A 71,554-nucleotide genomic window follows, 5' to 3' on the forward strand; every position below is an offset into this window, starting at 1 on the left:
AGCTGAGACAAAAAAATAACATCTAATCTAATCTAATCTAATCATCTAATAGATTTAGATGTCAGTATAGGTCAGTGACATTTAAATTCTCAAAAGCTGTATGTCTGCTCACACCAGTCAGTCTGAACCAAACCGTGCTGGAGCTCCCTCTGTCCTTCACAATCCACCTTTGAGTGCAGGCGCCACCGTTCAGCCTCCATACAGCAGGTGGCAGCATTCACTCTTTCTTCTGGTTAACAAGGAAGGTGGAGTTGTGGCTTAGTAGAATAAACAAGTCTTACAACAGAGTTTTCCACAATGGGCTGTCTTGAACAGCACAATCGTGTGTGTAAGTTCGTGACATAAGTTCACGTATGAACTGTTACTTCATCAATAAAATGCTGCTTTGTTTTGATCTGTATCAGACTTAGCTAAACAGGAGAATTTAGACCTACATCTTTGTAAATCAAAGTTTCTCGCCAAACTATTCTCACTCACTGTCACTAATAATCCATTTTTATTTCAACAGGAGTCACATGTAAGTCCAAATGGGGAAGACTGGCTTGAGTTCAGTAATGTCCATGATTGCAGCCTCAGTGGTGGACTCTAAGGGTATGAGGGGTCATTCTCAACCACCCACAGACCTACGTACACGCTCACATACATACATAATAACATGCATCTAATAACAAACTCACTTCCACGTCACTTTCTGTTCAACATTTGAACGTCAGGTTGACCTTTTATTAGACGTCATACGGACATTCAGATCCGTCAATTTTGCGTCTGTCCATTGAAAATGTGTTGTATAGGCCTACAATGTACGTATTTTGTCAACTATTTTATGTCCAATCATAACGTCATTTGATGTTCTTTTTAGTTTAACATAAACATCAGATAGACATTTTAATTATGCATAACAGTAACGTGCAGGATCTGAATTTTATTTCATTTTACATTTTCATGTGCTGCCAGCTAGCTCTTCCCCCAGAGGTGCATCACAGGCTGAGCCTGCGACCATGGTAGGTGTCGCCCAAAGCATCGTAGGTGTCATGTTCGGGCGGGGGGGCATTGTCCCTCCTTGCCCATGCCTAGATCTAGGCCTTACTAGAATTAACAGAAATCATCACAATGATATATGTATTTATATAAGGGATGAGGTCAGGTTAATTCTACCTTGCAGATGTGGTCAGGGAATGGTTGATTCCAAACAGAATTGTGGCTTTACACTTTCTGGAATGTGAGTCAACATTGCAGAGAATTGTCGTAAAAGTTCAAGATGCTACAGGGAAAAAAAACCCTGCAATGTTGACAGATGGACAGAGCAATTCTGGAGTCAGAGTGCAACAGATCAGCCACCAGTGTATTTCTGACAGATTTACAAATTCCTCCAGCATTGGGATCACTTTCCTTATTATTGTCAGGTTGGGAGGAGCTGGGGAGCATGAAGGACCCAAAATACAGAGACGGAGGCACACGGTTCCAAGGCAAGGGGTTTATTCTAAATAAGAAAAAGCGCTGCAGAGCAGGAACACAAAACTAAAACTAAACTTACTGTGGGCATAGCAGGAAAACATGGCATGAAGGGAAGAGACGATAGAGACATTACATGAGAGACATTGATGACGTTAATGGACCAGCACAAGAGGAAGGCAGAGACAAGACTTAAATACAGACAAGACTGACAAGACACAGGTGATCATGATCAGGGCAGAATGGGACCAAGGAAGTAAAACTCAAAAACATGACAAAACAGGAAACCTTTCAAAATAAAACAGGAAACAGAACTCAACCATGACAGAACAAGAGAGAAAGCAAAAACCAATACAAAGAAATCCAAACCATCACAATTATGAATAAATAAAAATATTTACTCCACATTTATTCCTCATATTTTTCAAAAAGGACTCAAGACAGCAAGCAACCGTCTACATCCAGTTTGTCCAAACAGAAAGGTTAGAGCTCTGAGAGTTCAGAGACAGTCTGCATCTGCTCCACCGCTCGTCTTGGATCTCTGTGTCAGTGACATCATGCATGTACAGACGAAAGCAACAGTCTTAGGGCTGGAAGTTGAAACTTGTGACCTGCTGTGCACTTCCAAAACACGAGTGCAGTCCTGACCAAACCTATTTCCGCTTCCATGGATCAATAGTTTGTGCAGAAAGAGAAATCATGTGCATGTTGCTGTTTGCATCACCAGTGTGAAATATATTTCCCTCAGGGCAGGGAGCTTTGTTGACATGGTAACAGTAATAAATGTGCAGTTGAGCTTTAAAGGAAAACTCGTCTTTTTTCATTTAAGTCCAGAGTTTTGTGAAAACCGTTTGTCTGCTCTGGCTTCTTCACGTTATTTAAGTTGGTCCATCTTAATTCTCAGTCACTGCAGTTACTCACACATTCCTTTTTGAAATACATTTTTCTGGCATGTTGTGTTGGTTTGCTTCCTTTCCTCCTGCTGCTGTTCCTCACTTCCCTCTTCAGTTAGCCTGTCCCTTTGCTGTCCTCTCGGACTCTAATGGACACAGCAGATGCCCCCCCACACACACACCCTAACCTTTCATTTGGAGGGCATTTTACCCCCCACTGTCACCGTTTGTTAGCTCAGCTAGGGGGTCACGCAGAGACTTTGATCAAATCTGCAGGTCACTTTGGTTGGCATCTGTGAAAAAATGGAGTGACTTAGACTGAACGGGGTTATGAAAAATGTATAAATCTGGCTCAGTTTGATGTTTTACTTTACTTGCAACAACTTTGATTGCAAACCATTTCTTGAAAATAAACTAATTTGAAACTGTAGATGTCTGTAGATGTGTGCTGCATTCAGGGCCAAACTTCAGCAGAGAAGCTTCAAACCCAAAGTGGAACCAGACTTTAGAATAGTCCAGCAATTTGAATGCTACAATGGCTCCTGGGCTTCCTCTGACAGACGTCCCGAGGCTCTCCTCCCTGCATTTTGTGAGTGATTCACCAAAGAAAGTGTTGAAAGTATATAGAAAAACTTCAAATCTTTGTAGAATGGTTACGGATCAACAAGCAAAATGTCATAATCATTTCTATTTAAACATCCCTTAACTTAAGGAAACACGACTCGTGTTTTTTAATGCTTAACTATGAAGCATGTGCCTTACTACCCCTGAAGAAATAAAAAAGGACGTCTGCAGGATAAAGGTTTGTTTTTGGTGCAAATACTAGGAAAAAGCTGTGTGCATAGAAGTCAAATCCTGAAGGTCAGTCGGTTATTTCTGAAGTGGAGGAGCAGAGAACAGCAGCACCAGGCAGGCAGGGAAAGCACATTTCATTATTAAACTGTTACTAACTAAACAGCATGGAGGTGGAACCGGAAAATGTTCCCTTCATCCTTAAATTATCGCTCCTCAGTGGTTCTGTTGTTTGATATTTAGCCTGCAGGAACTAATCAGACATTAACAGAACTCATCAAACATTTATGCAACATTTGGCAAAAGGCCCCAGAAAAGACGAGGGGGGGATTTTTATCTCAGGATGGACTTTAAAAGCAGACAGATGTTGCATGGATTTAAAGGAGAGCAGATGCTTAAAGCAAAGATAAAAAGCTTCATTCTGATAAAATTGCTGACATAGATGTATGATGGGAAGTGCTTTCAGTTTCTGCTTATCTTAGAAGAGTCTTTGCCTGTTCTCCATTTGTGTTCTGTGCTTCTTTTGTATGAAAATACAAAAGCGAATGTACTCAGTGACTCAGAGACGAATCCTCTCTTGTGTTCAAGAGGCTAAATCTTGTTTTGCTCTCTTTTCATCAGAATCTCACAAACACAGACATACAGGGGTACATTTGTGAGCAGGCAGAGAGCCAGAGTCTGTAATTTGTTCTGCAGTTTCAGGTAAGACTCTCATCCCTTTGTGAACCCTGCATGCAGTGTTACAGAAAACTGTGGAGCCACCTCAGAAAGTTAGCATTATTAAAGAAAACCTAGAAAACATGACTGATTACAAAGCCATTTCTGAGCTCCGTCTCTTTGGCGCTCTGTTCTCTGGGGTTAGAGTTGGATTACTTGCTCCATTCTTCCTCAAAGTGTGCTTGATTTTACTTTCTTCACACACTTTTGCCTCTTCCTCATTCTCATCATCATCATCATCATCCTCATCCTCATCATCATCACCATCATCATTTATTAAGTTTATCTAACCGTTTTCATCCAGCTGAATTTGTCGACTCAGGAGTGTTGGATCCATGTGTGAGTTTGATCTGACCTTTGAAAGAGGTGGTGGGAAAGGTTTGATGGAGGTCAGCTTTGTTAACCATGACAGTCCAATCATTAAGCAAGAGTTGATGAAGTTTTGTGATGTCAGTGAGACCTACATTCCTTTCCTGTCATAAAATGTGTGCATTAAATTAAAGAGGAATGTTCACGACGAGGAAAGCACCTTTGGATTTAATGTGCATTGAAGGGCCAACAGGCCTGATCAAAAACCACTTCAGGTCGGGTTGAACTGGCTGAGGAACGAAACCATCTTCCTGACTGATGCATGAGGACGGAGGTGGATTTGGCCGGTGTGGAACTCCTCTGGTGACCTATGGAACCGATTCTGTAGCATAATTAAAAATGAAAGTCAAAACCAGAAATGCTTTTTCATTTTAAAAATGTAACTGAACTCAAAATTAAAATGAAAAATCAATACTTCAAAATGCTTTTTCATTTCTACTTAGAAACCGCTTATTCTGTGTCATAATTAAAACGAAAATGCAAAGAGAGGATTTCATTTTCATGTTCACATCCACACTGCGAATGGTGTCGCATAATTCAATTCCAATTAGCATTTCCAGAGGGGAGGCGGGGCGATGACGTCAGTGTGTCCGGCTGCTAAGAGACACATGCTAGGAGCAGTGTAGCTTTGTGTTAGTGGTAGAGAAGACGGCTTTGTGACGGTTGTGAACTTCTGATGATTTTACACAGCTTCTCAGGACTACGTAGCAGCATTTCCGTCTTCTGCAGTCCGGAGTTTGGGACCACAGCCTCCTTTGGAAGCCCCGCTTCGGACAGAGCTAAACCCGGCCCGCTAGCCTGGAGGCAAAGCTAGTCCAGGGAAGCTTCGAAGCGCAGGAGTAGGAAGTGCTGCTATACAGACCTGAGAAACTCTAAACCATCATATGAATATGTTTCCAGTGGTGTCCAGGCAAAATAAAAGCTGATGTTATTCCCATATATTTACATCCAAGATGCTCATTGCAGCATTGCCCGCATGGAGTTTTAAGTACCTTCATGGCTAATGTTTTTAGCACATATTAACCTAATGCTAACCCGTCTTCCGGGTCCTTGCAGCGAAGAAAAAGAGCACTGACCGCATGGATTTAAAAAATTATGAGTGAGCAGGACCTTTATAATAATCATGACAGTAATAAAGCATATTTAGAAGATAGTCTCCTGCAGATTCCCGCTGAGTGTGTGTTGGTCCAACCAGCAAACGTTTAGCATGGTGAAATCTGCTATAGCTGTTGATGTGGCTCCAGCTGTCCTCGAACAGCAAAATCAGCGCCAAGCTGCAGGAGACTATCTTCTAAATGTGCTTTTATGGTTGTGTTTATTATTGAGGTCCTGCTCACTCATATTTTTTTAAATCGTGCGGTCAGTGTTTTTTTCTTCGCTGCAAGGACCAGAAAGCCAGGTTAGCATTAGGCTATGTGCTAAAAACATTGGCCGTGGAGGAACTTAAAACTCTGTTATCACTTCCATAGTGACCTGCTGGATTTTCTCCACAATGGCTTAGGACATGTTGTACCCGAGACTTTAAGGTTAGGACTTCAGACCAGTGTGGGACTCACACATTACTTTCACCTCTGCTGAAGTATAGCAACAGTTAAACAATATTAATGTATTCACACAACAATTCTTAACCAAACTTTGCTGTTATCAAGTCACTGATGTCTACTGTGGGTCAAGTGTGGAGATCAGATGAGATGCCAGAAGGTTTCTGCGCGTTGGGAGCTGTTCGTGGTGCTGAAGCGCGCGCGGCCCACGGGCGCGTGCCGTCCCGTGCTCTGTTTTGCAAAGTCAAGCCATTAAAACAGGCGGAGTAAACGTTTAGGCGGAAATGCGCAGGGCCGTGGACGTTCAGGCGCTCGGACTTGATTTCACTTTCACTCTCGCGTGCGCGCAAAACGCACGTGCGTCGGAGTTGCGGCAGCCAGGCACGATTCCTACGTGCGCGCGGCGGAGGAGCTGTGACGCGTTGGATCACCAATGCAAATGAGTCTGACGACCCCTCCCCCTCCTCACCAGCACCCGCGCGTTCTGCTCGTGCATTGTTTTCCAGTAGCAGCCTTTTCGGAGCGCCAGCTCCTTCAGGGAGCTCGAGCGTGTGCGCGCGAGGGAGCTTATATAACGGCAGCTCCGGGGAGCCGGGCGCCCCTCCGCGGACACCGAAGCGGGGAGAACAGCGGGGATCGCGGCCGTGGGAACTCCGCGCCGCCGCCGGAGGTAAGCCGGACCGCCTCTGCCGGACGCGGCTAAGATGGAAGACCCGAGCTGCTTTCAGCGGTGATGCGCCTTCATGGTTCATTTGTCTTTCAATTCGCCTTCATCCTCTAAACTCAAACTGGCACGTCTGCCTTTCCTGCGCACGCGCCTGCATGGAGTGATTCTAAACTGGAAGTAAACTTGCGCATCCGGACTCGGTGGGCGACTGTCTAATGTGCAAACTGTTGCTGGTGTTCTCCAGAGCCCACCGCGCCCTGCGTTTCCTTTGAAATGTGTCAGGAAAAGTGTAGCTGAGGAGCAGAAAAGGTGAAGTTCACCTCCCTGCTCCTCCGCTTTGACTGCCAGGCTTCAGCTCCTCCGTCCTATTCATCAGACACATCTGACACTAGTCTTTATCATCCACCACTTACCCCTCTCTCTGTGGACGGAGCCTCCTGATGTTATCATAATCCCCATTTCATAAGAGCCTCTAATGCCCTCAGAGGCAGCTTTCATCAGCTGGCCCGATTTCATCAAATCCATGATTCAGACTGTGAGGAGCAAAGGAGTTTGAGGCAGAAAATCCTCATATTCTGGCTGTGCCAGACCTCAAAGAAGCTTTGAACGTGACCGGTCATTTAAATGCTTTGTTCATTAAGAAATATCAGCAGAGGAAGTGAAACGAACCAAAACCAATGAAGCTGCCACAGAAATGGGTCTGAATGACAGAAACAGGATCAAGCTTGAACGTCTGCTTCATTTTAGCGCTGCTCTTCACATCCTCCTGCTTCTGTTTTCTCTGCTTTGTCCCTCAGATTTATCTCAGGGATTCCCCTGAAGCTGCTGACCACAGGCTGGGATATTAAACTGCCTCTCTTTGTGACTCGGTCATGGTTCCACTGCTGTCCGACTGCTGGGCAACAACAGAGCATTAATAGCACCACAGCTGGATGCTGCAGGTCTTTGTAGAAGGATGAAATTGCTTTCCTGATCGAGGAAATGGCCTTTCAGTGAGGTGAGTGACTGTAAACAGTCAGGTATGGGGGTGCCCCTCTACAAGCTGCACTGCCTGCTGAAGAGGGCTCAGATGCTGCTGCTCTGCCTGGGCATCGCCTATCTGATGGCAGGCAGCATTCTGCTGCTGCAGCGCTCCAGCGTCAGAGTGGCTCAGACAAACCTCGCCAGCCTGCCCCCCCTGCTGTCTCTTGCTGCACCTCCAACCGCCCCCAGGACTGCTGGCCTGGGCATGAGGGCACGTTCAAGATGGGTGGCTGTATCTGGAGGCGGGGCAGGTGCTGCCAGACAAAGACCTTCCTCTCAGATCTTCGGGTTCCAACATTTGCATCGTCACTGGTTTCACACTGCTCTGCCAGAAAGTACAGAGGAGAGATTTTCAGCACGCAGGAGCAGCAGACACAAAGGTAAGGACGTCTGTGCAAACATGCGCTCAGATCTGAGGGGCTTTAACTCCAACTTTAGCTCAGGTCACAAATCAGACATCCCCAAGTCTTGCTGACGCTTTTAGGACAGCCTGATGGACTCAAGCAGGAAATGTTATACATGTCACACCTTCAATTGGTTTGGGTTGCTGAGAAAAGTCACACAATAATTCCAAAAGCTGTTCGTGTGAGGGGGATTTGGCCCAAATGAGATTTGAGACAGACAAGAAAAAAACAAGCAAGGAGAAGAGCTTTGTGTTCTGAAGCACCTGCACCTCCTCACCTCAGTTTCAGAAACTCTGCTCCTCTGGTTCACAGTTTGGGCTTGTTTCTTTCTTTTCTTCAAAATGTCTGTGGCTCTTCTGTCTGCATGCAGACTGCAGTGAACCACACCAGAGTTCACCTGCAGCAGAACACAGGCCCTCTTTCCCAGAGTCCTCTTGTTAGGTCCAGACCAGGGTTCAGGTGGGCTTGACACCTGCCCAGCCCAGAGGATTTGTTGTGGGATAAACACTGTGGAGTGAAAGCATTCTAAAGCCAACAAAAGAAGCATGAAACATGATGAATCTGTGTGCTCATGAAATGAAGTGGAAACGGAAAGCTGCTTTAAACAGACTTACCAACACTTTGGAAAGCTAAAGGAGCATCAGGGATTCCTCAGCATCGCCAAGAACAAACATCTGGTTTCACACATTCAAAATCTATTTAAAACATGTTCTTCTAAACACTGAACTCTGGATCTTCTACAGTTAATAGAGGCACTCTGCAGCGTGTCAGAAGCACACCTCTGCCATCTGAAACGCAGCTTTAGGGGCTTTGACAGGACTAGAATGCAGTCATGACAAAGTGTGAAGCAGATGCATTGTGGGTGTATCTTTGTTCTTTAGCTGAGTTTAAAGTTGCAGTACATAATCTCTCAGTGCTTACAGAACACTCATCAGCCTTCACTCTGTGTCTACGAATAAACGATCCTGACCTCAGAACAGCCAGAAGAGCCTCATCAAAAATGCATAGGACATTATACAGGTGTGTGGAACAGATGCTGCAGATGAGAAGATCTATGCAGACGCGTCAGAAGTAGAGGGAAAAAACAAGCAGGAAGAGCCAGGAAGAAAAAATGATATAATTTGTTTTATAAGTAGCATTCACAATTTAATAAATCTCTTGAGATTCACTCCATTGTTCGACTCCGCCTGCTGCTGCTTTGTCTCTTTTGTTGTGAGGAATTCACTGGAATTACCTCCGGTGAATAACTTTTTCTCTGAGCCCATTCTTAAAAAGTATCCTTTGAGGTCTCATAATCGTTTTTGCAAACAGATAATGGAGCTATCCAAATGAAATATGTAAGCAGGAATTAGATCAGTCTCAGCTCCAACTGTCCAGAAAAAGCTTCAGGAAGCAGGCTGAAGTCCCCCAAGTGTTCTGAGTTTTTCTTGCACAGCAGGTATGCCAGAGACAGACAGAGACAGAAAAAGGACCCAGGTGTGGTTCAAATCACAGCTGAATCCTTTCTGTGTGGAGTTAGCATGTTCTCCTCTGGTTTCCTCCCACAGTCCAAAAACAGGCTTTGTAGGTCATAAAAGATGGATTTTTAAGAAAAGAGTTACTTAACATCTGAGAAAAACATGGTGGTGGCAGTGTGATGGTCTGAGATAATTCTGGACAACATAGGACATGAAAGTTAAGATTTTCCTTGATTTGAAAAAAAGGATCAAATGTGTTACTAATCACATAAGCCAGTATTTTATTCCCGGCAGAATCCATAACGTACCAAACGTTTAAAGACAGACACTTGACTCTTTTACCAACTGGATGAGCTGATTTAATAATACATTCAAATCATTTTTAGAAAGTTTCATTAATGCCTGCAGAGTTTTTTCCAGAAGGATTTAATGCTGCCCGCAGCTCACCAAATGCTAAAATACACCTGTATATACAGCAGGTGTATATACACACAAACACACACACACAAAGATCCACAGGAAAAATAACAAAGACCAGTAAAAGAACTGGAAACAGTTAAAAAGTGGATGTGCATCAAGAAGACATGTAAATGAAGATCTTTCTAAAAGAACTTAAAAGTAGTATTTATGTTGCTCATGATGGCGAGGATGATGACGTGTAGGGCTGCACGATATGAGGAAAACTCGCGATATGCGATATTGGTGATTAATATCGCGATAACGATATAATTTGCGGTATATAAACAAATAGCCAAACAACCAAAAACATCATTTCCATTTCACTGCAACAGTTTAAAAATTATACTCCTAATGACCCTTGTCGACATGGGGTCAAACATCAAACATAAAAGGGCTCATCTGATTGATCAACAAGGTAAACGGGTCCTTCCGATTGGTTAAATGCATAAAGGGATTTATTTCATTTGTTCACTATTTCAGGCTGCCATGAGTTCGTTTTTGCACATTTAAGGTAACCATTTATTGCGATTTTCGCCGTCTTTTGCGGTATGCATATTGCACAGCTTAATGTCGCGATAACGATAAATTTGCGGTATATTGTGCAGGCCTAATGACGTGTGTGGTACTGTCTCACATGTCTCCCCGGACCACAACCGACCCCAAACCTGCCCAAATCATGTCAACCCGCCCAAAGCTATTTCCTGCAAATTCAGATCCAAAACCGCCCAATCGGGCAACACTGTCCGCGTCTCTTATAATGAGAAAAACCTGTGACGTAGCTCCACCCACACGCTGCGGGAGCGTCACGATTTTTAACACACTTTCAGACAAGCGTCAGGTGGCGACTTTGATGGGTGTCATAACAAAAGTGGTGGACATGAATTTTGAACGCAAGAATCAGATTCGGTGTGTGGCTGAACCGTGATCCATACTGATCACGGTTCAGCCACACACCGAATCCATTGCACCCCTAAAAATGAAAAGAAGGATCTTAAAACCAACCTAAAACCTTAAAGCTTTAGTGAGAAATAAGCAGTTTAAAAATAAAGACATAAGAAAAGATAAAAGAACAAAGAATATGTTTAGATAAAATGAAAAACAGCATCAGAACCGTGACCCAAGAATCCTTCTGTGTTTTCGGCATCATCTAAGGCTTTTGGGACGGGGAGTATCTTACTGATGAGTTGATAACAGTCAGACAAACGCCACAGACACACACACGCCCATGAGGGCCAGGCTGCTTTCATGAATGTTAAAGAATCCACTTTTATGCTCTCAGAAACATTCTCAGATTTCAAAAGCTTTTCAAAGATTTGAATTCAAGCGAGTCCTGCTGGGTGAATCTTCCAGGATTAAATCTCAAAGGTTTTGCAGAAGTATTGCACACTTGGAGATGTTTCACCCGCTAGATGCTTCATAGAGGAGTCTACCTCAGTGAAGATTTGAGGTTCAACTGGTGTCTTTTAAAGTAGGGTTTCATGATGCAGATGTAGGGATCAAACAGACTGACTCTTCCATGATAGTAAAGCTGTTTCTGCACTTTCATGTTCATCACAGCACCTCTGTGGAGCTTTTCATGACCATCTTGCTTCTGTAACATTAAATTTAGAGGGAGGCTCTGCTGGAAGGTTTGCTTTTATGTCTTTGTACTCGCCAATGCCATCAGCAGTCTCCTATTCTCCAAGAAGGATCAGCTCCAGGACAGTCAGAGTCCATGAAACCAGCCCTGTGTCAGGCCAAAGAGAAGCATCCCGTCTGGGAGTTCAGACTGTTCCCCTCCCTCAACCCCCTGTCTCTTCTGCCTTCGGCATCTTCTTAACTTTGATTAAAGCAACGACCCGCCCTGCTGTGTGTGTGAGGTGGGTGGTAAATGGGAAATGTGTCTAAAGATCCGTTTTTGTTCGGTGACTTTGGCCGCCTCTGCTTCTGCAGCTGTGGGTTAGAGCTGCTGGGGCTCTCTGGCATGAGCGTCTCGTGACAGAGATGACCAACCTGGAGTCAGTACAGATGGGTTTAACTCAACAAGTCATACCTTACATGTAGATACACGTTTACCAGAAATCCAACTTGCATCTGCTCAACCTCTCTTCCATGAAGCTGCAGCCATTTTTTTAAACTTGTCCTGTCCAACAGCTGAGCAAGCAAATCAGAGCTGAAGGCCTCTTGAGTTGGACAGATTTTACTTTTCCAACAGGGGATTAGGAATCCTTTGACACAAAGGTGTATATTTGACTAAAACCCTTTTGTAATTTAGACTAAACTTTATTTATATTGGTTAAATTTGTATCAGTTTTTGTTGGACTGCACGGATAAGAAGAAGAGGAGAGAAGAAGAGAGAGGAATGTTAGAGAGGAGGAGGTAGGAGGGTGATTATAGAGGGGGGGGGGTAGAATCATAATGCAGCAAGCAAGTTGCTGGAAGTTTATAATCATTACTGACATGTGTAAATGTTAGTCTAGAAGAGGAGGGGGCTGTCCACACACACTCAATGTTGACTTCAAAAATGTTCACATACAAACATGTCAACACGAATGCAATAAAACTACAGTTCACATGCACATGCTAATGCATACAGACCAACACACACATAAAACATGCCATTCAATCGCATATACTATTTGTGCAAAGATGAGATAGCACCTGTGCTCAGGTGAGTGTTTACGTTCTGCTGAGTTAGATGATGGAATGTAAAAAAATAAAGAGGAAGAGTGCCCGGTCATCCCCACACCAAGACCCCCGCAGAAGCAGCAGCGGTAGTTAGGACCCCTCAACACCCACAACAGTATAGCAGATAGAGGAAATCCGCACGCAGGGCAATTACATCCACCACCCAGACCAGGGCCAGCAGGATCGCCAAAGGGGTACCCAATGCCAGAGAACAGGGAGGCACAGAGGCTCCAGTCCAGCCAAAAGAATAACCCCCTGCCGTACCCGGGGGCCTAGAGCGGGGCCCCACTCCGGACAAAGCACTCCAGCCCCAGACGAGCAGCCCACCACCACCAAGGAGTTGTGGGCATCCCCCCATCCCAAGCTACCGAGGCACGTGCCAGAACCCTCCAAGGGAGACCTGCCCCACGCTCCAGGCAGCCAGCCGGAACTCCAGGAGAGAAGGGAGCATGGGCCGGCCACTCCTGCCCAGGAGAAGGACCCACAAGAGAAGGGGGAGTCCCCAAAGAGCATTGTAAACATGGCCGAACCAGGCTCACCCACTGTTGGAATTTTGGCAAGGGGAGGCAAGGACCAGAATCCACTCAACAGGGACACAGACACCCCCAGGCTCAGATGTGATGTGATCCCCGGCTCTTGGTTTTGCCAGAGAACTCAGTGATCCCTCTCCCTGCGTGGAGAGAGGGCTGCCGGGCCCAGGAAGTCAGCACCCAAGGGACACGGCCGCCATTGCCGAGGGCCTGGGACCCCCCACCAGGGATGGGGTAGGGGACAGATTGTCTGAGGTCTCACCTTCCTTTTGTAATGTATGTGTGTGTGTATCTGTGTGTCAGAATGTATATTGCTGAAGGGTAAAGGGTGTGTGTACTAAAGGGTGCAATTGAAATTGGCGGGTAGGACTCTGAGAGGACATCTGCTGATTACTCACAGTGATGTCCAAACGCCCTCTCACCAAGGGGCCCTAAATGTCCAAGCAGCCTTTTTTTAAATCCTTATATTTAGTCTCCTGGAGACGGTTCAGTTTAACTGTCACTTAACTTTAAACATGAATAAACCACTCTTTCAATATTTCATCTAGTTCTTTAAGTCACACTAAGGAAATGTGAACTACATTCAGAAACTTACATTGAAGAAGAATTTGCTGCATGGGCCAGAAGACTCGCATAAACTCATCCTTCGCCATACAATCAGAAAAAAAACAAACCCATCTGGGACCTGAGAGAAAGACGAGAGGAGAAATGTATGTGCCATCCTCCACAGCGAAAGCCGAGCCCACAAAGAAGCCTTTCATGTGTCAGCGTGTGGAGTTTGATGTGTCTGTGTGGTAAAGACAGCGATCACATCAAAGGCAGAGTTTTCTACTCTACCCTAATCTTGTCAGCGCATCATAATGGCCTGCCGAGGCTTATTATAAACGACAATAATACATTTTGCTGTGTGGTTCGTTTCCATTCCAGTAGAATCGCCCAAGTTTAGAACAGCGTTCAAGAAAAGCTACAAAAATCCAAAGATAAATTCAGTGTGTCAGTTATGAATTGGCGCTCACAAAGCGCACTGCTGTGTATAATTACTGCCTGTTAGTGACAGCGACAGTTTGAAGACTGTTTCCAGGAGGCTGTCAGGAGTCAAAGACATGCAGGCAAAGAGCAGAAACAGCTAAAATTAAAGTACTGCCTTTTTTTCAGCAGTTGAAAGCTGTTCTGCAGCATTTGGGAGTAACTGCAGTCACTGCATTCAGGCTCAGCCTGAATTCATGGTCTACACTCATCTGGATAACAGCACAAAGTTTCAATGTCCGTAAGGAAATGTTTAACCTTAGTCAGTTTTTCCTTAAAAGCTGGACTTGATCAAAAAATGTCTAAAGCATGACTGTGAAAGCCACTCCCTATTCCAGGGGAGATGGGAAAACCCGAAGATCCACTGGATTGATGGTGGACGTAAAGTCCAACAGAACCAGCCCTGAGTGAGTGCAGAGGAAAATGAGGAGGTGGGGTCCCAAAGCTGCGGTGGGGTAGCCGCTTGTAAACCAGTGAAAGAAGTTTAAAATAGATTTAAGTGTAATGCACCTGAGTAGATGTTACAACGAGGAGGAGAAAGATGCTGCTGCACCAAAGAAACATTTCCAAAACGGCACTTTTATGACGGTAGCATACCGTCAATAATATTCATGCTTATACCATGGTCCGGTTGAATACTCGATTCTGATTGGCTGCTGGGTATGCGTTAAAACCTGATAACCGCACGGTGAAAAAAGAAGTTCCGGTCGGCTAGCTTAAATGATTTGTATCACTGCGCCGGCTTCTGTAAAACAACCTTTTGCTTCATCATCTGGGCAAAAACAAGCAGTAAGCGATTAACTTTCCCTCTGAATTGATGCTTTATTCAACCCATCGGGACGATCAGCATATATATATCGCCGAATCTTGACTGCAGCGGTGGTGCTGCGCGACGCGGACTATATGTTACGTGATGCGGCGCGATGCGCCGCATCACGTAACATATAGTACGCTGTTTATGAGAAAAGTGATCCAAATCGGGAAAAAAAACAAGAATTAAGGACTAAAACCTGGTTAATATGTATTGCTTTTGTAAGTGACCATGGTATAAGCGGGTTAATGGCCTTCGAAGTGTGCGGTTACTACTTTTTAATGCACTTCGCGGAAGCAACCGTCCGACGCGAAGCGGAGGACGGTTCAGGCTTCCACGGCGTGCGTTAAAAAGTAGTAACCGCACACTTCGTCGGCCATTAACCCTTACATAGATAGTACTGATACGCTTAAGTGAAGGAACAGAAACTGTTGGTTGGGTTTATGGTGTGAAACCGGACTGACCTGATGATCCAAGTGCAGTCGGAGGAACAGGTAGTGGTGATGGGTGTAGGGGGGGAAGCACCTGTGGAAATGGTCATTTGGCTGAGGCAGCAGGATTTGGACATTTCCTCACGCTGGGCAGGACAAATGCTATTTTTCTGGACACCAACCAAGGGTGTCCATGTGTTTGGTCCACAAGAGTTCTGCAAAGATGAAGAAAGAGAAACCTGAATTCTTCCAAAGTCCCTCTATTTATGGGGAGGGGGCCATGACACTTGACCTCAAGGATGACCTTTAGGGCCACCCAGACAAACTGCTACCTCTTCATCTGTGATGGGCCCAGCCACCATGGAGTCTGCAAATCTGTTGGTGGATCTTTTGGTGAATGGAATGGAGACTCCAAACACAACTACAGCAGTCTCCCATATGGAGTAAAGAACTCTGAACGCTGTTTGTGCCTCCATGCAGGGACTTACATGGGATGCTTCCTCCACAATGCCAGTGACCGAGCCCTGGGAGGAACTATGCTGTACGACATGCGTAAAATGACCAGTGCTCTGTGTCAGGACACCTGCTCAGAAAGGTAATGTGTTCACAGAAAGCCTGCTGTGTGGGGAAATGTTCTGCATCAGAGTGGGCCTCATGAAGGGCTCCTGTGTTCGTAGCTAGCAGAGGGGCAGGTGGCCAGGAGACAGGCACAGATGAGGGGCGGAAAGATGTGTGTGCGTTTCTGTGTATGTGTGTGCGCATGTGGACATAGGGAGTAAACACAATGAATGACTGCCACGGTCAGGGCAATAGGTTAGAGGCCTTTGCATGAAATGTACCTAAAAGGTCAGTGGACGTTGAATTAACAACAGACCTCATGAAAACTTATAAGAATCATCTAAAGCAGTGTTTTTCAACCTTTTTTGAGCCACGGCACACTTTAACCTTGTCAAAAATCCCGCAGCACACCAGCATCCAAAAAAATAGATAAATAAAAATAAAAGAAAAAGCTCAGTCTGTATTGATCTACAGCCGCTCTGCAATCTCACATGCATTTTTGTGATAATTGTTGCAGAAAACGCTGGAAGCTGCAGCTGTTTTTTCTAAAAGATGTATTAAAAATTAAGTCAAAAGATTCAAAAACTGTTTGATGTGTGTTGGTTGTTTTAAGACGTTAAGAGGAGAGACTCATTGTGCGCTAAGACAGTCACTTTACTGCATCATGGGAGATGTAGTGCCCGTAATCCGCCGACCGCAGAAAGACCAGCGTCTTTGAGCTTCATGGTTTTGTTCACGTGTTCCAGTCTGATACCAGATTCTGTGGAAAGCTACACCGCTAAAGACGAGCTTTAGCTGGTATTTTTGTTAGAACAGAGAGACTTTTTTGCGCTAAATCGAAACAAGGAAGTGAATACTTTAACCACTTCTGATTGGTCAGACTGATGACATGTGATTAAGCCTTCAAGAATGATTGGTGGAGACAGTTAAAGGGGCGGGACTTTTCCTTACATAGTTATAGCTGCAGCTAAATCGCGGTATCCCGTTATTCTTATCAAAATGTCTTTAATAGAATCATATAAACACAAAGAAAAACTAATTTTATGATATTTCATATTCTTAACTTCTCAGTGTTTTATCAGGGCCTGTTTGGATGAACACAGAGCTGATATCCTGGAGATGATAATTGCTTTTAGATCAGTTAATGAGGGCAATTTCCCACAGCACACTTGACCATCTCCCACGGCAGACTAGTGTGCCGCGGCACACTGGTTGAAAAACACTGATCTAAAGCACCCCCCACCACACACACACTTGAGATATAAACATAGACCCACTCCAATGAAAATGGTGTTTTTAACAGGTTATTGTAGCTTTTTTTCTGATGATGGATGACATATATACAAAAAAATTAAGACTAAAGTTGCATTTCTGAGCATTCATTCATTCATTCATTCATTCATTCATTCATTCATTCATTCATTCATTCATTCATCTTCTTCCGTTTTATCCCTTTCGGGGTCACGGGGCTGCTGGAGCCTATCCCGGCCACTTATGGGCGAAGGCAGCGGACACCATGAACAGGTCGCCAGTCTGTCACAATCATTTTTTCAAATGATTGTGAATCAGTAACAGATGAAAAAGATCATATTTGTAACAAACAAACTACAACAGGCTGTCCGCTCTACTTTATTCTGATGCATCCACTTGCTGACAAATAGATCCATGAACGTCTTTGTTTTCTTCGTCTGAGCTGGCATCTGGATCTAAACTCCAAAACCCTCCAATGTTGCTCACCATTTTTGTTTCACCTCTTGGGGGTGTGAGGGGCTGTAAGCTGGTAGGTAAGAGTGTAAACAAAGGAATGAGGGGATGGCGTTGCTTTGCGTTAACAGTCCCGCCCACAACTCAGAAACAAATTTCTGATAAGCTCCAGCCGATCTGTAGAAACGATGTCCTAGAAAACAACACAGGCTGAAAGCGGCATAATCATAATTAAAAACCACTGCGACACTTTGAGCATAGATCAAAAGACGATCGGAGTGAGACTTTAAAATCTGAGCACAGGGACTGCAGCTCCACTACACAGAGCAGCAGGCAGCTGATGGGCAAAGTCAGTGCTAACATCCCAATTACACCGACTGCACCAACTACCCTCCACAAACCCACCCCACAAACAAGCCACCCCCCCCCCCGTGTTGGGAAGGCCAGTGCGATCGTTACCAGAGCAAGCCAATTACTGCAAAGAGCAAAAGTAAAAAGTCAGAGCAATTTATGATGAAGCTTCAAATGTTGTTCATGAAAAGGTCAGTTCTGATGAGGCCTGTGTCTTTCCCATGGTGGGGGGGAGGGGGAGCGGGGGGCGGCGAGTCACAATCACCTGGATGTGTCAGGTATAGATCAGGACTGACTGCAGGTCAGTCAGGGGAGGGGCTACAGTCAGGGGACGGGAGGCAGAGGGATTTATCTGCAGTCTTCCTGACAATAGTGCAGTGTCATTCTAACTAGCAGCCTTCTCCTCCTTTTAACCTGAAAAGACCCAAGCTAATATTTGAGCTAACTCTCTACATGTCACATGGAGTCAGTTTAGCAGAATTCACTTCTGTGGTAATCTAACCCTAATGTGAACACCAAATATGAAGAGATTAAAGAAATGCTGCTCTCATTCTGGCACTGGATGAGCTGAAGCTGTCATGTTGATAGGGTGGGGTTCTCCTCTGGGATTTAGTTCTCTGCTGATAGAGGGGACCCCCCCCCCCCCCCCCCCTCCACACAACTCAGTCAGTTAAGAATGAAAATGAGCAGAGAGGGGATTTTGAGCTGAAGTTTGGAAGCTCTTTGACAGTTTCTGAGCAGAGAAGTGTCCATCATTTTCAGATCAGATAATGGATTGGTGCCTCACAGTTCTCAAGAGCATCAGGAGCAGAACTGCATGGTGCCTCTACAATAACCATGGAAACCAGATGTGGGGCTTTAGGGAAAAGCAAGTCATTTCACAATCAGATTTTTGGATGAGGTTTTGGGGTTTGTCTGCTCTTCAGATATTACTCTTGTGTCAAACTCATGTTTAAAAGTCTGTGTTTTACTGTCTCAGAAAGGATTTAACTGTCTGTACAGCAACAACATGTTGTGACGCAAGGTTGGTGCAGGAGACGGGAGGCAGGTGGTTTTTTAATACAACAAAAAGCACTGCCAAGCAGGGAAACCAAAGAAGCAACTGTTGGTGTAAACAGGCTGACAGGGAAGCAGACAATATGGACCAGCAGAAGAGGAAGGCTGAGACAAGACATGTATTAGGGAAGGCCCGTTTGACACCGACGTTTCGGAGAGCGGTTCACCTTCATGAAATACGAATGAATCCCGAACGTTTCCCGACCAGTTCTATCATTTCCCCTGTATCAGAATCAGCGTCAGTTCATTGCACTTTACCATAGTAACTGGTAAAAAACATACTGTGGCTCAGGATCGTTCCAACTCGATTTCTCTGAATAAAACAACACACTATGAACATTGTGTATAAAAAAATACTTTGATGAATCTACAATGGCACTACAAATCAGTATCAAAAGAGATGCCTCAGTGGAAAAGTCAATGGGATGTGCATCCTGAAGACCACGGTTCAAGACCAGTATTAACATTATATTAAATATTACCATTTTTGTCTTTTTTCTCTTTTGCTTTGCATTTATTTTCTTCATGTGATGTGTGTTTTGCTGTGTCAAGCACTTCTCACAGAAAACATCACATGTGGTGTTTTTTTATATATATTTTTTTTCTAATCATCATCAACAACATTGTTTTGTTTTACGCTTTTTCATCATCATTTCCACATTGAAGTGTTACAAGGAGCTTAGTTGAAGCACATGATATACATCCAGTCCGCCACCAGATGCCGCTGTTCTGTGTGGTTTCATAGCCCTGAATGGGTGGTTCATTTTTCCGGCATAATTACATGAACCCCAAGGGAAGCTTCATGGGGCTTCTATTCCCATCCCTAACATGTATGCTCACAGGACTGATGAGACAGCGCTGCAAACCATCAGGGGAGAATGGGACAAGGGAAGTCAAACTCACACAAAGACAAGCAGGAAGAAACCTTCAAAATAAGACAGGAAGTTAAATCAACAAAAACAGAACCCAAACCACTACACAACATGCTCTCATCGGTCTGCTGCATCTTTCCTTTGGAACATAGATTTATTTTGTCCTTGCTGCTTTAAGAGATAAGCCATGGTGTTACAGGATAGAATTGTGTTACTGTCCCACTGAAAGTAAAGAAACCACTGACACTTTTTTCTGTTTCCTCCAACAAATGAACTGATATTTAAGTAAAACTCCTATAAATGCCATCAAGTTGGCGAAAGGAGAGTTTGTTTTTACTGCTTGTCTAACGAAAATATGAAGCAGTGAGAAGATCACAGACGTAACAGCTGTGGTTCTGGACTGCCTTCAGTGAAGCTGTGTGTGTGTGCGTGTGTGTGTGTTTGTGTGTGTGTGTGCATGTGTGTGCATGGGTCTGATCAGTGGGTACCAGTTTGCAGGTCTGGAGTACGGCGCTGAGTGTCACTGTGGGAACCATATCAGCAGTCCACCGGCTCCAGAGGAGGACTGTAATCTGGTATGCCGTGGAGAGAGGGGGTCTCCCTGTGGTGGTGTGGGTCGTCTCTCCATTTATAAGGTGGAGCAGCAGCTGCCAGGCCAGAGAAAGTGTGAGTCAGCGTTTCTCCAAGCATCTCAGTGCTTTTTTTGTTATTTTGCCCGTCACATTTTGATGAAGCCAAAGGGCAGGCATCATCTGGAGACTGATGGGATCTGTCCAAAGCACTTTGATAACAGAATTACTGAAAGACAACAACCCCTGTAGCCTAAACTCTGACTCAGCGGCACTCCTGTGAACCAGGCAGCTGAGCCCATAAAGCCAGTCATCTAATTCAAACACCCAGAGAACCCAAACTGTTCCTGAGGGGCACGGTTGAGTGTCGAAAATCAAATTTAAAGACTAAAGCTTCGTTTCCGCTGAGCGGAACAGTCCAGTCTAGTATTTTGAGCGTTTCCCTTATAAAATGGTCCCATTGAGCCAGACCAAACTGTACCGTTTTTAATCCTGGTGTTATCTTAGATGACCCCCCCCCCCCCCCCCCCTTACATTGACGTGTTCTCCCTACCATGACAAAGGTGGATGAAGGTGGAAAGATTTCATGTAATCCATGGACACCAGTGAAGATCACAAATCATTGAAGAAAAAAGGTTCAGAGCTCTGTCTAGTGGGTCTAGATGACCCAACTCCCAATGGTAAAGTGCCTAGGATAGCACAAGGGTTACACCCCCTTGGGTTGTAGATCCATAGAAAAATGGAACGGACTGGTTGGGGCAGAGCTACTGTTTAAACCCACCGATTGGCTGAAGGTTTTCACAACCAAAGAAAGCTCCAAGATAGCAGCTGGATTCCTCTTCGCTGGCCGCCCAAGCAGCATTAAATGCTTCGTGTTTACAAAGTACCGAAAGCCAAGTGGAAATGAATTTATACACCGGTATTACAGCCGTGTCCAATCCAAAACACACTTTAGGTCGTCGGCCGAACAGGATAAACATTTACTAAACAAACAAAAGCTAAACTTTTAAAACTTTAAAACTTACATTTTTGAACCTAAATATGAATAAAAACAGACAGGAATATTAATCCAGAATAAATAACTTTAACCTTAAATAACATAATATTTTGCTCTTCATAAAAATACTGTATATTCTGTCAAAATTATACAAATATGAACAGAGCAAACAAAGCTCGGAAACAAAAATAACATTTGTGCTTTCCAGCAAAAAAAAAATCAAATCATCTGTTTTTCTTTGTTCTTGTGTCGTTTTATCAGAGCTGGTCTCCTGGCATCGTTTTTAGCATTAAATTCATTTCTGTTTAGTATGTGACGTCCTGTGTGTGTTTTTGTGAAACCTGATTTGATTTTTAAAAACCTCTTATTGTGAATATCATTGTTAAGTGTTCATAAGACATTTATTCATCTTCTCCCGTTTATTCCCTTTCGGGGTCACGGGGCTGCTGGAGCCTATCACTTGTGGGCGAAGGCAGGGAAAGTCTGTCGCAGGGTAGTTTATAAAACATTAAAAACCAAAAATAAATGACCTTTCACAATATATTTGGTGTTTTCCTAATTTTATGCAACACCAACAGTAAAAATCCTCTTAAAAAACGTCTTTACATTCATAAACTAATGATCATCTGTTGAGCCTATATTCTAATATTTCTAAAAGCTCAGCTGTTTTACTGCTTTTATCCCCTTCTGTCTTTTAGTGCAGCCTGATGACAGGTACTAACAAAATAAACAACAGGCAAACGTGAAAAACATGTAATATGGAAAATAATGATTTGTAATACAAATGTCTACAATAGCTACTCTGAGTAAACTAAAGGACCGCAATCCTGAGGGACGGCACAAACGAGGCTACGCCGCCCCTGTTTCGCCTTACTGCCTGAGCTGTACTTGTAAAGGAAACACGTAAAATACAATGATTCTGAGAATAAAAATGATTACAAGTCATCCATGTAAACTGCACTTACAGAACAGATTAGTGGACACATTTTGATTTCATCAGCAGCAGAGAAACGTTGAGAGAAGGATGGAAACCTTTGGAGTAGGAATTACTTCCAGATAGTTCTGTTTCCCGTGTGCATCACACATCTGTACACGTACGCCAGTGGCTGAGGGACATGCTTGAACAGCTGCACGCCACAGCTTTTGAACACTTCTACATCAAAATAGTTAGACACTTATCATCCACCTGCAGATAACAACTGTGATAATACAATGAGTGAGCTCATATGAAAGCAGCAAAGCAAAAAAGGGATCTGTCCTTCACAGATTCTGAATGTTAAAAAAGTGTAGGAGGACTTAAGTTCATCATAGGAACATCTTAACCTCAACCATGAGAATAAATCCTCTGTGGAAGAAAAGGACAACATAAATGCAGCTGTTTAAAAATAAACTCAAAGAGAAACAGGAGTCATGTGACACACGACGACACAGAAACACTAACAACATGAGGAATCGCACACACAGGTCTGGATATATCCAGGTGTATGCACGTCTGTGTAATTCTGGTGAAGATGTAGATGTTATAAAGAAAGTCATCATTAAATACAGCATCAGCATTCATGGCTGGTAGCTTTGGAGATGAGCAGCTGAGTCATGAAGAATGATCACTGCAGTCGTTTTACTGTATGTGTTTCTGAAAGTCACATGTGGTTTCTCCTGCTTTCGTGGGCTCTTTGTCATATGCTGACATGTTTCTGTCTGTTTTTTCTTCTCTGCAGTCAGAAACATTCACTATCACGGTTGCTTTGAGTTTAAGAGCAGCTCCATCTGCTCCTTCCCCATCCACTCTGTCCAGCCTAACCTGACCACACAGTCCTGCATGGAGATCTGCACCGACAAGGTTTGAATTACTGCTCCAGGAAATGATCACAGACCCATGACGACAAATGGGATGTTCCATTCAGTTATTTTATGCTCTTTTAAACAGCTAATCATGTATAGGACACAAATATCTTATTATTTATCTACCAGCTGAACATGAACATTTGTTTTAGCAAAACATTTGACTAAATTGTTATATGTTGGCAAAAACTACAGCCTAGAGGTCAAAGTCCTAACTCTCCAGGTTTCTGTGTATGATCTTACCCTCTAGGCACAGGATGTTTATTAGATAAATAATAGACATCTATCTCTGTGGTGCAGTGGTTAGCGCTCTTGCCTCACAGCAAGAAAGTCCCTGGTTCAAGTCCTGGCTGGGGGACATGAAAAAACACAACATCAGTGGGGGACCTTTCTGTGTGGAGTTTGCATGTTCTCCCTGTGCATGCGTGGGTTTTCTCCGGGGTCTCACCATCCAAAAACACCCTTCATTGGTTAATCTAAATTGTCCACAGGTGTGAATGTGAGAGAGAGTGAATGGATGTGTGATGTGTGCACAAAAATTAGATTATTCATTGATCTTCTAATCTGTTTTTCCCTTTCGGGATCACAGGGCTGATATTAACGCAATGATAATAAATATTAAACAAAATAATATTAACGTAATAAAAAAGATAATGCTCTAATTAGTCTGTAATTATTTAATCCAGATTAATGCGATAATGAGAGAACCCTAGTTTTTTATGATTCCTTCTTCCTCAGATTTACACTGTGTGAGTTTTTCCTTGACACACACACAGCTAACGTGGTGTCCTCCATTTAGTTCACTTTTGTCTGTGTTCACACTGAAGTGAAGCACAGCAGAGCTCATCTCATTCTCAGAAGGACCAGAGTTCAAAGAACCCATAGAACCATCAGAGGAATCAAAGGGATGAAATGGAGCTGCAAGGCGTGAATGTGACCCTGGATTGTTGGGCGTGGCCCACTCCTTCCTGATGTATGAGAGCTGGGGAAGCTCCATCATGGCAGCATGATGAAAGGAAAAGGGAATGAATTCCCTTTTCCTTCCATCCATTCTGGATAGAACAAAGCTGTGAAAAAAAACCTGCAGCAACGTACACCAGATTCACCAGATTTGCACAGCTTCAAAATTTCAAACAAGCTTCTTCCAACTGTAGGTGGTGGACATGCCAGTATGGAGTAGTGACAGTCCAGCACGGAATGATTTCCATGAGAATTCTGACCTGTTGGTTAAAAATATACCACACAGTTTTTGATTGAACAAACAGCAGAAAATGATCATCCTCCAAAAGTGCAAAGCAAAGATTGTGACGTGAGCAGGCGTGTAATGCTTGTTGGAGCATAGGTGTGAGGAGCAGAAATCCCATGATGCTTTGTGCTTTTGGTTTCCAGGAGCTCCCGCTGGCCGTCTTCAAGAAGCCCCATTGTTTCTGCACGCGGACGTCGCCTCTGTTCAGCCTCACTCGGCAGCTGGACAACCTGCGGTGCGCTCTGAACCACAGCTCCTCCTCCACAGCCCCAGCTGAGGGGGGTTATTACCACGTGTACCACACTCCTGTGCTGGGTGAGAGTCTCAGTTGCTTTTGTTCAGAGGGCAAAAGCAGTGCTGTTTTTTTTCCTCTATTTACTCCGTCTGTCAGACGAGGCTTTGGTAAAATACTACTAGTCTGACACGGTTTCTCAGTGTAGTTTAGCTGTCAGGGCAGCAGCTCTGAATAGCCACAGAGAGGAAAGAACACCTGAAAGCATCTTTCAGATCAAATTTCCTGACATCTGGACTCTGATATGTTTAGTTTTGTTGCGATGGGGGTTCAGCTTCATCTGTCTGTCTTTCCTTGTCTTAAACCTGCAGTGGAGGCCACAGAAATAACAAAATGCTATTTTCTCAGACTCCAGGTGCAAAGAGAGGATGTTTCTGCCTCACAGATCCTCCTCCCTGGTGGCGCTCTCCAGTTTTCCAGGTGCAGGCAACACTTGGGTCCGTCACCTGATTGAGCTGGTGACAGGGTACTATACTGGCAGCTTCTACTTTGATGGCACCTTGTTCAACAGAGGTAGAAATCTGCTGATTGCCTGAAAACACATCTGCAAACATCAGAGCTCTAAAAGTATTTTTAAATTTGACCCTGGAAACCAGGTTTTAAGGGTGAGAAGGACTACTGGAGGAGCGGCCGCAGCATCTGTGTGAAGACCCATGAGAGCGGTCAGAGGGAGATAGAGATGTTCGACTCCGCCATCCTGCTGATCAGAAACCCGTACCGCTCCCTAATGGCAGAATTCAACCGCAAGTGTGCAGGACACCTGGGACACGCCTCAGACGCTCAGTGGAGCAGCAAAGGTAACCCCTGCCATCCAGAAGTCATGTCTGTGCTGAAGGACCATGAATGAGACAGGATATTATTTAAATAACAACATTTTAGCAGATGAAAACTCATAAAACCATCAAAGAGTATGCTCATGTGTCTCTCAAAGTTTGTAGTTGTTAATAAAGTGTTTTCATGCTAGAATATTTAGCAAGAAATCAGCATCACTTATAATCATTTTGACCTTGTTTAATGTTTGAGCTCAGTTGAGCTAGTATTATTATTATTATAAGTATGCACTCTGTTGTTTGTTTAATTGAAAACTTCCGCCCACGGATGACAGAGGCAACGCGACCCAACATTCCACACACAGCATCACAAACTCCTCAAAGTCTGCTAGCATATTTGTGAGTTTCAGTGGCGGACCGTGCATTACACACCCGGGCCCTCAGTCGTGCTACGTCTGAATCACTCAACCCCTCATTATCATTTTACGATGCAGAAACCAGCTTTGCATTGCAACAGTATTACAATAAAGGCATCTAAAGAAACTGAATAAACAAAGCAGTAAACAAATCTGGTTGTGCAACTACAGCCAGCAAAAAACATCCAAACAACCACATAAATTTAGAATATTATTTATTATATTTATCATTTCACTCATGAAAACATCGGATTATTTGTACACAAAATCCATCCTCCTCTCTTTCTCAAAAACAGTTCAATCATCCAATCGACGCAGTGGACGAGGGGACGGTCACCGCCAAACACACAAATCTGGACAGCTACTTCATGATTCACTCAGATTTTTCTGATGAAGAAAGTCAAATAGATCAGTGGGAGATGTTCCTGCTAAATCCTCCACGGATACATTACAGTCATCTCTGTTTTTAACTGAGACGGATCAAAAAGTGCTCAAACTGGACAAGGCTGCATGAGACTTCCTGAAACTTCTGTCCAATCAGGTCTGAATACTGTGACGTTGTCTAAGCCTGGCAGAAGACCCTGCTGACACCAACTCGAAATCTGATTGGTTGAAAGAAATGAATGACCAACATTGATTTTGCATTACGGGACCTGCAGAACTGATAGTGAAGGCCTCTTTAGCTCTGACCCTTCCTGGGAACAGAGGACAGCTGAAATGTGATTGGTTAAATGCTCCAATGTGAAAATCCGTCTGTCTGGAAGCAGCATAACCATCATAAACACAATAAAAGGAAATGGGCAGACCATTTGGAATGATTTAATGAGTATGCATTAGGGCTGCACGATACGAGGAAAACTCGCGATATGCAACATTAGTGATCAATATTGTGATGACGATATACAGTAACTTGCGATAAATGAACAAATAGCAATAACAACAAAAACATTTCTATTTCACTGCAAAAGTTTAATTTAATTAAGAGTCAAAATACCTTAAATTATTCTCCAAATGACCCTCGTCTAATTAGGAGGGCAACATCTAACGTAAAAGCTCCAAAAACTCTCGCATTCATGTGATGCTGCGGAAGTTTCTGTGTAAGTTTCTACAACCATTTTCAGGCTTTACGTACAAAACGTGCGTTCAGTGAATCCAAACCAGTTGAAGTTTGACCAATCAGAAACTTGGATTTAGAAGTGATGTACGGATGGCGTCCTTTTTAATTGACAGAAATGCCAAATGTTTAAAAATTTCATCATGGAGGAGAAATTAATAACCCTTGTGCTATTTTAGATGACCCCCCCCCCCCTTTCATTGATGTGTTCTCCCTACCATGACAAAGGTGGATAAAGGTGGAAAGATTTCATGTAATCCATGGACACCAGTGAAGATCACAAATCATTGAAGAAAAAAGGTTCAGAGCACTGTCTAGTGGGTCTAGATGACCCAACTCCCAATGGTAAAGTGCCTAGGATAGCACAAGGGTTAATTGCGGTTCGTGTCCGGCCATAATTCTACTACACCAAGTCTTTCATACATCAAAATAAAGCTGTGAAAGAAAACAAGAAGAAAACACCTGGAGCAAGGTTCACCAGATTCACCAGGTTTGCACAGCTTTAACATTTCAAACCAAGCTTCTTCCAACTGTAGGTGGTGGACATGCGCTGGTATCGGTAGTGACAGTCCAGGATGAGCTCCATGGGCAAGTTGTTCAAAAAGTTTAATCTGGATCAAAATGATCCGGATTTGGAAATCACATTTTTTCCTATGCAGGATCAGGTAATCCGTCTTACTTTTATGCCGGTTTTTCAAAGCAACATTGGACTGGATCACCCTGATCCAGATACACAGTTTTCAAGATTACCAAATCCAGATTACCTGTGCTCTAAATGGGACAACATATCACAACACGGGCTACCAGCTATGTAAAGAACAGGTAGAAGAGCCAACATGGGGTCACTGTAAGAGTTTGTTATTCTGAGACAAAACACAAAAATAACAAACATCCACTTCCATTCATAATTTCTTTTATGACCCCTCATCTGAGTCACAAAAAATAAAAACAAATATACATTAACAAATACATTGTGGATATTTTGAAAACGTCTTAAATAAAATGGCTAAATGTCCGATAGTTAACAAAATAAAGAATGTTCAGGGAGTTTTTTAATCTGAGGAGGAGAGACCAGCATTTGCAAGCTCTGCTTTTAGGAGGCGGATCTGCAGTTCTGCTTTGGTTGTCTTTACTTTACTGAATAGCTTAATTGGTAGCCTATGTCTACTGTATCTACTTCATCACTGTTACAACGGTTACACAAGTCAAGTGCAAAATATAAATAAAAGTATAAACACTAAATGAAAAAAACGTATTATTTGACCAATTTTAAAGTTTTTCTACATTTCCCTCCTGGAATCCCCCTTTAAATCCTACACCCTGTTGAGATCAGGATAATCCATTTTTTTTTGGATAAAAGTTATCCAAATCCTACTGACAAGTTTTGAACAACACAAACTGAAGGTTTGATCCAGATTAGAACTAGGATTGGATTCTGTGATCTAATCTGATTTCAGATTCCTTCTTTCCCTTTTGAACAACCCATTTTCAAGATTTGATCCAATCCGATCACCAAAATCCAATCAGCTTACCTTTGAACAACTGGCCCCATATGCTAAATGCTCGTCACATGCCCAATGTGAATGTAGCAGAGTTTGTGGATCAGCTGACTGTGGAGCCTCATGCTTTACAGCGACTAAATGAGTCTGAGGAAAGGATGATGGGAAGATTGACCGGAAGTATGTAAGAACTGGACTGAGTGAGCCCTTGCCTCAAGCATTTCAAACAGGAAGTACCCGCTGGCTCCAAGAAGCCAAAATCCCCTGGTCTATAATAGAGAAATGAACGGCTGTTACTCTGTCATTCTGGATGTAATACCTTTTATTAACATGTTCTTGATAATCCTCATTAATTTATATTATTTCTTGCCAGTTATTCAAGTTATAAACTGACCAATCAGTATCCTCAGTACAAATAGATGGAGCCTCCTGTTCCCCACGTCCGATGTTCAAGATGTTCAAAGTGTTTGATTGACAGATTTTGTGTAGGCCACTTTCAAGTGGTAGGGGTGTGGACTTCCAACAATCTCACTCCTGAATGGTGAGACTGGTTGCAATAGAAACAATGACTCAGGCTGACTTGGACCAATCACTGCTTATTGACGTCGTCTGGCTCCAAATAGCCCAAAAAAAAAGGCGTTTGAACTGACTTCATTTGGTTGGACCCTGAATTAACCATTATCTGTGGGTGACGTCACACTCACTCACTCCAGTTCACTGATACGGTCAATGGAAGCCAATAGTTGTAAGGAAAAGAGAGCCACGCTGCAGGTTTCTGAGGGAGGTGCATGTGGAACACTAACAGGAAGAAAACACGAGCCTAAAGGCCCGTACACACCGGGATGAATATTCGCCAGCGTTTTTCGCCACGTTTTTTGTGTTCACACCCAGGCGATTTTCGCTGACGATGAGCCGAGCGAACATGCAATTTCATTCCCTGACATTAGATGGCGCTTAATGTAAAACAGAAATACTCCTGTACACAAGGTGGCGCTGCGCAACTTTACGCTACAACTTTCTTAAAGTCGCTTTTCACTCAGAAGAAGAGAGCAAGTATTTACGCGCTTGTCAGAATCATAAAAGAAAACATGAATATTTCCAGCACCAGTAGCTCTAGCTCCAGTTCCAGCGATGAAGAAATTATTGTTCTATTGAATGATGAAAGACGCCGGAAAAGACGCCGATTTTGGGTACATCCCATAGTTACGAGAAGAGAAGAACATGGAGAGTTTTATCGACTGGTACCAGAGCTAAAAATGTAACATGAGCGTTTTCGGGGATATTTTAGAATGTCCGTCCTTATTTCTTCGCGGCAGTGTAGACGCTACTTGGCGTCTATCTTCTTCGCTGGTATGTGTGCTCAGAAAGGCAGTTTTGTGTTTGAGCGCCCCCAAGTTGTGTTTTACTGTAACTTCAGAAGCTCCAGACACGTGTGCAAAAGCGCCATTATCATTGGTCGTATAGTTTTTGACGCGGCGCGTCAAACCAAAAAATCGAACCCGAGGCGTTTTTAAAAAAATGACGCTTTTACGCGAGGCGTTTTTCGCATCGGTGTGCACACTCTCATTGGTGCCTTTTGTTTAGTCACGAGGCGTTAAACGTCGACGAATATCGCGCGCAAAATTTGTCCCGGTGTGTGCGGGCTTTAAAACATGAACTTCCAAGAAAAATCAGTAGATAACAGTCATGTTCTTCTTGCCCTGCAGAGTGGCCAGCATTTGTCTCAAGCTACGCCCCCTGGTGGGCATCTCACGCTCTGAGCTGGCTGAAGTTTGGGCGTCGCCTCCTCGTGGTTCATTACGAGGAGCTGCAGAAAGCTCTTCTGCCGCAGCTTCGTCTCATCACAGCCTTCCTGAATGTTAGCGTCACAGAGGAGAGGCTGCTGTGTGCACAGTGCAACCAAGACGGACACTTCAAACGCTCAGGGGGTCCACAGCCGACCTTTGACCCGTTCACCCCTGACATGAAACAGATGATTGACTCCTTTATTCACACTGTTGATCAGGCCCTGAGGAGCAGAAACTTCAGTGGACTTCCAGAGGATTACAGTCCCACAAGATGATGTGCAGACGTTCCACAGCTGCTCGAGACTGATGAATCTAAGAGGCCCTCTCTCAGGCACACTGTGATCCGCTGTGGGATCACGGAGGACCAGGACAGGTCACTGCAGGGACATTTCATACTACTGCTCTACAGTGACCGGTCACGAGGCTCCGACACACTTGGAGGACTTGAAGTGATTTCTGGGGCTACAGTATTTCAGGAGGAAGAGGGTTTCTCTGAGCCCTGGCATCTTCATTACAGAAACGTGTAGTTTTAGTTTGCTTTGTTTTATTTGAAATAGCCAGTCATATTCACACACAGTGTAAGACCTCAGTGATGCCTGTTGGAACCGGTCCTGAACCGTTTGGATTCATTAAATCCTTTTGAAGAAAGTGAAGCGTTGTGTGTCTGAAACCTTCATGGATCAGGTTTGTGCAGCAGTATCACAAAACAGTGAAGAAAAGCTACCAACACTGCCACCTGCTGGTGGTGTACAGACACTGCACTGTAGAGGCCTGCATGTTTTCAACAACAGCTGTAAGAGGGAGTGGGAGGGAGAGAAGAACGTATTTATTACAAAATGGTTGTAGAGGCCCCCAGCATTCAGGGGTCAATCTTTGGATTCAGACAGAAAGCAGTGATACAAACAAACTGCAGATTCATCTGGATGTTCTCGTTTCATACCTTCCTAAAGATCAAAAACAAAACAAATGCCTTCCTATTTTTAATGAATCTGTCTGAGGCTTTACCCTTCCAGAGGTTTCTTGTTTTTCTGGTATCAGCCAACATTCTATGCTGTGCAGAAGCAGATGGGGTGCCATAGGATTTATTAAAATTTAGAGGGAAACATCTTTTAATAAACCACTTTTACCAGGCAGACCTGCACCACGGTCACCATGACAGGCGGGTAAGGAGCAACAGAGTACAAACCCTGAGTACAGACCTGATCCTAGGTACCACAAAGGGTGTCACTGCGAATCTTCACTTCACCATTGAAAAACTTGGTTTCTGGATTGGAAAATTTACATAAAATGTATACATATTTACATATTTATTATACTTTGATTTCGATTTGGAACCATGTACAGTGGACTTACCGGTCATTTGTGAGCTAATGGCAGCTTTCCCATGACTTTGGATCAGTTTCACAGCTTTATGAAAAGGTACAAGACAAATTAGGTCCCAAAAACCCCCCCTAAACATTGAGGACACTGGATGAAACCCCCAATGTTCGCCGTTGCAGACCCGAGTCTCACATCACAATGTAATTGAAAATACAAAATGACAAGAATGACATGATTCTGGAGGATAATACAGTATAATAAACTGCACTCGTAAAGCATGTAATAACATAAAATGAACAATCTTCTAAAACGTAAAAGAAAATGCAAAATCAGTTCAGTGATGTCCTGTGACAAATTGGTGGTGTTTAGAGCACAGTTGAGGAAGCTGTGGCATTGAAAAAGATAACAAAACAACCTTCATTTAGCTACCTGTGATTACCAACCTTTCCCACTGTTTTCTGGCCGCAAAAATAAGGCAATCAGCAAGATCGTTCAGAACTGGAAGCTCTAGCGTCAAACCTATCTGGACCTTAGAAATTTGTTGCAATCCCTACTGATCCAAACAGGTGTATTGATTAGGGCTGGGTTGATAAGAACAATGTATTGATCTGAATCAATCCAAGCTTAATAAATCAATGATCGATCCATAAAAGTACAGATCGATCTTTTATGTCTTTCGTTTTCCAGACACCTAACGCATAACTGCAGTAAAGCCAAAGCCTGCTAGCTTGATGCTGAATTATGATGGAATTTCCCATAGAAATGCTAATGCTAATGCTTGGTGGACCTAAACACAGATGGCTAATGTTACAGTATGTGAATTGTATCAGAGTGACATGAATATCTTCACAACATATATAAGTTATCATTGTATTTCTATAAAAATATATAAAAATGTCTAAATTAAAAATAGAATTGAATCAAATCGAGTGAATCAAAAAAATAGAAAAATTGTGAATCAAATAGAATCAATTCTGGAAATGATTGGTGATACCCAGCCCTAGTTCTGATCTTCTGCTTCCTGTGCTCCGTCATGGGTTTAAAAATACCTCCATCAAGAAAAAACGTGCGCTAAATTTAGAGCTTCACTTGTAAAAGCAGTTGGACCCACATATCATTGACATGTGTCTCATGGCGCACAGCTGGTACTGTCACTTCCAGAGGAGAATGGCAGGACCAACCAGCATTTCTAAAAACCGATTCTGAGTGGCATCAGACAGAATCAGCTGCTGAGGCTGATGGAGGACAGACAGCCGTGGAAATGCTGATTGTCTTTGCCCGCTCTGTTATTCCCAAAAGACAGAATGAGCTGGAGGAGAAGCATAATTGGGGCGGCAGAGCCAGAAGGCTTCACAGCCAGGCGTCTGTCATACGTTCCAGTCGGACTGACAATAAAGCAGTTTTACTTTGAAAAATGCAGGACCATCTGTTCAAAGACAACACACTATGACAGAAGGGACTTTGACGGCTTCTTGCTCCTGTAGTAGAAAACAAAACAACTGATCTGCCTGCAAGCATAAAAATGAGACCACCGAGAAAATGTCCTACCATAATCAATGAATCTGATAATCTCACTAATACAAAAAGGGAATCGTTGAAATCCTATCAGACCTGAAGACTTGCTGCTGTCCTGAAGGAACAGATCTGTCTCCCTGGCCCCACCCTGATCAAAGTCCATGATTCTCTCCACTCCAAACTGTTGACTCACAGGACCATGTACATTAATCATGTGCACACTGATTTTTTTGTGTTAACAGTTGTTCCATGGAGTATCTACCTCCATACTGTTCTATTTTTGTTTCATAACAGATGTTACAGTATTTCTGTGTTTGTCTGAGTCTTCTTCTTTCTCCCAGATCCCAACAGATCTGTAGCTTTCACTGCTCCTGCTGCAGGTTTCTCCATAAATCCTCCATTTTGAGATCTTTTTCTCTCCACTGTCTCCTCTCCCTTTGCTCTGTCAGTACTAAGATTACCCTGAAAATCTTTCATGTAATCTGGCGCTCACTTATACAACAGGAGAACTTTCTCCAAAACTGGGCAGAAAACAGATCAGCTCCTCAAAGCTTTGGTCTTCTTCAAACCAGCAACTCATCAGTGTTGCATTTGAAATGGATGAAGAGGAAGATTCTGTGGTGGACATGAAGATCTGAGGCTTAATCTGCAGAATGGCATTTTTCTCTAGAGTATGTTTAAATCAATACACAAATATTTGGGTTGTTGTGAGCGGGGAAGACCAAAAGTCCATTTTGGGTTCTATTTATGTTAAATGACAGCACAGAAATGTTGTATATGGTGAAGGGTGCTGTGTTTTTCTAGAGCACAAATCATAATCAAAAGAATTGAAATATTAAAATTAACATTTTTGAGGTGCTTTAAAAAAATAAAATAAAAAATTGCAACTTTTGTTGCAACTTTTCACTTATGCACCTGTAAAATCAGGCGTTTTAGGTCGCAACAATCATAACTTACTGCAGCAAAATCATGGAAAGTCTAACCCTTGTGCTATCCTATGACCCCACCCTTACATTGACGTGTTCTCCCTACCATGACAAAGGTGGATAAAGGTGGAAAGATTTCATGTAATCCATGGACACCATTGGAGATCACAAATCATTGAAGAAAAAAGGTTCAGCGCACTGTCTAGTGGGTCTAGATGACCCAAATCCCAATGCTAAAGTGCCTAGGATAGCACAAGGGGTAGCATGCAGAAGTCTGTGTGAGCAGGTCTTCTCCAAAGCTGGAAAGGTCGTGTTCCTTTGGAAGATCAGAGTAATGCTTCAGATGAGAGAAAACAATTTGTAAAAATATGTTGTTTTTCTAAATCTATAACATGGAGAGACTACGTCTGTCGGCTGGCCTGGGAACGCCTCGGGGTCCCCCCCAGAGGAGCTGAAGGAAGTGGCTGGGGCGAGGGAAGTCTGGGCATCTCTGCTTAGACTGCTGCCTCCGCGACCCGGTCCTGGATAAGCGGAGGAAGATGGATGGATGGATAAACTAGAACATCCTCAGAATTAATACAATTTGGAAATAAACAAAGACAAGTACAGGATTACCATCACTGTTGCATCCCTATTTTTTTTAGATTAAATAAGTCCCACAGGTCTTTTTCATTTTATTTTTAGGTTTAACTTTGACTTTATATATTACATAACTGAATGTCATCTTGTTCCCCCTTTTTTCTAAATACAAAACAAAACAGCAGTTTGATCACTTTTATGAACACAAACTGACAAGAATGACATGATTCTGGAGGATAATAATAATAATAATCAATAATAATTGATAATTTATTTATCCCACAATGGGGAAATTGTTCTCCACATTTGACCCATCCCCTGGAGGAGCGGTGAGCTGCAGGGGACCCGCGCTCGGGAGGCAGTAGCAGTAACCCTTGTGCTAACCCAGGCACTTTACCATTGGGAGTTGGGTCATCTAGACCCACTAGACAGTGCTCTGAACCTTTTTTCTTCAATGATTTGTGATCTTCACTGGTGTCCATGCATTACATGAAATCTTTCCACCTTTATCCACCTTTGTCATGGTAGGGAGAACATGTCAGTGTAAGCGTGGGGTCATCTAAGATAGCAGGGTGGGGTCATCAAGGGTCTTATCCAAGAGCCCCCACTGGGTGATGTTAATTGCTCGCCATTGATATGGTTATTGCCTCATTACCATTGTTCATTCCCCTCCGGGAATGTGCTTGTCTCACACCCATGGCCAGCAGATGGTGCTGTTAGAGGCAAAAGTGCCACAGAGTGATGACAGGAGCATGCTCCATTACCTGAACTTGACCATGTCAGAAGTATCAACGCTACATGTTGTTACACAACTGTGTCAGATCGACTTGATGTTTCACGAGGCCTTGTTATTAACTCGCCATTTTTGTTGCACCATTAATGTTAGGTTGGGGATAAGTTAGCAGGAGAGAGTGTAAACAAAGGGATAATGGGAATTGTGGAGAGGCTTAAGGCCCGTACACACCGGGACGAATATTCGCCAGGCGTTATTCGCCAGCGTTTTTCGCCACGTCTTTTGTGTTCACACCCAGGCGATTTTCGCTGACGATGAGCCGAGCGAACATGCAATTTCATTCCCTGACATTAGATGGCGCTCAATGTAAACAGAAATACTCCTGTACACAAGGTGGCGCTGCGCAACTTTACGCTTCTTAAAGTCGCTCAGAAGAAGAGAGCAAGTATTTACGCGCTTGTCAGAATCATACAAAGAAAACATGAATATTTCAAGCATCAGTAGCTCCAACTGGTGCTTGGTAAGGGGATATTTTAGAATGTCCGTCCTTATTTCTTCGCGGCTGTGTAGACGCTACTTGGCGTCTATCTTCTTCGCTGGTATGTGTGCTCAGCAAGGCAGTTTTGTGTTTGAGCGCCCCCAAGTTGTGTTTTACTGTAACTTCAGAAGCTCCAGACACGTGTGCAAAAGTGCCATTCTCATTGGTCGTATAGTTTTTGACGCGGCGCGTCAAACCAAAAAATCGAACCCGAGGCGTTTTTAAAAAAATGACGCTTTTACGCGTCATTTTTTTAAAAAAGTTTTTGACGCAACGCGTCGAAAAAAAAAAACGAACCCGAGGCATTGTATTTTTTGACGCGTGGCGTTTTTTCGCGTCGGTGTGCACACTCTCAGTGGTGCCCTTTGTTTAGTCACGAGGCGTTAAACGTCGGCGAAAATCGCCGGTGAAATTCGTCCCGGTGTGAACGGGCCTTTACTCCGTGCCAACAGTCCCACCCGCAACTCACAGATACATTTCTAATGAACTCCTACCGCTCTGCAGAAACTATGTCTTAGAAAACAACTTTTTTAGCTAAAAACAGCATCATCATAACTAAAAGACCACTAGGAACAATTTTACAAAAGATCACAAGAGGATTGGAGTGGGACTTTGAGTACTCCTGTGTAAAATCCCCTAATATTGTTTAGACCAGGGGTGTCAAACTCATTTTGGTTCGGGGGCCACATTCAACCCATCTGATCCAAAGTGGGCCAGACCAGTGGCGTAAAGGCAAAATAACCGCTTTGTTTTTGTTTTTTTACTCAATTGGAAAACATGCATCAACCAACATGGTAGCCTTATCATTTCTTACTACACATTCATACACAGAGGCCAATGGATCTTAAATAAAATTTATTTCACTTTAAAAAATATTGTTTTTTTTTTCAATTTTATACAGACTGAATATTTTAAATCTGACACTAAAGCAATCCTGATAATAAATTCAAGAGGGGCTACAGAAAAAAATGAAACATCTTCCTAAAATGTAAACATCCAAACGATGACAAAATTACACAAAATTAAACTTGCAAACATTTGTGAACATAAGAGTTTGGAGTTAATCTCAATTCTCTCCTGAAACTTCACCAGACTGTTAATATCAGGATTCAGATCCTGCGCCGGAACACATTTACTGTCATTCAAGTGAGCAAACACAATGAAATGTCCGTTATTATTATTATTCATTACTATAAGAACCTTTTCCTGGTTTGCTTCCTGAATTTTGTGGCAACACCTGCCTTCTTCCTGACCTTTGATGGGCGTCATCAGTGACCAGACTGACGTCACATGACCAGTTCCCTCCAACATCATCCAGCACAGGGACTAGAGAGCTGACTGTCATCAGCTGTTGCGGTTTCCATCAATTCAAAAACTCTGCTGTGACGTCTCTTCAGCACCTCTAATAAATATGTACAGCTGTACATATCTGTGATGTTGGTGCTTTCATCAATAGTGACTGAAGATACAATAAATGACTGGATTCCTTCATATGGCTACCCATGTTTCCTCAGAGATGTTGTGTCTGGCGTCATAATTCTTGACAGACTCATGTTTAAGGTCGACTGCTTAATGTGGCACAAAACTTCTGCAGCCTTCAGCATTTTCAATAAGTTCACCATCAGAAAATGGTTTGGATGTTTGCTCCAACTTGTTTGCAATAAGGTAGCTAGCTTTAACTGCTCCATCACTGACGTCACGGCTGCAGTAAATCCAGATGGTTATTTATCGGTCCAGCTAATAGTTGCTAAAAGTTTTTTTTCTTTACTGCAAATGGTGAAGTTTTTCCTTATGGTGAATCTCATAGTTGAGCTGAATGTTATATTCTTTCAGCACTGCAACCTGTTGATGAGATACCAAGCATGCTGGTTTGCATTCAGCTCTGTGAACAAATAAAACGCTTTCCATTTTCCTGGAAAGCTCAGGACTTCACTTCAACCTTTATTTTTCTTTTTGACAACATCTTGGTTATTAGGGTGTCACTATACTGATCATTCTGATAGCAACCAAACAGCAGGTGAGGATCACAGGGAACCAAACTACTGCCTACCCAGACACAGAGCTGTTAGGTTTCGTTTTTGGCACATGCAGAGTTGTGTTGTTTCACCTGTTTAGATTTCCTTTGCTCCCCCTAGTGGCAGAATTGCGCATTTCGGTTGTTTCTTTAAAAAATCATAACTCACCACGGGAATGGACCAGAAACTTGCTTTCTTTTTAAAACAATCTTATGATTTTTACTCTTCCTGTGTGGGCCGGACTAAACCACCTGTCGGGCCGGATACGGCCCGCAGGCCGTATGTTTGACACCCGTGGTTTAGACTGTTTAAGAAAACAAAAGTATGTACCTCTGGTGCCGACAGCTCTTCTCTTTCCATTTTCAGGCTCCCAGTGCATTCAGTGGTTACCCTGGCAACGGCGTTTTGCATGTTAGTTTGGATTTTCAAATGTGCTAGTTTTAAATGGAGGGTCTAAGATAGTGGCTGTTGCCGTGACCCAAATGTTCTCCATCTGCAATCAGTATTAAAAGTTTCAACCTGGAGAATTGCTCAGAATTGTAGCTCCTGATGAGGCTGATGTTATTCACACGTATTTATGTGCAACCGAGCACAAAGACTGATGGAAATTCATGTTGGCTACATGTAATACAAGCAGCTAAGATCAATCAATCAATCAAACTTTATTTATAAAGCACTTTTCATATAAAAGTATAACACAAAGTGCTTTACATTAAAACAAAACAAAACATATAGTATAAAAACAAGCATTAATATTAAAATAAACAAGCACAAAAATAAATAAATAACAATAAAAATAGGGCCCCCCTCCCTGTATCTACACAACCCCCCACTTCTTTCACATCTCCCACCCCCTTACTAATGGGGAAAGATAATGAGAAATGACAAATAACAAAAAGGCTGAGCACGAAAACGAGATGTTGGAAACGCTGATAATTGGAGCCTCCCCCTCTGTGAACAGCCGCATAACCAGGCAAATGCGGCATCATAGGCGGGGACCGCTCCACCACAGCTAAGCAGTGATGCAGGTCCCCATCTAGAGCTGCAGTGGCTGACAGCAGCCGACCCAGAGGGAGAGGATCCAACTGAGGAAGCACCGGAAAATAAATAAATAAAAATAAAAATAAATAAAAAATGAGACTGAAAAAGTAAACATTGAAAAAATTAATAAACAATAAAACACATAAGCTAAATTAAAATTAAAATAACCCATTAAAATCTAGTGTAGGTTCATAAAACAAGATTAAACGGATCAATATAAATGAAATAAATAAATAAATAGAACAAATTTATAAATAAATAAATATTAGTAGTAAAAATTAGCTGAAAGCCAGGTCCTCTGGCAGACTGTTCCATAAACGGGGGCCATAGTGCTTAAAAGATGCTTCTCCGTAGGTTTTGCTTTTTACAATCTGAATGGTTAACAGACCAGAGCCAGAGGATCTCAGGGTCCGCGAGGGTTCATACTTTACCAAAAGATGTGATGCATAAGAAGGCACAAGACCGTTAAGACATTTAAAAACTGTTAATAGTATCTTAAAATCAATCCTGAAGCATATGGGGGACCAATGCAGGAATTTAAAAATTGGGGTCATGTGAGCCCGCCTCCTGGTCTTTGTGCAGCTGAATTTTAGAGAAGCTGAAGGTTGTTGGTTTTTGGAGGGCCAGCAAGCTAACACAAGCTAGCCAGCAAGATGCACATAGCATGCATTTCCCGCTTGTTCTTCAAGGCTAAATGCAGTTGTTAAACCTCTTCTGAAAAAGCCCAGTTTGGATCCTAGCATCTTGGCCAACTATAGACCGATATCAAACCTCCCCTTTATTTCTAAAATCCTAGAAAGAGTTGTAGTTAAGCAGCTTTACTGCCACCTACAGGACAACAGCCACTTTGAAGACTTTCAGTCGGGGTTTAGACCTCACCACAGTACGGAAACTGCACTAGTTAGAGTCTCTAATGACTTGTTATTGGCCTAAGAAAAGGGACTACTTTCTATTCTGGTCCTGTTGGACCTCAGTGCAGCCTTTGACACTATCGACCACGGTATTTTACTCCATAGATTAGAGCAGGACATAGGGATCAGAGGATCTGCTCTCCAGTGGTTTAAATCCTATCTGTCCAATAGGTATCAGTTCGTTAATGTAAATGGCCATTCCTCTCAGTGCACTCGAGTCAACTATGGAGTCCCACAGGGCTCAGTCTTGGGACCGATCCTGTTTACGCTTTATTTGCTACCCCTAGGAAACATAATCAGGAAACACAGCATTAATTTTCATTGTTATGCCGACGATACGCAGTTGTATTTATCCATGAAGCCTGACCAGAATGACCAGATAGAGAAACTGAACGCCTGCATCAGTGACATCAAGACCTGGATGACAATTAATGACCTCCTCTTGAACCCAGAAAAAACTGAGGTCATTATACTTGGTCCTAAAAACCTCAGAGATGCTCTGTCTGCTCAGATAGTCTCCCTGGATGGCATAAGTATAGCCCCCAATTCCACAGTTAGAAACCTTGGGGTTTTATTTGACCAGGATTTATCATTTAAGGCTCACATATCTCAGGCGTGTAGAACTGCCTTTTTTCACCTGCGGAATATTGCTAAGATTAGAAATATACTTTCTAAGAGTGATGCTGAAAAACTCATCCATGCATTTGTTACGTCGAGGCTGGATTACTGTAACTCCTTGTTAGCAGCGTGTCCTAAGAGTTCCTTAAGAAGTCTCCAGCTTGTTCAGAACGCAGCAGCTAGATTGTTAGCAGGAACTAGCAGAAGAGATCACATCACTCCTGTGTTAGTTTCACTCCATTGGCTCCCAGTTGATTCCAGAATCAAGTTCAAGATCCTCCTGTTAACCTATAAGGCCTTACATGGACTGGCCCCGTCCTATATTAAGGACCTCATAGTCCCTTGCCATCCAATGAGAACACTTCGCTCGCAAAATGCAGGACTGCTTGTGGTTCCTAGAATTAGTAAAAGTACGGTTGGAGGTAGAGCGTTTAGCCACCAAGCCCCTGTTTTATGGAATAAACTCCCAGCTCATGTAAGAGAGGCCGACTCAGTTTCTACATTCAAAGTTAGACTGAAAACATTCCTCTTTGGACAGGCTTATTGTCAGACTAGTTAGTATTCAGAGATTATTCAACTTAATGTTAATTTGTTTAAATTAAATTTAATAATAACTATTTCTTTTAAAAGGCTGCTAGAAGTTGAAGCTGGGGTAACTATGGTGCACTGGGGTTCTGTCCTCTTTTCTGTTTTTACTTCTACCCTTCCTCTCCTCTATTCTTGATCATCATTCATCATTTAGTTCTCCATGCCTCTGTTTGGTGCAGTGCGATTCATGTATTGTCCCTCTTTTCCTCTCCCCTCCTGGGGAGTGGGAGTGCTTCCAGACTCCAGTTGGCTCATCCGTGCTCCAGTTCCTGACCGTCTACCTCGTCTCTGCTCCTGCTCCTACACCTGGCTGTGGATCCTGCCTCAGGCTCGACTCGCGCCTTTGACTGTCCCCACAACCACGGCTGGATGAAGCTCGTCTGCTGGACTTTTATATATGTAGTTGTAGATTTAGATAAGTTAATTCTTCTCTAAGATTTCTGGTAAATCGCCTGTCCGTCCTGGGGGAGGATCCCTCCTTCATGTGGACACCCCTGAGGTTTCTTCGTTTTTTCCGGAATCCGTTTTTTTTGGGAGTTTTTCCTTACCGTGAAGGGGGGTCTAAGGGCAGGGATGCCAGTATAGCTTAGTCAGTTTGTTAGTTCATTTTAGTATTTTTCTATTGAACTCTTTGTATTCGTGATCCTTTTGATTTCATGTTTTACTTCGAAGCCCATAGAGACGACTGTTGTTGTGATTTTGGGCTATACAAATAAAATTGAATTGAATTGAATTAAATGTTGTTGTTGGTCGCACGTGTTAAGCTAACTCTAACCCTGTGCGTGGGGCCAAGAAAAACGTTTAGCAATGCCTGCGTGTATCTGAACAATTACATGCAAATAGTCACTTTCTTTTGATAAACCCAACCCCTTTAATTTAAAGCTGCTCAACACGTAGACCTGATGTCACAAGGCCTCATTTGTGTGGTCATGTGACTTTTGACATGCTTCGAACCTCAGCTCGCCTCCAAACAGCACTAGCAGGACGTCCGGTACATGAGTACAGGATGGATTCCAGCAAAGGGGCTTGAGCAGATCATCCCTCGGCTGAGTCCTGACCTAAACCAAAGTGATCATCTCAGGAGAGACCCGGAAATGGCTGCACACCAACGTTTACATCCTATCTTACGGAGCTGGAGAGGATCTGCAAGAAAGAATGTCAGAGGATCACCAAATCCAGCTGACTCATGGCTGGATGGCCCCTAAAGGGAGCTTCTACTCATCTCCGACCAAAAGGTCTGTATACTTAGGACTTTATACTTGTGTGATTTTTCTGTTAAGATGGTTCATTCAGTGCACATTATTAAGAAATAAAATAAACTTTCCTGATTTTGGCAAATGGCTGCAATCAAATAAAGAGTGAAATGTTCAAATTAATACTTTCCCTACTCACTGTATTTTTGGTTTCCATGCTTTAACTGCTTTAACTGCTACTGGGCTAAAAAATGAATCTCTCTTCCAGCAGCAGCAGCTCATTTCCTCTTAAACGGTCATTAATCTAGAGAAAATCTCTGTTTTTATAAGTTGACTTAAGTGCCACTCACTTTGGCTTTGAATGAAAGGATATCCAGTCAGAGCTAACTGGCACAAGACAGCTGGCATGTAACCCTTGTTCTATCCTAGGCACTTTAACATTGGGAGTTGGGTCATCTAGACCCACTAGACAGTGCTCTGAACCTTTTTTCTTCAATGATTTGTGATCTTCACTGGTGTCCATGGATTACATGAAATCTTTCCACCTTTATCCACCTTTGTCATGGTAGGGAGAACACGTCAATGGAAGGGGGGGGGGGTCATCTAAGATAGCACAAGGGTTAAAGTCAATAAATAAACAAGACGATGTTTCTTTTATTTTGGGAAAAAAACAAATAGACAAAATAAAAATTTTGTCTTTACATTTTACTCCTCACCAAATCAGAGATGTTCAACTTTTACTCTTCACTTCTGGAGTTTTTTCCAGCTCTCACTCAAGTACAAATGAGCAGCAGTAAGCAGACTTGTGCTTCACCACCTGATGGATGACAGCTGATCAACTTATTCCTCTGAGAGTCTTACCACAGGATGGCGCCAGAGCTCTTTCTGCTCACATCAGCCTCCAGCAGCACAGCCAGTAACAACACCACTGACTGACTCACTGTTTCCACAGCGTCTGACTGTGTGACGCTCAGGGACATGAGGATGACATTTGTTTAAGACAGCTCATGAGCTCTCCTTCAGACGGTTCCAGTCCATGCACGTGTTCCCTGTTACTCCTCTGTGTGGGAACCTGTCATCAGCTTACCCAGTCTCAGAAGTGTCCATATCTGTGCCAGCAGAACAAGTCATGGTGGAGACGGCGCAGCGTGAGACTGTCTGATAGACGCATGTCTGACAGGCTGATGCCTGAGCAGCAGCACCTGCAGGGCTGTGTGCCGGCATCAGTGAGTCTGGAAAGGACAGAGATGTCTGTGGATCCAAACCTCCTCATGTAGCATGAAGCTTGGCGTGTTTCAGGACATGAAGAGATGAATGCTCACCTGTCAGTGACAGGCAGACTAAACAGAGAACAGATAGAAATATGTGTGTGTGTGTGTGTGTGTGTGTGTGTGTGTGTGTGTGTGTGTGTGTGTGTGTGTGTGTGTGCGTCTGTTACCTCATTTATAAAAAATTTAAAAAAGGACAAAAATCAACTGTCTCAGCTAAGTTTAAGCCATGTAGTGTCACTGTCAACGTTTCCACACTTTCTAAAGAGGGTTTCGGGAAAATCTTGTCTTTTCTGGCCATGCTGAAGGATCCTGAGAGCTACTGAAGAGGATTTTCATTTGTCTTGTGAACTGAAAAAACAGAAGTTTCAGGACGGTGCATCGCCGTGGGATACATTACATGCTGGATGACTGTAGGGTGGAGGCCGGTCCGGGATGCATCAAAGTCATCTTTGTTTTGGAAAATGGGAAGATGTCAGATAGAAAGCTAAGTCACCAGCAGCCTATCAGCTGTTTCTGCTGTGGTAGAACAGATTTCCAGAACGGCTTGTCTCCAGAACCTTGAATTCTGGTCCAAGTCTGAGACTTTTGTCTGTTTGCCATTTTGACCTCTTGTTGAGCATACAAACATACTTTTTGTTAACAATGTGAAACCCTTTGCATCTACACACAGTTCGTTCTGCACAAATGTAATTTTCCAAACAGGAGTCTGGACAGAGCCAATCATGGTGATCGTCAGGCAGGGCTGGACTGAGGGCTGGGCCTCCTGAATCGTGACACATTCATCAGCTCAACAGGTAACCACAGCAAACAAATGTGTTACTAAACATGCAGGAAAGGACGACACGTGTGGAAGACGCGGCCATTGTCCACGCATGGCACACGGCTGAGGCTCAGGCAAACCTTCCAAACGTCGAGAGGAGAAATGCTGGGAGGAGAAGCAAATGCAAGTTCATTCATGGAGCATAAATGCTCAGAGCGAACTCCACGCGAACTCCACGCTGTGAAGTAAGGAAACCAGGTGATAAACCAAAGTGTGAGGCAGAATCCAAGTTCTTCCCCTACCCCTCTGGCTTCTCCCTATCTCCTCAATCGTGGGGCATTTGGAGGGACAGAGGGGTCCCAAATAGTTTTTTGAATAGGAAACCTGTATTTAGTTTGTGCCTTTTTAAATATCGTCATGACAACAAATGAGAAAGACCACGTGGAAAACAGGACATAAAACCCAATGTTTTAATCAGCATTTGTTTAGCAGGAATGTGCTGGGAATGAATTCTTCATTAAACAGACACACCATGTTCAACATAAGGTGCTTTTTTCCTGATCACTCCTGTCATAAACTAACATTGATGTGAGCAAAAACTGACCAAATCACCAAACTGATCATAACTGATAATTGAGCCATGATGTTTTTGGAAAAACAGATGGAGGAATGGAGAATGGAATCATTCAAACTGATGGTCTGACAAAATGAAGGACTTAATTTAGGGCGTCTCTGATTCTTGTGTTCCACACTTAAACAGACACTTGTCTGGTGGTGTGTGTGTGTGGGGGGGGGGGGGGGGTCATTACAGGTACAGTAACCCTCTGTCAAACTGAATGGTGGACACTTTGATTGGCATTGGACGCAGCGCGGACACTGCATCACAGGGCCGGCGATTTCAGGGAGGACTTGTTTTCGTTCATGGGCTATCCCGCAGTGGAATCCAAACACAAAACTGTGAGGACACGTTTGTTATGCAGCCAAAGAGAAATGCAAAAACAAACCAACCCCAACCATCAGCAGAAAACAGAAATGCTCAACTGTCCGTGTCAGAGCAGACTGCAGGTCTTTGGTGGCGATAAGAGTCTGAAAAAATGCTGAGCAGAATGACTGAGGCCTCTTTGACCCTTGTGCTATCTTAGATGACCCCCCCCTTACATTGACGTGTTCTCCCTACCATGACAAAGGTGGATAAAGGTGGAAAGATTTCATGTAATCCATGGACACCAGTGAAGATCATAAATCATTGAAGAAAAAAGGTTCAGAGCACTGTCTAGTGGGTCTTAATGACCCAACTCCCAATGTTAAAGTGCCTAGGATAGCACAAGGGTTAAAGGGTGTGGTGGGAGGGATGAGTGGGGGGGGGGTCTCTTTTATTCTCTTTCCTGAGTGACACACGTTAACTCAGGGTTTATGCTCATCTGATGCCTGATCTTAGTGATGCATCTGTTTTCTCAACATCCAAACTAGATTTTTTTCCTTTAATGTCACGTTTTTTTTTAATGTAATCTCTCCTTTCTCTCTTGTTTAGAATTTGTCAATCATTTGTTTCCTCACAATAATTCTTATTTTTGGATTGGGAAATGGTAAATTGGCTTTCAATACTTAAAATACCCCGTCTGTTCTTTAATTTGACTAATTAATTGTTCTAGAGATTTAGGGATAAGGATCTATTACAGACTTTTCCTCACAACTGGTCGAAAACAAAATTCATTCGTTCTGTGGGTAAAGGCCTCATTTTTCTTTTTACATTTATTTAGTGAAAAACCAAGAATTCTGGATCAAATTGATAATAATGTGGTCTATGAAAACCCTCTCTGTCAAACTTCACAGCATTAAAACAGACCTGAAACGTCGGAGTGATGGACTGAAACGGCGAAGGACGGTGATGCACCCTGATCAGGATGAAGGACAGCTTTTGAGCTTAAAGGTTAAGAAACTAAATCACCATCATTTAAGGTTTTTCATTTTAACCACAGGTTTTCTGTTCTTGTTTGGAGGCAGAAAGCTGTGGACATTTTGTCTGAAGGTTGCAGGGCTGCAGGAGTTTCTGGTTCCACCTCAGACACACAGGAGAGGCTGAAGCCCGATCCGCTAACAGGTAACAGGGCGGGAGGACAGGTGCAGGTCACCTCCATGCCTCCTTCTGCTCTGACTGGATTTCTGCGAAGCAGCCGGCCTGCAGGAGAACTTGGTTTACTAGGAATGGACTAAAAAAAAGACTAAGCTGTCTGGAGGACAAAGCACCGACATGGAAGTGTGGACCCAACCGGAACACCTGAGCCGGTCGCTCAGGACCAGAGTGATGAAGAGGAAGAGCTGAAGGCCTCACATCCTTCTGAGAGGAAGCATGAACTGTCAAACATTCAGTCATTTAATAACTAAAAAGCATTTCACCATGAAACTCAATTTTTTTATAAATGAATGTGAAATCCATTTTTATTTCAAAAAATCCCAGAAACCAAAGACGTCAAACTTATTTCACTTCATCACTTCTTCAGTTTGTCACATGATTTTGCAGTTTTTCTGTTTTAGATAAACATAAAGAAATAAAAGAATAAAATATGTAAAAAAAAATATATATATAATCCTAACATTTTAGTAATTCAGTTTATTTTGCTGCAGTTATGAGTGAAAATGGATTTTTAAAATAATAGGAAAAAATAAAATAATTTCACAATTTAAAATTTCTAACATATTATGGGATAGCTATATTTGATTCTATTAATTTTGACATAGACTTTAGCCATAGGATTTTAGCACCTGCAATGTCATATCATAAAATAGATCCAAACTCAAACCTCTTTGCTTTTAATCTGTTGTTTAATTATTTATTCAGTTTAGAATTTACACTTTTGATGGATTATTATTATTTTAGTTCTCTCACAATATAAACAAACATGGTGAAAATACACCACTATTGTAAAAAGCATCTATGGATAAAAAGGCAGACACAAATATTTAAATGCTGGGATTTAATTATTTCTACATTTTGACTAATTTCTATTTATTTTATTCATTTATACATATTTTTAAATTCTATTTAATCATTTATGAGTTTATTTCTAAATGTTTATTTCCACAAATCTAATAAATTTGAGTTAATATGTTTTTTTAGTCATTTTAGTCATTTGTCATTTCAGACAAACACGTTTTAGAGAAAGAAAGGAATTTTGTTTTGAATTCAATCTCATGTCTTCTGCCCAGCATCCGTACTTCCTAACAGGGTTCTGAACTTTCTACGGCTCTGTTCTGGATGCGTTCACGCCGTCACGCCTTACATCAGTGATCAGACGTGGATGAATAAAGACACGGATGTTAGGAAACTAAATGACTATAGTTAAAGTAGAAAGTTTGGGGAAGTGAACTATAATTTTTTACTTAAGTAACTTAAGTAGATGTAACTTGCCGGGACTCACCTGTACTGAGGTCCTCCTTCAAATGGATGTAGCTCTAGGATGATGTGGGTCTGTGTGACAGGTGTCCTGCAGGCTGCTGGCATTTCTTTCTCAGCTGTTGTGAACAGGCGTCACACGATCTCATAGACTGAAGTGAACAGACTCTCTGTTGTGTTAATGATGCTTTTGATTCACCATCAAGCTAAACACGGACTCCTCATGGCTCAAAGATCCCATCCTTTTTTTCATGATGATCAGCCTTGCAGAGGATGAACCCGCCTGAAACCACGCCGTGCAGAAAACCAAGGCTTGTCCCGGGACAGAAACATCATGAGAAGAAGACAGCATCTTCACACAGAATGACAACAAACATACATCTTTATTTGTTTGAGCAGAAAACCAAAAATGACTGCAGATACAAAAAAAAGTTTTATTTAAAAATGGCCTTTAACAGAAACGCTTCTGAGAAGTATAAACATTTATCTATAGAACACTTAGGTGATGCAGAATGATGCCAAAGAGAACAAAGAAAAACAAAAAGAAAGTCTACTGAAACGCATTTATTGGACTTGAAATTTGCTTTTTTTCTTTCCTGTCCAAGTGTGGCGCCTCAAACTCACCCAGGTGAGACATTTTGAAGTATTCAAAAATAATAAAAAATGATTGTAGTAGGTTTAGGGGATGTCATCTGGACTTGGTTTTAAAGTTGGAAGACGTTTCACCTCTTATCCAAGAGGCTTTGTCAATTCTGAAATAGCTGGTCTAAGAGCTGGTATATATGCGCTCATTGGGGGAGGAGTCAGACCTGAAACTGGAGGTGTTGTCCACTTAGCCTATGTGGTTTCGGGTCGTTAATAGTCCTTTGTCCTCAGCTGGGGGTTGGGGAGTCAGTGACTCCCTCTCCAAATTGGTCGTCTCTTTCAGCGGTTAACGACTCAGGTGGAACTGGTTTGGTTTGTTTAGGTTTCAAAACACTGCCGTAGATGGATGGAAGAATAAACCTGAGACCACCATTCTTATTAAGAGAAGGTTTATCCTTCTTGACAAAGATGGCTTCTTTCACTCCTCGCTCAAACCATCCTTTCTCTCTGGCTAGAATTCGGACTTCACTGTCCTCGAAAGAGTGGTTCGTGGCCTTCAGGTGGAGATGTACTGCAGACTCAGGTCCACTTGGGTTGGCTCTGCGATGTTGGTAAAGCCGCTTGTGTAGCGGTTGTTTGGTTTCTCCTATATACTGTTCATTGCAGTTCTCTTAGCAGTGGATTGAGTACACAACATTACTCTGTTTGTAGCTGGGAATTTTGTCCTTTGGATGAACCAGTTTCTGTCTGAGGGTATTGACTGGTTTGAGATGAACTGGGATGTTATGTTTCAGACAGGCCTGAGATATATGGAATTGAAATTAGGGTTGTGCCGATGGACGATATCATCGTCCATCGTGATGGGTGACTGACATCCCGATGGAGAGACCACCATCGTGATGCCACGCCCCCGCCACGTTGCGCGTCGACACCATAAGCCGCGGTTACATGTGCAAAATATCTTGATGGGATCAATGGTCGGATTAGAATCCAACCGTGTACATGGGCCCAGAAAAATGTTTTCAGAATATAAAAACGTTCACTAAGGTCACACTTTCCGTCGGAATAAATCATTCGCACACGCGCAGTAGGGTTTGAAAACCGGAAGGATATAAATTCCGCCGAGCGGCTTTTTTTTTTTCAAACTTTATTGAATGTAACAATTCAATACAAAACAATGTTAAACAGCGCCGAGCGGCTATATACATTGACATGTCAGCTCGGTAAAATACGAGATGATCTTCTAAACGTGCTTTTAATAATGTTACGGTTATTATGAAACACCTGTTCGCTCATCATTTGAATTTTAATCCGTGTGGTCAGTGCTTTTTCTGAACGAAGCCAGTATGCAGTATGCTAACACGGGCTAACAACATTAGCTTTGGGTGGTGCTGCTTGCTGGCTGCACGTAAACATGTAAGAATAACATCAGGTTTTATTTAGTCGGGACACGACTGGAAACACAAATCTGCGTGATTATGAATGTTTTCTAAGGACTGAGCGACATTTCTGCTTTGAAGCTCAAACTGCTGTGTGTGCTGACGATCCGAGCTCTGCTCAGACACACACTTTTAGACCCGGTTCTGAGTTCGGTTGCTTGTACCCCTAGAGCTGCGGGACGGATCGCAGTCTTAAATCTCCCACACATAGCGCTCATGTAACAAAGCACCCCCCCCCTTCCCCTCAAACACAAAGCTGTAAGTTCGCGCTCCGCCGGTCCACTTCACTAGTGAAGTGCGGAAGCGGACTACTTCTTTTATATTTTGTTTGTTACTTTTTTTGTTAAAGTCACTTCCCTCAGTTTATACTGGATCATAAGTCATTAGTTGGGAAATAAAATGAAAAAAGCAAAAAAACGAATAGCAGTTATATAAGAACGAAAAATGTCAAAAATCCCCCCCCCCGACGATGTCATCGTCCATCCCGATGGTTGACAGCAAGCATCGTCAACGGCCAATTTAAGGGACATCGTCCAACCCTAATTGAAATACTGTTCCGTTTCGGCTCTTGTTCCTTCTTGTCTTGTTTTCCTGTATGTTGGGATCTGGTGAATGCCCACTTGGGATATCCACAGGTTCGGAGGGCTTGGTGGATATGTTGCTCTTCCTTCTTCTTTCCGTCAGAGCTTGTGGGGACCTCCTGGGCTCTGTGTTGTAATGTCCTGATGACGCCTAGTTTGTGCTGTAAAGGGTGGTTTGAGTCAAATAACAGGTACTGATCTGTGTGAGTAGGCTTTCTGTACACTTCAACCTGGAGCTGTCTGTCCTCTCCAATGATCACAGCACAGTCTAGAAAGGCTAGGGTGTTGTCCTTTGTGTCTTCCCTGGTGAACTTGATGTTCTTGTCTACTGCGTTGATATGATCTGTGAAATTTCCACTTCCTGGCTTTTGATCTTGACCCAAGTGTCGTCCACATATCTGAACCAGTGGCTTGGAGTTGTACCTGGGAAGGAGTCCAGGGCTCTTCTCTCAACTTCTTCCATGTACAAGTTGGCTACAATGGGTGAGATTGGAGAGCCCATAGCACAGCCGTGTCTCTGCCTGTAGAAGTTTCCCCTGAATTGGAAATATGTGGAGTTGAGGCACACTTCCAGCAGTTCGCAGATGTGGTCTGGTGTAAGATTTGTTCTGTCTTGTAGCTGAGAATCCTGTAGTAATCTCTTCCTCACTGAAATCACTGCCTCCGTGGTGGGAATGCAGGTGAAGAGGGAAGTTACGTCGTAAGACACCATCGTCTCGTCACAATCCAGCTCAAGATGTTTGACTTTGTTTGCAAAATCTTGTGAATTCTTAACATGATGCTCTGTGTTGCCAACTAGAGGGGCCAAAATAGTAGCCAGGTGTTTAGCCATGTTGTAAGTTATTGAGTCAATGCTGCTGACAATGGGTCTCAGTGGTATTCTTTCCTTGTGGATTTTTGGGAGGCCATAAATGCATGGAGTGGTATTACCCAGGTACAGTCTGTAATAAAGAGGCTTGTCGATGATTTGATCTCTCTCCAGTCTTTGTAGGCAGTCTATAACCTTTTTCTTGTAGCCGCTGGTTGGGTCTCTTCTAAGTGCTTCATATGTGGTGGTGTCGCTGAGTAGGTTGGTAACTTTGGCTTCATAGTCCGCCGCATTCAGGATCACAGTGCATCTCCCTTTATCCGCTGGTAAAATGTTGATACTGTGGTCCTTCTCCAGGGCTGTCAAGGCCTTTCTTTCATCTGAGGAAAGATTGGAAGGTGGTGGTTTGGCACTGGACAGTGCCGCCGAAATTTTGAGTCGTAATTCTTCAGCTTGAGATCCAGTCAGATTGTTCCTCTTTATGGCCGTTTCTGTAGCTGTGATGAGGTCTACCACGGGGATATGATTTGGTGTAACCGAGAAATTCAGCCCCTTGGATAATACCTCTTTCTCTGTTTGGGTCAGCTCACGGTCGGAAATATTCTTAATCCACCTCTCTCTATCAATCCCTGCCTTAGTGTGGTTTCCTCTATTCTCCCTGTTGAGCATGTCCTTAAGGATCTGTTGTTGGTTTGTGAGAATCTGAAATTTCTTGATTTGCCGTTGCTTGCTTTTGTGGTGTTGTGCCAGTTGTGCTGTCCGGGTGAAGCCAACAATCTTCTCAAGAACTTCTTCAGTAACAGTTGTGGCCAAGTTGTCCTGTAGATTCTTCATTTTGCCTTCCAGGTTGTTGATGATGAAATACGTCTGTCTGATTCTGTCCTTTAAAAATTGGGTTCTGGCTCTGTGCATGATGTTCTCGGCTCTGTGTCCTTTAACCCCTTTGCCCATCTGTAGGCTTTTGAGAATCATGTTGCTTTGTCTGCATCTCATGTTGAACCTGAGGTGGTTCTTGTAGTCCGCCAATTTCCTAGCTGTCTTCTCCAATTCACGTACCAGCTGGAGGGTATCCTTCCCAAAGTTAGAAAAAACATGTCTATGAAACCACCCTTTACAGCACAAACTAGGCGTCATCAGGACATTACAACACAGAGCCCAGGAGGTCCCCACAAGCTCTGACGGAAAGAAGAAGGAAGAGCAACATATCCACCAAGCCCTCCGAACCTGTGGATATCCCAAGTGGGCATTCACCAGATCCCAATATACAGGAAAACAAGACAAGAAGGAACAAGAGCCGAAACGGAACAGTATTTCAATTCCGTATATCTCAGGTCTGTCTGAAAAACTTAAAAGGATTTTCAAACAGCATAACATCCCAGTTCATCTCAAACCAGTCAATACCCTCAGACAAAACTGGTTCATCCAAAGGACAAAATTCCCAGCTACAAACAGAGTAATGTTGTGTACTCAATCCACTGCAAAGAGAACTGCAATGAACAGTATATAGGAGAAACCAAACAACCGCTACACAAGCGGCTTTACCAGCATCGCAGAGCCAACCCAAGTGGACCTGAGTCTGCAGTACATCTCCACCTGAAGGCCACAAACCACTCTTTCGAGGACAGTGAAGTCCGAATTCTAGCCAGAGAGAAAGGATGGTTTGAGCGAGGAGTGAAAGAAGCCATCTTTGTCAAGAAGGATAAACCTTCTCTTAATAAGAATGGTGGTCTCAGGTTTATTCTTCCATCCATCTACGGCAGTGTTTTGAAACCTAAACAAACCAAACCAGTTCCACCTGAGTCGTTAACCGCTGAAAGAGACGACCAATTTGGAGAGGGAGTCACTGACTCCCCAACCCCCAGCTGAGGACAAAGGACTATTAACGACCCGAAACCACATAGGCTAAGTGGACAACACCTCCAGTTTCAGGTCTGACTCCTCCCCCAATGAGCGCATATATACCAGCTCTTAGACCAGCTATTTCAGAATTGACAAAGCCTCTTGGATAAGAGGTGAAACGTCTTCCAACTTTAAAACCAAGTCCAGATGACATCCCCTAAACCTACTACAATGGAACCAACCTGGATGAATGAGAGTCTTCATAGACATTAAAAAATGATGTCACACTATTTGTTATAAAATAAAAGTTTATGTTGATGAAAAAACATCAGGCATACTCAGAAAATGTTTCCCTTAAACTGAAACTTTTGCTTTCATTGGATCACATCCTTTCTATTTGTTAGAGAAAAGTTGTTTTCAGCCCCACAGTGGGGTCAGTAACTGCCTTCCCGCCCAGCCTTCTGCTACCTCCGTGGGGCATAATCGGGCTGTTTCTCTGGATGTAGCAGGCTGTATTGGTCAGAAGCTTGAACTCCGGCGGTGGGAGGATCCCTGAGGCCTCACTAAGTCAGCAGAAAACACCATGTGAGTCATTCAAGCTCCTCAGAAAGCTCACAGAGAAAACCAGGGAGTGGGCGGGGCCTGCTGCTAACCAGCTGATTTTAGTCAGGATCAGGTTTATCCTAGAAAAGCTCTTTCTCCACAATCTGAAAACACACAAACAGATACAATTTAAAAACTATGAGTCCCAGCGAGACGCACAACAACATGGTGAAGACAGGAGAGAAAAGCAAAGCAAAGAAGTCCCTCCACAACAGCTGGAAGGCAGGATTCAGCAGGTGGAGGCGGCGTTCCAGCGGCGGCGCCGCCACCTGCTTGGCGCATGAAGGCAGCTCTGAAGCTCCTTCACGTGCGATCAGACCAGGAGTTCACGTTTCACGGTGAGTCCAACACAGAAACAGAAACCTGAGAGGACAGGTCCAGAGCTGTGTGCTGCAGCGCCTCCCCCAACAGGAAGCATAGGTCGAAGCTTCAGAACGTCAAGACTGAAGCACAGGAAGGTGAAGCATGACGGCAGCTCTGGAGCTGTGGGCCATCACCCGGAAAAACCTCCAAACAAAGCCAGAGCATTCACTTTTCAAACCTGCTTTATTTGACATGGATGTGAAGTGGTTGAATTACGGCCGCTGAGGCACAGCAGCCAAAAGGTTCAAGCCTCAGATGTTCCAGCCGTCACCCAAGCAGCCTCTGTCCTTCAGCTCAAACTAAGGGTTCGTTAAAACAAAAATATTTGGAGAGAAAAAAAAGGGCTGAAATAAAATCCTTCATTCTCATTTCAGGAGTTGAGCTTCCTTCTCTTTTCTAAAGTGTTCCTGATTCCATCAAACGGCAGGAGAGCGGCTGAACAATCCCAGCAGCACCTCCATCTGTGATGCTCACGGCAGCAGATGACATGCTCTTCATCAGAGCATCAGATGACATGCTCTTCATCAGCAAATGACTTCTCTTCATCAGAACAGCATCAGCCCCACTGATTCAAACTAGACGTGACACCAACAGCCTGTCCCAGGTTTCCATAGTAACCATGGCCTTAGTGAGGAAACCCAACTAAATAACATCAAATCCAAAGACAGCTGTCAAACCAACAAAGTTCACTTCTTGTGTTCTCCTCTTTGTAAAATCAGGCATGTCCAAAGTCCAGCAGGTCCCTGTCATAAAATCAAAAACATGCAGCCCCCAGCACCTTCTAAGTACTGTGTGTATGAGTTCTGGATTGTGATTGGCTAGTTTAAGGCTCTGAAAACCTGTGGCTCCTCGCCCTTCAGAGCCTTAAAGGCCAAACAGAAGAGCAGATCTATTCGTTGCTTCGTCCTTCAGAATAAATAACTCTGTTATTTCTCTGTTGTAGTTCACATGTAGACGTTTACAGTCAGCATTTCATTGGGAATAATATGAAACATTTGAATAGAACCCAGATTTATTGTTGATTAAAGGTTTTATTCCACACAGACTTTTTCTTGAGTTTATTTCTGGTCTTCAAATAAAAAACTGACAACAATTTTCAGATTTATTTCTGTTAATGTGAAAAGTATCCCAGTGCATAACATTTTCATGAAATCGGTTCTTTTGCATTCAGCGTTACTATACGGGTGCATAGAAGGCTGGCTGACACTTTTCACCAACAGTTTGGACACCCCTGCTCTAAATGCTGGAGCTGTCACTTCCTGTTTTCTAATGAAGCTGTGAGAAATGAGAGTGGAGATCTGAGGAAGCTGGATCTTTGTTAGCGGATCGTCTCAGGCTCCCTGTCTTTCACATGAACATGTCAGACGTGTAATCCTCACGCCAGTGAGAGGCTGAGTGATGACAAAGATGCTGGAAACATCTTTACAATGGCATTAGTCATGGCCAACCGCAAAGCATGTAATCCACTTAGAGCATCTTCCTCTGGGGCTTTTATTTTGAAAGAGAACCTGAAAAATAAAGCGCTCCAGGCTCTGTGAGCCCTGGAAACCACGACCCAAACACTTGATCTGGAGAAAATTGTATCGCTTCACCTCTGCTGTTTCAGTGCACGCTTCCTGAAGAGCGTGCACGCTGCTGCTCCGTCATGCTGTGGCATGATGGGAGCCGATGGGACAGGCGGCCTGCAGCAGCCTGGGCCCAGCTCCACGCTTTGTTCCCAGACGGTGGGGGTTAATGGGTTTCTGAGGGGGGGTCTAGCATTCCGTGCTGGAGAAATTAGGATGCAGCCTTCGTTGTTGGAGCTGGGGAACTGTCTGCCACTTTCCCAGCAGCCCTTGGGCCGGTGACAGGGAGATGGATGATATCTGCAGCCTGGCTGCACTGCTCCCCCAACACACACAAAAAACACACAAACACACACACACGGTGTCTGCCTGCAGTCCTCACACACAGACTCTGAAGACAGAGCAAACAGCACAGCAACACAACTTTCTCTGACACACACATAGTCACTAACACACACACAGCCACTAACACACACACAGCCACTTAACCACACAGCCGCTAATACACACACACACACACACACACTAACACACACACACACACAGACATTGACACACACACACACAGACACTAACACACACACACAGCAGGGGTATTTATCTAATACACCCCACTCTGCTGCCTCCTGGCACTAAATCCAATATCCTTCATATCAGGGAGAGTCTCACATATGAAAACAATGACGTGTTTGGAGGGAAAACAGCCGCATTCCTCAGCCGTCTGCAACATGGACAACATTTTCCCAAAGTACCACAGACACACAACATCTGTTTGTTTGTTTGTTTATTGATGTTAAAGACGTATAAAGAGCAGATCCAGGGGCAGGAATGGAAACATGCAGCATTCCAGGAATGTTTCTGAAACGTCGGAGCGGAAGATGTTCTTCCCTGGACTGCTGCTCGTCTTCCTGTTGTCCAAGTCAGCGTCTGTCACCTGAACCACAACCCGCCCACACGAGGTGGGGGGGGGGGGGGGCACTGCACTTTTCGTCTTCCTCTTCCTTCTTTATAAAAGGGATGGGATGGGAAATAAACGAGGGGGACAAATAGGGCAACAGTGAAGTGGGGGGTGGCATGGGGGAAAGGGAAGGCAGAGTGGAGAGCAGGGTGTGCAGAGAGACATCCACCATCGTTTTAAGTCACTACAGTGGGACAGTGCAGAGGAAAGGTCATGGAGTTTCTCTGCTGTGCAGGTCTGACCGTTGTTGTTTCTGCTGGAGAATTATCGTTTATTTCAGTCTGACATTGAACATGCTTGAAGTCTCTGCTTTAGCTGATGAAAAAGGTATTTCCAGTTTTAGAAGGAACATGTCTTCTGCAGTATTGGAAGTACAAGGTACTCTGTTTTTGTCTGATTTGAAATACCTGAAATACCTCTACAGGTTTAATTTTTGAGTCACTGGCCAAGTTGGCCAGTAGATTAAAAAACTCTACCAGCTAAACACAGTTTTATCTGCCAAATGATATCACTATTTTACACAGAAAAACCTTAGGCATTTTACTTTTTGAAATGAGATTGCATAAAAGTATTTTATAAATGGTATAAACATGTCTTTAATGTCATCTAACTGTAAACTCAAATTCAAACATCCTGAGAAAACAAGAACAGATTTACTAGAGATTTCCTAATTCTGTCTGCAGATGATCACATTTGATATAAAACTAGGGCTGCACGATATGAGGAACACTTGCGATATGCGATATTAGTGATCAATATTGCGATGACGATATAACTTGCGGAAGATGAACAAATAGAAAAACAACCAAAAACATAATTTCCCTTTCAGTTTAAAAATCATACTCAAATGACCATCGTCTACATAGTAGGCAAACATCTACCATAAAGGGCTACATCCAACTGTTCACAAACGTGAAGGCGTCCATCTGATTGGTCAAATGCATATTGGATGTATTTGATTTGTTAAATACTTGAAGCTGCCATTAGATTGTTTTAGCACGTTTAAGGTTAACATTTTTTGCAATTTTCGACGTCTTTTGCGATATGCATATTGTACAGGTTGATATTGCCATAAGGATAAATCGTAACAAAAACAGTGTAATGTTCAGGATTAATATTAATAAATGTCATTAACATTAAAGCTGCAGCTGTCTCATGAGGGGAGGGGCGGGGGCTTCAGCCGCATCTTAAAGCCAGTCTTTGACAATGTTGTCCGACTTTAATCCGGTCCGTGATTTTACACACGGAACAGCCCGTTAGCACAGCATCATGCTATGCAACAGCGCTGTCTCCAAGCGGGTGCTGTGGGGCGGGTGATGTGGGGCAGGTGCTGTAGGGCGGGTGGTGTGGGGCAGGTGCTGTGGGGCAAGTACTGTAGGGCGGGTGCTGTGGGGCAAGTACTGTAGGGCGGGTGCTGTGGGGCAGGTGCTGTGGGGCAGGTGGTGAGGGGCAGGTGCTGTGGGGCCGATACTGTGGGGCAGGTGCTGTGGGGCAGGTGCTGTGGGGCCGATACTGTGGGGCAGGTGGTGAGGGGCAGGTGCTGTGGGGCAGGTGCTGTGGGGCAGAAACTGTGGGGCAGGTGGTGAGGGGCAGGTGCTGTGGGGCAGATACTGTGGGGCAGGTTGTGTGGGGCGGGTGCTGTAGGGTGGGTGCTGTGGGGCAGGTGGTGAGGGGCAGGTGGTGTGGGGCAGATACTGTGGGGCAGGTGCTGTGGGGCAGATACTGTGGGGCAGATACTGTAGGGCAGGTGGTGAGGGGGAGGTGCTGTTGGGCAGAAACTGTGGGGCAGGTGCTGTGGGGCGGGTGCTGTAGGGCGGGTGCTGTAGAGCGGGTGCTGTGGGGCAGATACTGTTGGGCCGATACTGTGGGGCAGGTGCTGTGGGGCAGATACTGTAGGGCAGGTGGTGAGGGGGAGGTGCTGTTGGGCAGAAACTGTGGGGCAGGTGCTGTGGGGCGGGTGCTGTAGAGCGGGTGCTGTGGGGCAGGTGCTGTGGGGCAGGTGCTGTGGGGCAGAAACTATTAGGCAGGTGGTGAGGGGGAGGTGCTGTTGGGCAGAAACTGTGGGGCAGGTGCTGTGGGGCGGGTGCTGTAGGGCGGGTGCTGTAGAGCGGGTGCTGTGGGGCAGATACTGTTGGGCCGATACTGTGGGGCAGGTGCTGTGGGGCAGATACTGTAGGGCAGGTGGTGAGGGGGAGGTGCTGTTGGGCAGAAACTGTGGGGCAGGTGCTGTGGGGCGGGTGCTGTAGGGCGGGTGCTGTAGAGCGGGTGCTGTGGGGCAGGTGCTGTGGGGCAGGTGCTGTGGGGCAGAAACTATTAGGCAGGTGGTGAGGGGGAGGTGCTGTTGGGCAGAAACTGTGGGGCAGGTGCTGTGGGGCGGGTGCTGTAGGGCGGGTGCTGTGGGGCAGGTGCTGTGGGGCAGAAACTATTAGGCAGGTGGTGAGGGGGAGGTGCTGTTGGGCAGAAACTGTGGGGCAGGTGCTGTAGGGCGGGTGCTGTAGAGCGGGTGCTGTGGGGCAGATACTGTTGGGCCGATACTGTGGGGCAGGTGCTGTGGGGCAGATACTGTGAGGCAGGTGCTGTGGGGCAGATACTGTGAGGCAGGTGCTGTGGGGCAGATACTGTGGGGCAGGTGCTGTGGGGCAGATACTGTGGGGCAGATACTGTGTGGCAGGTGCTGTGGGGCAGATACTGTGGGGCAGGGCTGCGGTCAAGTTTTGTGCAGGTACAGCTAAAGAATGAAGAGACTGGATCCAACTCACTGCTGTGGACCAGACTGTATTTGCTTAGTGTCAGACACCATCATTATAATAATGTTCAATGTCTTTAAAATGACCTTTTCTTTAAAAGAACGTGAACATTTCTCAACGACTGCTATCATAAAAAGTATGGTTGGGATGAGATAACATCAGTCCAAGTCACTCATCATCCTTTCAGCTGCATGTAGAGCCAGCCATGAAGTGTATCATCAATACATGACATAAAAAAATCAATATGGGATTTGAAAAAAAGAAATCAATATATGAAAGTGAATTAGAAGCTGATTCATTTAATTTGAATCTGAAATTAAAATAAGGTCTTAAAGTTTAGGAGGCCGTTCTTAATCTGAGGGTCTGCATCATAACTGGATCTGGATGACAGAAACACGCAGCTCATTACTTTAGCCGTCTGCCTTTTATAAGATCCATGATTCTGTAGAAACGCTCACATAAACACTAAGTATGGGATTGGCGCCCCCAACCTGAAATGTCCCTGAGGCTGCGAGCCCGGCAAGTGTCTGTTCAGTGGCTCCAGAAATCATTTGAATGATGTAAAATAACAGCCAGCAGAGTCAGAGACCGAAGAGTCTTCCACTCTGATTGGACTGGTCAGTCAGAGTCTGTCTGGTGGCCGAGGCTTTCGCCCCACAGCGACAGGGAGGCCAGCCTCAGGTCACCCTGACGCCGCCGCCGGCCAGCCTGTCAGACAGAGCTTCATTATCCGTGCTGGTTACAGCTCAATAACTCCACCAAGCTGTTAGCAAGATACCAGGTTTCCCTGGCAACGCCTACCAAAGAGATCACAGGAAGGGGAGCTAACACAGAGGCTTGGGGGGGGGTGGGGGGGGGGGGGGTGGAGGAGGAACCCTAAAAAAGAGCAGCTCGTGTCTAAGACTGTTCCAGCAGGCTGTGCTAACCTCTGTTTGCTTCCCATTCATCAGTACCGCCTTTCCTGCCCCGCATCCACAGCCCCCCCCCCAGCACCACTGCCCCCCCAGCTATAATCTGTAACGTTGAAGTGGTTTATTTCTCAACACAGTCCCCCCCGAGAAACTTTTGTGCTTTCTGTGTGCGGGGGCAATTACTTTAGAAGCAGCTCTCTGATATCTGTCCTCTGATTGGATTAAAACATAATTGAATTGGTTGAGTAGAAGGCGTGAGCGCTCAGGTGACTGTCTGGCCTCCTGCCGCAGTGTCTGGAAACACAGACACTCCTGCCCCCACCCCGGTCTGTTCTTTATCTACCATACCTGATGCCCCCCCCATCCACGTTCTGCACTTCCTCCCTGAAAACCAGTGGAAAACGCTGAAGCAGCAAATCCTCCCCAGCTGCACACAAACATGCTGGAACATGGCAGCCTCTGCACCCTCTCAAACTAACACAAAACCGCCACCTTTCATGACAACATTTCAAGAACAATATCAAACGATGCAGTTCCTCAGGTGAGCCATCCATGCCCATGCAAAAAAATCTGAATCTGGCCCTGCATCACATCCATGAGAAGAGAGCGCCCACCATTTTCCAAGTAAGCATCTGACATGTCTGCAGCGGTTCCTTCACATTAACGGCCAACGGACTGTTAAAGATCACTCAGACGGGTCCACGACTGCACAGAAGTCAGACGGGTGAACGTCTGCACGGCAGTCAGATGGGTGAACGGCTGCACAGAAGTCAGACGGGGGAACGGCTGCACAGAAGTCAGATGGATGTAACGACTGCACAAAAGTCAGACGGGTGAAAGTCTGCACGGCAGTCAGATGGGTGAACGACTGCACAGAAGTCAGACGGGGGAACGGCTGCACAGAAGTCAGACGGGGGAACGGCTGCACAGAAGTCAGATGGATGTAACGACTTCACAGCAGTCAGACGGGGGAACTACTGCGCAGCAGGTCAGACAGGTGAAGGACTGCACAAAAGTCAGACGGGTGAACGTCTGCACGGCAGTCAGATGGGTGAATGACTGCACTGTAGTCAGACGGGTGAAGGAATGGACAGAAGTCAGACGGCTAAATGACTGCACAGAAGTCAGACGGATGAAACGACTGGATGGCGGTCAGATGGGTGAACGACTGCACTGCAGTCAGACGGGTGAACGACTGCACTGCAGTCAGATGTTGAACGACTGCACAGAAGTCAGACGGATGAACGACTGCACAGAAGTCAGATGGGTGAACGACTGCACTGCGGTCAGACAAGTGGTGAACGACGGCACAGATGTCAGACGGGTGAATGGCTTTACAGAAGTCAAACGAGTGATTGTCTATACTGCAGATAGATGGGTGAACAACCACATGGCAGATCAGAGAGGTGAACGACTGCACAGATGTCAGACAGGCAAACGACTGCACAGACGTCAGACAGGCGAACGACTGCACAGGAATCAGACTGGTGAACGACTGCATGGCAGTCAGACGTTGAACGACTGCACTGAAGTCAGACGGGTGAACAACTGGTAAGACAAGTGGTGAACGACTGCATGGAGGCAAGGCGGGGCAGCGACTGCACAGCAGATCAGGCAAGTGTCGAACGACTGCACTGCAGGTTAGACAGGTGAACGACTGCACTGTAGTCAGACGTTGAACGACTGCACTGGAGTCAGACAGATGAACAACTGCACGGCATTTAGACGATTTGTGCCACAGCAGTGAAGATTGAGTAAATTAACGTAAACAATCCCACACATGCAGACAGGCGGCTGGAATGTGGGAATTTTTTGTAAAACTCTCCTCAAATGAATGAAAGTGTCAGTGGGAAAGTCCTCGTAAACCAAGCTGGATCTCAATGGTAAAGATGGACCACGAAGAATGATGGGGGTCTAAAGTTACAGCTTCTAAAAGTTTGTTAGTTTTTGTTATTCAGGCTCAGGCTCTGGTCTCAAGTTTATTTCATACATACAGTCATGTTTTTGTGTTAGTATGAATTGCATGTGGGGTCAGGGGGTGTCTGTGTCAGGTTGGGGTGCTGGAGGGCGTTGATTTAAATATTTTTTGGTTTGTTTCTAATTGTAAAGTGCTTTGAGTTCCTGAAAGCATGAAGAGCCCTTTTGTAAAATAAAGCTTGATTTGATTAGAAGCTTGGTGTCTTTTAAAGGAAGATGAATACAGATTTTTTTTTTAAATCGAACTTTAAGTGACCCGTCATATTTTTCACTTCAGTGTATTCCGACTCTGACTGGGACCGAAGACAAAGAAAGATTGTTCTGAAACTTTAAGTCAAGCATATTTTATGCCCAAAAAGTTTTAGTTGATTAAAACTTGATTCTTTTACTTAAACTAGTGTATTCATAACAAACAAATAAATATAAACTCTAATGTTTTTTTTTTTTATCCTTTTCATCTGCAAACTATGGACTGACCATGCAAAAGAAAAATCCTTGGGGGGGGGCTGTCATGATGCTTGTGTTGTGGGCTGCAGTGAGGCAGCTCAGGTCCACATCAGTCCAGACGCTGCTCCCTCAGAACTCTGGGACTTTGAGTGTTCAGAAGCTGATTTAATGGCTGCGAGTGCTGTTCCTGCCGGGGCAGCGGCAGGGTTTCATCTGTGGGGTCTGCCCGTCTGTCAGACAGACTCCCATAAAACTGTCTGGCCGCTTTGTGGCGGCGGCTCAGATCTGGCTGCTCATGCTCGCCTCTTTGGTATTCATGGGACACGGCGCTCCTTCAGCTGTTGTTGGGGGCTCTGTAGCACACACTGGTTAGGCAGCATCTACATTGTTCACTGTGACACCAAACAGGAGCACGGAGAGGAGGAAAACATCATTAGGGAGAGCTGGGAGAGGCTGTCAGAGGGAATCAGGTGTTTGAGGACACATCACTGATGTGAGCGCGTTAGCAGAACGGAGGCTTTCAGAAAATCCTGCAAACGGTCAACGTTTGAGAAGCAGGTCAAAGTAAAATGTGGACAAATTCCCCACTCCCAAGAAAAAGGAGGACCTAATTATTTTAGCAGCTCCTCTGAAGCCTGATCGTTTTCCATGTTGGGTTTGTCCTTTTGGGGGGTGGGGGGTGGTTCAACGGAAACCAGGCACCTTTCAACAGAAATGATTACACAAATACTACCACAAATGACAGATCTACCCACAGATTTAATTTTCATCTATTTTTATTTAAACTGCTACCTTTTATTCAATATTTCGAAAATATGTATTCGTTTCCGTTTGACATTTTGAAGGGAGTCAGGAGAAAATGGCTGCTTTGATGTGGGCGATCAGAGACGGACTGGTCAGCGGCTCGCACATGAGCAACATACATGACCGTGCAGCACATGCCTGCACAGACACTGTGCATGCTGCTTCAGGCTTTGGTCCATGTGTGCTGCACGTCTGCAGCAGCGTCAGCGTGAGCCGCTGCGGCATCAGCCTCACGACCGGCGCCGGCTCAATGAGTCCAAGTCAGCTGGTCTGGACCGATATTTCTAATTGTCTGATGTGTCACAACAGGACGGACATGAAGAGTGTCGGCTGAAGAGGTAGAACTGCTGGTTCTACTGCCTGAAGGCAGCAGTGCTGCTGTGGAGGTGTTTGGTTGTTATTTCTAAAATAAATCCTGCTAAGGCCGCTCAGAAACGCCGCAGCACGCCGTGACAGGCGGACACACAAAAATCCGACATTTGCCTCATACTTATCTGAGTTCCTCAGCATCTTCGCTACATTTTTAACAGAGAAACCGGCGCTGCTTGGTTACGACCCCACCCCTGGAACATTTGGTAGAAAGTCGATTGTGCCCTCCGCCCGCGTCCCAAGAGCCTAACCCGTGATTTTTTATCAAGAGAGCTCACAAGTTAGGGTCTCAGGGAGCAGGTGAAGTACGACAGAGTCTACCGTGGAGCTGCAGATGCTCTTCCTCCTCCTCCTCCTCCTCCTCCTAAGTCAGAACCTCTGCACACTTTCATGGCCCAAAGGCGCCGCAGCCAGAAGGTAACTCTCTGCGGTCCACACACAAAATGCTTTGGCGCTCTTGTCCTCCTTCCACCACTGCGGACAGCCTTTTTCTCACAGCGCTCAGCGTCTCTTCTGCACAAAGACATGCAGAGGTAAAGCGCTGCACGGACACCGGACCCTGGCAGCAAACAGGCGCAGAAACCACAAAGAAGCGAAAAAAATGTCCCCAGAGTGACACAGCAACCCGCACTGCCTGCTCAGTGCTAACTAGCCTTTGTGCTGGAGAAGGAACCCCCCACCCCCCACCCAAGCCAGCCAGCTTCTTTGTCTGAGAGAACATCAGCTGATCATCACTACATATTTCTTTCCGGACAGCTGGAGCAGAACTCGTCAGGTGGATCGGCGCTCGCTCTGGCGATGGGAGCAGATTCCGTCTGCGCTCCTCTCCATCCGCCCATCGCCTCGTCTGGATTTACCCAACATCCAGGTAAAGGTACACCTCTCACAACAACATGCTCCCTCCCTAAAATCTGAGACCTGCACACTTCCCTCCGCATGAACTCGCCGCCAAATGAGCGGCGGCCATGGCAGCAGTAAGTTGTCAGACTCCAATCCGACATGAAACAGCTCTGCTCCAATCAGACGCAGCAGCATCCACGCCTCAGCTGGCATCAAACTCCAGAAAATATTTACACATTCATGTGTCACTTTGATCCACCATTCCCACAAACACATTAACCCCCCCCCAAACTGAAACACAAGTCCCTCCACCTTTCCGAAAGCTCCTCCCCCTCAGTCCACAGAAACAATCTAAATAAATCCGTCTCTCTGGGGAACGCCAGGAAAAAGTGGGAAAGTAAAGGCTTCCGGAAACCACATGACGCGTTCCCCCATCTGGCCGCCGCCGCCTTTTGTTGTCCGTCTGTGAGTGAGGATGAGGAGGAGCAGAGGGGAAGAGCAAGGCAGCTGTAACTGAAGGGGGGGTGAAAGAAAGCGAAGCCGAGACGTCCGCAGCCAGGCGCAGGTCCGAGCGGTGGGACACCCCCCCTCACCGCAAAAGGACACCCCAGAGTATTGCTCGGTCTCTGCATCCCACCTCCCCCTCCAATTTTCTATCATAACTCCTCCCCCCGCCCCCACTCCAGACGCCGGGACATCATCCGTATCGTGACACTGTCATCTATGGCGCTCCGTGTTTCTCTCTTTCTTTCCCGCTCAGGTCCAACATGATGCGCCGCCGTCACCAAACACCCCCCCTCCCCCTCCTGACCCTTGCACCCCAAGCCCTGCCTCTGCTGCCCCCACGCCTCCACACCCAGCTCACGGGTCCTGTACCTGCCGTCGCCTCCCCGTCTGTTTCTGCGTCTGGAGCTGCCTGCCCAAAGTGAGGTACTGCAGCAGGAGTCTGCAGCGACAGCCCCCCTCCCTCTCTGCTGCCTCGCCGCTGAACACTCCTTGCACGCATCACTTTCTTCTCTGCTCACAGGGCGGCGGCGGCGGTGGCGTCCTGCACCATGGACCGTCACATGAAGGCACACGAATGCAGATGAATCTCAGCAGCCGCCATCGAAACCCAAAAACCACAAAAAAGAGCCCCCCAGTGATCTTTAATGGAGGGGGGGTGACGCTGCAGCAGCTCTGCTCAGAACAAACTGAAGCCCACATTTCCCCCCCTCTGGGTGGGTTTGCATGGGTCCCGGCCCCAGCAGGCCTGACACTCCTCAGAGGGGTGAACATCACTTCATGGCGCTTTTCTGAGCGCCGCCGCTTCCCCTGATTGTCTCTCTGAATGCAGGAGCTCCACCCTTGACTGCTTTTCTAATCTCAGACCTCCATCACCTTCAGCTCCAGCACAGATTGGGGTGGTGACCCTGTGTCACAGGGAGGGGGCAGGGATCTGCAAATGTTTTCATTGATTGATTAGAGCTTTTAATTCAGATGGAAAACAGCAGCGTCTTCACTGCAGCTCACCGAAAAACAAGACAAACGTCTAGAGGAGCGTTTCTGCGTTTCTTCTGAGGGGGGGGGGCAGAAACCTCTGCTCCAGCTTGAAGACAACAGCAAACCCTGTAGCCAAAGTCAAAAGCGTGGCCAGGTTGAAGTCTAAGGGGGTGTTTGTCTCGCTGCGTGTGACGCAGTGACTGGGGGTTGGGAGGCGGCGGGTGCCAGCAGGCGGCAATGTAGGTGATCAATCAGCTTCATTACAGACATGTCTCTGCAGTGTCTGGAGACGCTGCTGCATCCTGCACCCCCCCCCCCCCCCACCACCACCAACAAAAAACGCTAACGTCGCTGCAGCAGACTTCACACAAACCACGACTGGAGGGGCTGCTGAGTGTGGCTGCCGTCCTTCACCGGGACCGGAGAGGACCGTCCAGGGGGGAGGATGGGTCACGTTTACTGGACCAAAGGTCTCAAAGGCCAAACAGCTCCAGCTTCATCTGCCGATCCCAGGACGGGTCCAGACAACAGACCCACGCACATACAGATGCATTAAAGAGGAGGAGCAGGGCATGCAGGGGGAGGAGAGCAGGGAACAAGAGGCTCAACACCCCCAGCCAACCAGCCAGCGAGACATTCATGACCGTCATGTCTTGTCACGCCAGCTGTCCGGCCAGTCAGCAGATCCTGCCCTTGTCCCTGCCCTTCTCCGATCAATGGCATTGATCTGTCCCAGGGGTCAAGGGGCAAGAGCGAACCAAGGGGGGAGAGTGGCTGATGAGTCCAGACAGATCGATGACCCCTCCGTCTGCCACCGCCGGGCCTTTGGTTATCAACCAGAGCGCAGCAGCAGGAGCTGTGCAGCTTTGGGAGGAAATGATCTCCTCCAGGTCTGATCTATGTGAGATGGAGTTTACTGAGCAGAGCAGCACTCGGAGCAGGACTGACGGGGCTTGGGGCTCAGGCGATTTGTTGCTGAGGTCTCCACCCGGCTGTGATGTCAGGCTCCGGAGGCCAGTCACAGATCTCCAAAGAGCCTCAGAGGAGAGCTGCGATTGGCTGACTCTTCCCGTACTTAGTGACACGTTTGAGGAGCGCTTAACCCATTCAGGCCTAGAGCCTCCTTTTGTTTGTTTCTCTCTGAACCAACCCGTAGCATCACATCTCCTCAGGAAAAGCACACATTTTTAGATCAGTCCCTCAAAACAATGTTTAAAAAAGGAGAGCAAAGCCCACAACGATCAGCGTCAGATCAAATCTGAATGAGCTTGGAGTGAGGAATGCTGAGGACTGTGTGTCGAGGCAAAAACAGCACAACTTCCCTCCATGAAACAAAAGGTGCTGCACGAGGCTGCAGAGAGCTCTGAGGCTGCAGAGAGGACAGTTAACCGAAACCTGCCTGAGATGAGTGTCTCCAGGCTTTTCATCTGTTACCTTTAATGAGGAAAAAAAACTCTCATCTTACTGTTTATATTTTTTGCTAGAAATGTCCTCTTTCTTCACCGATCATCAATGCGGTCGATGAAGTTTGTTCCAACTCAAAACGACAAGCTTGTCCTCCTTTTCAGGAGAAGAAATCTCTTTCAAAGGGCGAGAATAGCTGTGACATGTTAGTGACATGCAGCAGCCCTGCTTCAGCCGTGATTTATGCGTGGGGAGGAAACGAGGGCACGGCGGGACTGCAGCGGGCCGAGGCGGCATAACCCCAGCTGCCATGCTGTCCCCCACACATCTGGAGGAACCACTGAGGAGAGTCGAAATGACGGGTTCCAGAGTAAACAGGCCCCTCGGCTCTGCCTTTCCTTCTCTGCAGCCCTCTGTCTCAGTGAAATAAAGCAAACCCTGTCTGGAATAACAGTCCCGTGTGACCTTCTGCAGAGTCCACTTTTCATCACTTCATCGGCCTGTTTTCCTGCCAGCGGGTCAAACAGCAGAAACGTGAACCCCCGCCATGGAGGCGGACCTTCCTGCCGGCGTTGTTGAAAAATACGGGATAGAAACACTTCTTGGGTTTCTGGGAATTACCAGGATCATGTTCCTGCACAGAAACCAGTTTTCTGATGGTGGCTGAGGCAGAGGTCTCCTCTTCACTAAAGACTGTCATGATGAAATGTTTAACCGCCAGTGGCCGGTGAGTTTCTGTTAAATCAACACAAACTTACTGAACAAAGAAAATCCAACATCAGAATTAGGTATAAAGCTCTCATTCATAAAACTGAACCAATTTGATTTTAATTCAACACAAATATAAATGTTGATTTTTAACGTTTCCATCCAAAAGCATTCCTTTTTTTGGTTCAGACAAACAGTCTTTATGGAAGTTATCATTTCCACTGAAGGAAGAAGGACCTTTCTTAAGTAAAATGAGAAATTCTTAGATTTAAACCAACAATTTAAACTAAAACTAATATTGAATTTTTTAATACAGATGGATTGATTTTAAATCATCGATTTTTTTAAACCCAGCTCCATCCAGAACAGTCAGCTAATAGGAGCTGCCCTTTGGCTGACGCACAGGTGCATGCTGGGATCTGACACTGATTTCGCTTAAAGACCAACTCCAGTGAAAATAATGTTTTTGGTGTTTCTAACATGTTCTTGCGGCCTTTTTCTTATGATGGACATATAAGAAAATTAATCTTAAAATTGTGTTTCTGAGTATTTATTCAAATAATTGTAATACAAATAATGCAGTTAGAAAAAGAGCTTATTTGTGCTTATTTGGGCTTCTCTCCTGGATCTATCCGGGTTAAAATACATGAGGGAATCTGAGCCTGAATTACAAAAACTAACAAACTTTTAGAAGCTGTAACTGGAAGGAGCAGCACTGTCCAGCAACATGAAGACACACTCCAGCAGTGATGCAGAATCTCAGCAGACGTGAAACAGGGTTCTTGATTCACCTGGACGGGTCAGGATCCAACAGTGGCCTGCTGGGACACTTCAGTCCTGTGTACTGATTCAGAGTCTGTTTCCACATGGTGGCTCAGGGCCAGACAGAGGAGGCGGTAGACGCAGCCATGCAGTCCACAGAAAACAGAGACCCCAGTGTCACCAAGACCAGCTCCAACCTGAAACTAGACCTCCCGTCACAAACGCTCATTGTGTGGAACCGTGGGCAAGGCGAGGAGATAACAGCCAGAAACGTCCGCGTTTTCCCACGCTGAGAAACGCCGAAAACAACTACTGTCTGATGGGAAAACTGGGACGACACAGCTTTAGAAAAGCGCCAGTTTTAGAGATCGAACCACAAACCCTCCAGAAAAAGGATCGAGCAAAAACAGCAGCAGCTGGAGAGGCTGTGCTGTACAACCACACAGGAATGTGACATTAAACAGAGCAGGGACACCCTGGGATTCTTGACCATCCATGTTCATGCTTACACCAAACCACTGAGCATCCTGGGATCTGCACACATGCGGCTGATGGACAGCAGGCCATGGAGCCACATGGAGGCCAGCGGGACTCTGAACGCCCAAAGAGCTGTGGCACAAACCCAGATCAAGACCGCAACAAGGAAACGTTGCATACGGAGGGGGCGCTCACAGCCGATCTGCAGCAAACCCATGACATCAGTCACTAAACACCCAGCATCATGACTCAGTTGTTCAGGACAGCTGGATGTTGTCCACAAACCAAACTGCACGCAGCAGAAGACCACAGGCGAAGTCCTGAACACACACTTTATGCTTATTGGTGGATGGAAAACCAATGAAAAGTGTGACCACTGCCGCCTACTGTACAGGGGTACAATCGTTCCTGTGAACACTGAAAAGGGGGAAACTAAAGAAAGAGAATAATGGAGCTTTAGCGGGAATCAATATCAACTGAATAAGAGACCTGGAGTGAGGGTGACATCATCCAGAGAAAATGATGTTCTTCCCTCTCCAACCAAATGAAGTCAACCCAATCGCCATTTTTCACCGCCATGTTGGAACGAGATGACATCGGTAAGCAGTGATTGGTCCGAATCAATCTGAGTCAACATTTCTATGGCAACCACTCTGGCCAATCAGGAGTGAGCCTGTTGGAAAGCCACACCCCGAGGTTTCAAACATTGGATGTGAGACCCCTTACTTTAATTGAGGCATCTGATCGGTCAGGTCATAACTTGAATAACTTGAAAAACAGGAAAAATCTCACAAACAAATAAATAATCAAGAAGACGTTAAGATAAAGGTATCAGATAAAGAATTGTCATTCTGATCAATGGAATGACTAACAGCAGTTCATTTCTTTATATGAGTCTACGGGATCTTGACTTCTTAGCGCTAGCAATAACTTCCTGTCTGGAATGCCAGAATGGGAGAGTCACTCAGTCCAGTTCTATTATACAATCAATGAGCAGTAGAAAATGACTGCTCTGAGTTTGTGTAATTTCTGTGGAAAATACAGACAAATACAACAGGATGCTGTTTCTGCTCATTTAACTCAACACGACACATAAAGACAAGAGTTGGTCCGAAGAGCAGCAGTCCATCTTTGATGATTATAGCAGAAACGACACCACTGTGAAGACCACTTCAACTGTGAAGAGGCTCTTGAAACCGAGGAGAGGGAATCAAGTAAACACTGACGTCATACGTGCGCTCCAAGGAAAGCTAGAAGGTTGTACAGTTAACTCCCAGGGTGTAATTCTAAACCATACAACCTACTACCTCAACCCGGATGCACACATTTTCAAACAAGCCGCCTATAGCTGCCACACAGACGCGGTTCTTTCCTCCTTCCCCTGTTCAACACACGGCCTCCTTTTTCAGCTTCTGCAGAGCCTTCCAGACAGTTGACTTCTTCCGCAGTGGTGCGGCAGCAGCGCCTTTCTTCAATGGGCTTTGCCATACTCATAACCACCACAGGCAAACACAGCTGGGCCACACAAGGAAAGAACATGATGATAGTCGGTGTTCACACCACACTGACAGAGACCCACAGAGGCGAGCTTGTGCCGTCAGATTTTCCACAAGATCGGATCTACGGGTTTGTGCCAAATGGCCAAAATACCAGAATAAGTAGGAAGAGGCAGTAGGAAGCGGGTCCTTTGACAAACCCACGGTACCAGAGAGGGGACTCGTCCCAGACGCTCCCGGCTGAGCAGACAGATGGTACGAGAGAGTGTTAGCTTACCCTTGATTGTTGCTTTTTGGGGAGGTGGGGGTCGGTTTCCTGGCAGGTCAACTTTCTATTCCCTTCCTTAAAAACAAAGAAAGAAAGTTGTTTTCAGTCACTGCACAAATTTGCGTAGCTCTTCCAGTGTGTCTAAATCACTGTCTGCACTTTCAACACTGAGGGGCCAAAAACTCTCTGAGGGCGACGATGAAGACCATCACAGGACCACCGCCGACACAGACAGAACATTTACACTATCAAAATGCCCAATTCTAAATTCTCCAATCTGAAGCCTCCGCTAAAGCGGAAAAACTGAAATCCCCGAATCAGATCAGCATCTAAAACCAAATGCTTCAACGCTGAGCCAAGCCCCGCCCAGCTCCACTTTCAGGAAAATCTGTTCAAATTTGCTTTAA

The 71,554-nt window shown here is 44.8% G+C and overlaps 2 protein-coding genes, 3 non-coding genes and 1 pseudogene across 7 annotated transcripts; 1 reads left to right on the top strand and 5 right to left on the bottom strand.

Annotated features, from left to right (window-relative positions):
• The first annotated feature begins 6,193 nt into the window (after positions 1–6,193).
• On the top strand, positions 6,194–30,965 carry LOC101157150 (WSC domain-containing protein 1). 3 transcript variants are annotated; one of them, XM_004076079.4, is made up of 9 exons: positions 6,194–6,434; positions 7,229–7,834; positions 15,720–15,834; positions 20,262–20,446; positions 23,065–23,186; positions 24,578–24,749; positions 25,075–25,239; positions 25,323–25,523; positions 30,232–30,965. In XM_004076079.4, the coding sequence occupies exons 2-9, from the start codon at positions 7,453–7,455 to the stop codon at positions 30,585–30,587; spliced, it is 1,698 nt and encodes a 565-aa protein (XP_004076127.1). In that variant the 5' UTR covers positions 6,194–6,434; positions 7,229–7,452; the 3' UTR covers positions 30,588–30,965. The 3 variants fall into 3 exon arrangements, with proteins under 3 accessions (XP_004076127.1, XP_020564288.1, XP_020564289.1); XM_020708629.2 differs by lacking the exon at positions 15,720–15,834 and having other exon boundaries at positions 6,202–6,434; XM_020708630.2 differs by lacking the exons at positions 6,194–6,434; positions 7,229–7,834 and adding an exon at positions 10,177–11,633.
• A 13,327-nt stretch (positions 30,966–44,292) lies between these two features.
• LOC105356602 lies at positions 44,293–52,297 on the bottom strand (annotated as a pseudogene).
• Positions 52,298–57,711: 5,414 nt separating this feature from the next.
• Positions 57,712–59,255, bottom strand: LOC111948675 (extensin-like). Its single transcript, XM_023962760.1, has 2 exons — positions 59,215–59,255; positions 57,712–59,143 (listed from the first exon to the last, which is right to left on the bottom strand). Exons 1-2 carry the CDS (start codon positions 59,253–59,255, stop codon positions 57,712–57,714), a joined length of 1,473 nt encoding a protein of 490 aa, XP_023818528.1.
• A 4,668-nt stretch (positions 59,256–63,923) lies between these two features.
• Positions 63,924–64,031, bottom strand: mir125b-2 (microRNA 125b-2). Its single transcript, NR_107167.1, has one exon. It is a non-coding gene; the product is annotated as a microRNA 125b-2 (primary transcript).
• A 6,583-nt stretch (positions 64,032–70,614) lies between these two features.
• mirlet7c (microRNA let-7c) lies at positions 70,615–70,710 on the bottom strand. Its single transcript, NR_107168.1, has one exon. It is a non-coding gene; the product is annotated as a microRNA let-7c (primary transcript).
• A 221-nt stretch (positions 70,711–70,931) lies between these two features.
• On the bottom strand, positions 70,932–71,035 carry mir99 (microRNA 99). Its single transcript, NR_107169.1, has one exon. It is a non-coding gene; the product is annotated as a microRNA 99 (primary transcript).
• Between the last annotated feature and the right edge of the window lie 519 nt (positions 71,036–71,554).

Source organism: Oryzias latipes, chromosome 14 (assembly GCF_002234675.1).
Source record: "Oryzias latipes chromosome 14, ASM223467v1".
Classification (NCBI taxonomy): Eukaryota; Metazoa; Chordata; class Actinopteri; order Beloniformes; family Adrianichthyidae; genus Oryzias; species Oryzias latipes.

Excerpts from the sequence above, each read along its gene's own strand:
- LOC101157150 (XM_004076079.4), top strand. The coding sequence starts at position 7,453 with ATGGGGGTGCCCCTCTACAAGCTGCACTGCCTGCTGAAGAGGGCTCAG. Across the intron at positions 7,835-15,719 it reads CAGGAGCAGCAGACACAAAG|GGACTTACATGGGATGCTTC; the intron begins GTAAGGACGTCT and ends GCCTCCATGCAG. Across the intron at positions 15,835-20,261 it reads CAGGACACCTGCTCAGAAAG|TGGGTACCAGTTTGCAGGTC; the intron begins GTAATGTGTTCA and ends GGGTCTGATCAG.
- LOC111948675 (XM_023962760.1), bottom strand. The coding sequence starts at position 59,255 with ATGGTGTCTGACACTAAGCAAATACAGTCTGGTCCACAGCA. Across the intron at positions 59,144-59,214 it reads ATACAGTCTGGTCCACAGCA|TATCTGCCCCACAGCACCTG; the intron begins GTGAGTTGGATC and ends CCTGCCCCACAG.